This window comes from Procambarus clarkii, chromosome 75, assembly GCF_040958095.1.
Source record: "Procambarus clarkii isolate CNS0578487 chromosome 75, FALCON_Pclarkii_2.0, whole genome shotgun sequence".
Lineage (NCBI taxonomy): Eukaryota > Metazoa > Arthropoda > Malacostraca > Decapoda > Cambaridae > Procambarus > Procambarus clarkii.
Window position 1 is genome coordinate 26,598,791 of NC_091224.1, and position 72,089 is coordinate 26,670,879.

At 42.5% G+C, this 72,089-nt stretch overlaps 1 long non-coding RNA gene across 1 annotated transcript; it reads left to right on the forward strand.

Annotated features, from left to right (window-relative positions):
• Window positions 1–424: 424 nt before the first annotated feature.
• LOC123771799 (uncharacterized) lies at window positions 425–50,887 on the forward strand. The gene is made up of 3 exons (XR_011224728.1): window positions 425–521; window positions 2,828–2,869; window positions 50,395–50,887. It is a non-coding gene; the product is annotated as an uncharacterized lncRNA (long non-coding RNA).
• The last annotated feature ends 21,202 nt before the right edge of the window (window positions 50,888–72,089 follow it).

Consider the following 72,089-nt stretch of genomic DNA (forward strand, 5'->3'; position numbering starts at 1 on the left):
TGTTTAGACTAAATCCGCTACTCATTACTTTCCTGAAGTTGTCGTATATACACTACAAAATCTGCGTGTAAATCACGACAATTAACACGTGATGAAAAATGTGAGTGTCAGACCACGAAGGAAAAATTGAAACAGGAATTTCCTCAAGTATTTTCGTATTTAATAATACATCTTCAGAAGGGTGTTTCAATTCTTCCTTCGAGGTCTGACACTGTCACTACAAAACATGAATGTATTTAAACGTTGCGACAATGAATAATGAGAGCAATCATTATATGGATGGCGTAATAACAGGGAAGCATTAGCGCCTCTGGTGGTCAGATGCTTAACTGTATTAGAGGTTGACAGTTTAGATATTATGGTGAAGTAAGGGTGAGTGGCGCGTCTGGGAGTCCCGCTTCTTAACGTGTGGCTCAGTTGTCGACCAGCCGCCGCCTGGCAAGGGTTACGTTGATTATCAGTGAGCAAAATAGTGTTGCAGATATCATTAATCAATCATAATATAGGAAGGATTGTTCGGGGTGTGTACTTCATGTTGTTATTCGTTATTATTTTGTATATTTTATGTATTTAGACAAAATATAGAGGTGATTGTCAGGTACGTGGCAGCCATAGGTGTACCCGCTAGTTAAGTCATTAGGGCGCTTGTGGTGGCCTTAATAGCCATGCCAGTAGTTAGCCAGCAATCTAATTAAGGTTATCTTGAGATGATTTCGGGGCTTAGCGTCCCCCGCGGCCCGGTCCTCGACCAGGCCTTCTTTTTCTTACACATCCCCAGGAAGCAGCCCGTAGCAGCTGTCTAACTCCCAGGTATTCATTTACTGATAGGTGAACAGGGTCATCAGGGTGAAATAAAGTGCCCATTTGTTTCAGCCTCCACCGGGGATCGAACCCGGAACCTCAGGATTACGAATCCGAAGCGCTGTCCACTCGGCTGTCAGGCCCCTTAAAACAACCCAAAGAGAAATCTTCGACATATTTTGATGAAAATCTGAATGAGACGAAATCTTGTGTATATTGTGAACAAGAGGAATGACTCGGCATTTACAACTTGAGTGGTTGAGCGGGTTCATGGGTTAATCCCCCCTCTGGGAGGAACAACACATCTATTTTCTGTGTTACATTGTGGCTTGTTGAGCTTGAAGCTGTTGTCCAGCCTGTCTGTGTCAAATATGACATTTTAGAGAAGTGGTCTGTATTAATAACCTACAATTAGGTCAGTAATATAATTTTTTTTTTTAATTTGTAATACTGACCAAGTTGGAGGTTATAAATACAAAGCACTTCTCTAAAAGACTTTACAAAGTATAAAGCAATGCATTAAAATAGTATTACAAAGGCCTCGGCTGTTATTTATTTATTAATATATCTATAAGAAGTTACATTGGGTTTCTGAGAGTACATGGCATGATGTGTTTACATTCTTGTAAAGCCACTAGTACGCATAGCGCTTCGGGCAGGGCCTTAATCTAACAGATAATATTAAGTAGGTAATTTCTAGCAAAATTTATAGGCTAATCTATCAAAATGTATAACAATTTAAACATAGTGTTAGTCCTTCAAAGATTCGTGGTAGTGACAGTTGAACAAGTTCTGGAATGATTGTTGTTGCTGTCTTGAACTTTCTCCAAAGCGGAAAATCATTGATGTGTTTTTGAAGTGAAGTTTCCATATTAGGACACAGTAGGCCAGATGGGACCACAACAGAGACTCGTACAGTTCAATATTCAATGTTGTTCGTTTAAGTCAAAGATTCGTTTAACTATTCTTAAGGATTATTTTCATATTAACTGAGTCCCAGATGCTTAATGGCTGGTACATCATAACTCTTAGGTAATATTGACTTAAATTTACCAGAGGGCCACCATTTGTCCATAGTGCCCTCTACGGCATCAGGAAGCCGGCGGCTTGTCAAAGGTTCCCCTACGGTTCCTGAGGAGTTTGTCTATCTGTATTTTGAGCGCGCAAACTGTTGCATTATGACATTAAAGGTAGTTTGATAATATGTACACGGTGTCTTGTAGCTAAGCTAAAGGGGGCATATAATGTTTAGCAACAAGTCGCCCTAGATTGTTTAGTGTTAACGACTAGGGCGATGGAGTGGTCATATCAGGATAGCAGTTGTGCAGATAAATGAAGATAATTGCAGACGAGGAGTCACAATAACGGGGGCTGAAATATGTTGACCAAACCACACACTAGAAAGTGAAGGGACGACTAGATAATTGTTTATCTAATAGATGGAAGATGTTAATTGTTTGCATCTTGTTTACTCTGCGATGTAAAATGAATTCACCTGTAAATGGTCATTTTTGACAATGTAATCACTAGGCTTCTAACGTTAGTTTAGTACTCATGGACCATATACTGTACTTGAGAGGTTTTAAACATATTATTTATATAATTTAGGCCAATAGACAGCTAAATAAATTAATAATACACAGTACGTTTATCTAAGGTTAGCTAAAGGTTTGTTTTAGTGGAAGACCCTAATAAGATAATGTGTTTCTATGTAACTTTAAAAGAACATTGATGCTTAACCATAGCCTCATGAGTCCAAGACAAAAATGTATTCCGTTAGGCTATTGCAGTCTTATCAGTCTTGCCTACTCGCTATTGTTGTTACAATCTGTAATTAATCTCCATTGCAATTATACCTTTTCCAGTGATTGGTTCCAGTGTTCTTGAAATTCATATTTATATTTTGCTACTCGATTGTATTTGAAATAAACTGTTTATACTTACCCTGGTGCTACATAGCCTTCCCGGTTTGGTGCCTTCTTTTGATAATTACTTACTTAATATATGTAAAAAATATTTTTTCAAGAGTGTGGCACGTGTGGACAAGTGTTGGATCAGAGGAGTCAAGGTAAAGTGCTTATTTAACAACTAGTTCTGGGGAGGAGCGGGTGGAACTAGATGAACGTAGACAACTTCACATTCTTGTTACACTAACACTGGTTTGTGCCTCGGAGAGGCTGCAGGATCCAGTAAGTTCAGTAGAACTTCGGTTTCAACTCCTTTTGACCATGTCGTAGCTCAGTCGATTACGGCAGCGTCTGGGATGCTTTCGGACGCAGGTTCGAATCCTCGTCCCGGCCCTTGTGGATTTATACACTCTTGTTAGCAGGCTGAGAGCTTTTCTTTCCCATAGATTTATTTATAGAAGAGTTAGCAATAAGTCGGCTGGGTTTATTGTTTTTATTGTTTTTATTATTCGTATTGTTTTTAGGCCCCATTTATATTATGCAGTTCAGTTTTGGTCGCCATGCTAAAGAATGGACATAATTCACTAGAACACGTCAGTTAGGATGACAAAGTTAATCCCGCAAATTAGAAAGCTTCCGAAAAAAGAGAGCCAGAATTTGGGTCCAAAATATGGCTCGGGTAGCGAATTTGGGATGTTTGGGATATTTTGAAAACTGCAGGGGGGTTTGGGCAAAATGTGACCCACCGCCGCTTTCAGTAATTGGCATATTTTTGGTATAAAAAGTCGGAATTTCAAACTGCGAATAGGCGCAGAGAGCCAGAATTTGGGTCCAAAATATGGCTCAGGTATCGAATTTGGAAAGTTTGGGATATTTTGAAAACTGCAGGGGGGTTTGGGCAAAATGTGAACCACCGCCGCTTTCAGTAATTGGCATATTTTTGGTATGAAAAGTCGGAATTTCAAACTGCGAATAGGTGCAGAGAGCCAGAATTTGGGTACAAAATATGCCTCAGGTATCGAATTTGGGATGTTTAGGATATTTTGAAAACTGCAGGGGGGGTTTGGGCAAAATGTGACCCACCGCCGCTTTCAGTAATTGGCATATTTTTGGTATAAAATTCGGAATTTGAAACTGCGAATAGGTGCAGAGAGCCAGAATTTGGGTCCAAAATATGGCTCAGGTATTGAATTTGGGATGTTTGGGATATTTTGAAAACTGCAGGGGGGGTTTGGACAAAATGTGACCCACCCCCGCTTTCAGTAGTTGGCATATTTCTGGTATAAAAAGTCGGAATTTCAAACGGCGAATAGGTGCAGAGAGCCAGAATTTGGGTCCAAAATATGGCTTAGGTATCGAATTTGGGATGTTTGGGATATTTTGAAAACTGCAGGGGGGTTTGGGCAAAATGTGACCCACCGCCGCTTTCAGTAATTGGCATATTTTTGGTATAAAAAGTAGGAATTTCAAATTGCGAATAGATGCAGAGAGCCAGAATTTGGGTCCAAAATATGGCTCGGGTATCGAATTTGGGATGTTTGGGATATTTTGAAAACTGCAGGGGGGTTTGGGCAAAATGTGACCCACTGCCGCTTTCAGTAATTGGCATATTTCTGGTATAAAAATATCGGAATTTCAAACTGCGAATTGGTGCAGAGAGCCAGAATTTGGGTCCAAAATATGGCTAAGGTATCGAATTTGGGATGTTTGCGATATTTTGAAAACTGCAGGGGGGTTTGGGCAAAATGTGAACCACCGCCGCTTTCAGTAATTGGCATATTTTTGGTATAAAAAGTCGTAATTTCAAACTGCGAATAGGTGCAGAGAGCCAGAATTTGGGTACAAAATGAGCCTCAGGTATCGAATTTAGGATGTTTAGGATATTTTGAAAACTGCAGGGGGGTTTGGGCAAAATGTGACCCACCGCCGCTTTCAGTAATTGGCATATTTTTGGTATAAAAAGTCGTAATTTCAAACTGCGAATAGGTGCAGAGAGCCAGAATTTGGGTACAAAATATGCCTCAGGTATCGAATTTGGGATGTTTAGGATATTTTGAAAACTGCAGGGGGGTTTGGGCAAAATGTGACCCACCGCCGCTTTAATTAATTGGCATATTTTTGGTATAAAAAGTCGGAATTTCAAACTGCTAATAAGTGCAGAGAGCCAGAATTTGAGTCCAAAATATGGCTCAGGTATCGAATTTGGGATGTTTGGGATATTTTGAAAACTGCAGGGGGGTTTGCTCAAAATGTGACCCACTGCCGCTTTCCGTAATTGGCATATTTTTGGTATAAAAAGTCGGAATTTCAAACTGCGAATAGGTGCAGAGAGCCATAATTTTTATCCAAAATATGGCTCAGGTATCGAATTTGGGATGTTTGATATATTTTGAAAACTGCAGGGGGGTTTGGGCAAAATGTGACCCACCGCCGCTTTCAATAATTGGCATATTTTTGGTATAAAAAATCGGAATTTCAAACTGCGAATAGGTGCAGGGAGCCAGAATTTGGGTCCAAAATATGGCTCAGGTATAGAATTTGGGATATTTTGAAAACTGCAGGGGTGTTTGGGCAAAATGTGACCCACCGCTGCTTTCAGTAATTGGCAGATTTTTGGTATAAAAAGTAGGAATTTCAAACTGCGAACAGGTGCAGAGAGCCAGAACTTGGGTCCAAAATATGGCTCAGGTATCGAATTTGGGATGTTTGGGATATTTTGAAAACTGCAGGGGGGTTTGGGCAAAATGTGACCCACCGCCGGTTTAAGTTAATTGGCATATTTTTGGTATAAAAAGTAGGAATTTCAAACTGCTAATAGGTGCAGAGAGCCAGAACTTGGGTCCAAAATATGGCTCGGGTATCGAATTTGGGATGTTTGGGATATTTTGAAAACTGCAGGGGGGTTTGTGCAAAATGTGACCCACCGCCGCTTTCAGTAATTGGCATATTTTTGGTATAAAATTCGGAATTTCAAACTGCGAACAGGGGCAGAGAGCCAGAATTTAGGTCCAAAATATGCCTCAGGTATCGAATTTGGGATGTTTGGGATATTTTGAAAACTGCAGGGGGGGGGGGTTGGACAAAATGTGACCCACCGCCGCTTTCAGTAATTGGCATATTTTTGGTATAAAATTCGGAATTTCAAACTGCGAATAGGTGCAGAGAGCCAGAATTTGGGTCCAAAATATGGCTCAGGTATCGAATTTGGGATGTTTGGGATATTTTGAAAACTGCAGGCGGGTTTGGGCAAAATGTGACCCACCCCGCTTTCATTAGTTGGCATATTTTTGGTATAAAAAGTCGGAATTTCAAACTGCGAATAGGTGCAGAGAGCCAGAATTTGGGTCCAATATATGGCTCAGGTATCGAATTTGGGATGTTTGGGATATTTTGAAAACTGCAGGGGGGTTTGGGCAAAATGTGACCCACTGCCGCTTTAATTAATTGGCATATTTTTGGTATAAAAAGTAGGAATTTCAAACTGCTAATAGGTGCAGAGAGCCAGAACTTGGGTCCAAAATATGGCTCGGGTATCGAATTTGGGATGTTTGGGATATTTTGAAAACTGCAGGGGGGTTTGTGCAAAATGTGACCCACCGCCGCTTTCAGTAATTGGCATATTTTTGGTATAAAAAGTCGGAATTTCAAACTGCGAATAGGCGCAGAGAGCCAGAATTTGGGTCCAAAATATGGCTCAGGTATCGAATTTGGGATGTTTGGGATATTTTGAAAACTGCAGGGAGGTTTGGGCAAAATGTGACCCACCGCTGCTTTCAGTAATTGGCATATTTTTGGTATAAAATTCGGAATTTCAAACTGCGAATAGGTGCAGAGAGCCAGAATTTGGGTCCAAAATATAGCTCAGGTATCGAATTTGGGATGTTTGGGATATTTTGAAAACTGCGCGGGGGGGGGGGGGGGGGGGTTGGACAAAATGTGACCCACCGCTGCTTTCAGTAATTGGCATATTTTTGGTATAAAAAGTCGGAATTTCAAACTGCGAATAGGTGCAGAGAGCCAGATTTTGGGTCCAAAATATGGCTCGGGTATCGAATTTTGAATGTTTGGGATATTTTGAAAACTGCACGGGGGTTTGGGCAAAATGTGACCCACCGCCGATTACAGTAATTGGCAGATTTTTGGTATAAAAAGTCGGAATTTCAAACTGCGAATAGGTGCAGAGAGCCAGAATTTGGGTCCAAAATATGGCTCAGGTATCGAATTTGGGATGTTTGGGATATTTTGAAAACTGCAGGGGGGTTTGGGCAAAATGTGACCCACCGCCCCTTACAGTAATTGGCAGATTTTTGGTATAAAAATTCGAAATTTCAAACTGCGAATAGGTGCAGAGAGCCAGAATTTGGGTCCAAAATGTGGCTCAGGTATCGAATTTGGGATGTTTGGAATTTTTGAAAACTGCAGGGGGGTTTGGGCAAAATGTGACCCACCGCTGCTTTCAGTAATTGGCATATTTTTGGTATAAAAAGTCGGAATTTCAAACTGCGAATAGGTGCAGAGAGCCAGAATTTGGGTCCAAAATGTGGCTCAGGTATCGAATTTGGGATGTTTGGAATTTTTGTAAACTGCAGGGGGGTTTGGCCAAAATGTGACCCACCGCCGCTTTCAATAATTGGCATATTTTTGGTATAAAAATTTGGAATTTCAAACTGCGAATAGGTGCAGAGAGCCAGAATTTGGGTCCAAAATATTGCTCAGGTATCGAATTTGGGATGTTTGGGATATTTTGAAAACTGCAGGGGGGGGGGGTGGTGTTTGGACAAAATGTGACCCACCGCCGCTTTCAGTAATTGGCATATTTTTGGTATAAAATTCGAAATTTCAAACTGCGAATAGGTGCAGAGAGCCAGAATTTGGGTCCAAAATATGGCTCAGGTATCGAATTTAGGATGTTTGGGATATTTTGAAAACTGCAGGGGGGTTTGGGCAAAATGTGACCCACCGCCGCTTTAATTAATTGGCATATTTTTGGTATAAAAAGTAGGAATTTCAAACTGCTAATAGGTGCAGAGAGCCAGAACTTGGGTCCAAAATATGGCTCGGGTATCGAATTTGGGATGTTTGGGATATTTTGAAAACTGCAGGGGGGTTTGTGCAAAATGTGACCCACCGCCGCTTTCAGTAATTGGCATATTTTTGGTATAAAAAGTCGGAATTTCAAACTGCGAATAGGCGCAGAGAGCCAGAATTTGGGTCCAAAATATGGCTCAGGTATCGAATTTGGGATGTTTGGGATATTTTGAAAACTGCATGGAGGTTTGGGCAAAATGTGACCCACCGCTGCTTTCAGTAATTGACATATTTTTGGTATAAAATTCGGAATTTCAAACTGCGAATAGGTGCAGAGAGCCATAATTTTTATCCAAAATATTGCTCAGGTATCGAATTTGGGATGTTTGGGATATTTTGAAAACTGCAGGGGGGTTTGGGCAAAATGTGACCCACCGCCCCTTACAGTAATTGGCAGATTTTTGGTATAAAAATTCGAAATTTCAAACTGCGAATAGGTGCAGATAGCCAGAATTTGGGTCCAAAATATTGCTCGGGTATCGAATTTGGGATGTTTGGGATATTTTGAAAACTGCAGGGAGGATTGGGCAAAATGTGACCTCCGCCGCTTTCAGTAATTGGCATATTTTTGGTATAAAATTCGGAATTTCAAGTTGCGAATAGGTGCAGAGAGCCAGAATTTGGGTCCAAAATGTGGCTCAGGTATCGAATTTGGGATGTTTGGGATTTTTGAAAACTGCAGGGGGGTTTGGGCAAAATGTAACCCACCGCTGCTTTCAGTAATTGGCATATTTTTGGTATAAAAAGTCGGAATTTCAAACTGCGAATAGGTGCAGAGAGCCAGAATTTGGGTCCAAAATATGGCTCAGGTATCGAATTTGGGATGTTTGGGATATTTTGAAAACTGCAGGGGGGGTTTGGCCAAAATGTGACCCACCGCCGCTTTCAATAATTGGCATATTTTTGGTATAAAAATTTGGAATTTCAAACTGAGAATAGGTGCAGAGAGCCAGAATTTGGGTCCAAAATATTGCTCAGGTATCGAATTTGGGATGTTTGGGATATTTTGAAAACTGCAGGGGGGAAGGGGTGGTGTTTGGACAAAATGTGACCCACCGCCGCTTTCAGTAATTGGCATATTTTTGGTATAAAATTCGGAATTTCAAACTGCGAATAGGTGCAGAGAGCCAGAATTTGGGTCCAAAATATGGCTCAGGTATCGAATTTAGGATGTTTGGGATATTTTGAAAACTGCAGGGGGGTTTGGGCAAAATGTGACCCACCCTCGCTTTCAGTAGTTGGCATATTTTTGGTATAAAAAGTCGGAATTTCAAACTGCGAATAGGTGCAGAGAGCCAGAATTTGGGTCCAAAATATGGCTCAGGTATCGAATTTGGGATGTTTGGGATATTTTGAAAACTGCAGGGGGGTTTGGCCAAAATGTGACCCACCGCCGCTTTCAATAATTGGCATATTTTTGGTATAAAAATTTGGAATTTCAAACTGCGAATAGGTGCAGAGAGCCAGAATTTGGGTCCAAAATATTGCTCAGGTATCGAATTTGGGATGTTTGGGATATTTTGAAAACTGCAGGGGGGGGGGGGGGTGGTGTTTGGACAAAATGTGACCCACCGCCGCTTTCAGTAATTGGCATATTTTTGGTATAAAATTCGAAATTTCAAACTGCGAATAGGTGCAGAGAGCCAGAATTTGGGTCCAAAATATGGCTCAGGTATCGAATTTAGGATGTTTGGGATATTTTGAAAACTGCAGGGGGGTTTGGGCAAAATGTGACCCACCGCCGCTTTAATTAATTGGCATATTTTTGGTATAAAAAGTAGGAATTTCAAACTGCTAATAGGTGCAGAGAGCCAGAACTTGGGTCCAAAATATGGATCGGGTATCGAATTTGGGATGTTTGGGATATTTTGAAAACTGCAGGGGGGTTTGTGCAAAATGTGACCCACCGCCGCTTTCAGTAATTGGCATATTTTTGGTATAAAAAGTCGGAATTTCAAACTGCGAATAGGCGCAGAGAGCCAGAATTTGGGTCCAAAATATGGCTCAGGTATCGAATTTGGGATGTTTGGGATATTTTGAAAACTGCATGGAGGTTTGGGCAAAATGTGACCCACCGCTGCTTTCAGTAATTGGCATATTTTTGGTATAAAATTCGGAATTTCAAACTGCGAATAGGTGCAGAGAGCCAGAATTTTAGTCCAAAATATTGCTCAGGTATCGAATTTGGGATGTTTGGGATATTTTGAAAACTGCAGGGGGGTTTGGGCAAAATGTGACCCACCGCCCCTTACAGTAATTGGCAGATTTTTGGTATAAAAATTCGAAATTTCAAACTGCGAATAGGTGCAGATAGCCAGAATTTGGGTCCAAAATATTGCTCGGGTATCGAATTTGGGATGTTTGGGATATTTTGAAAACTGCAGGGAGGATTGGGCAAAATGTGACCTCCGCCGCTTTCAGTAATTGGCATATTTTTGGTATAAAATTCGGAATTTCAAGTTGCGAATAGGTGCAGAGAGCCAGAATTTGGGTCCAAAATGTGGCTCAGGTATCGAATTTGGGATGTTTGGGATTTTTGAAAACTGCAGGGGGGTTTGGGCAAAATGTAACCCACCGCTGCTTTCAGTAATTGGCATATTTTTGGTATAAAAAGTCGGAATTTCAAACTGCGAATAGGTGCAGAGAGCCAGAATTTGGGTCCAAAATATGGCGCAGGTATCGAATTTGGGATGTTTGGGATATTTTGAAAACTGCAGGGGGGTTTGACCGAAATGTGACCCACCGCCGCTTTCAATAATTGGCATATTTTTGGTATAAAAATTTGGAATTTCAAACTGCGAATAGGTGCAGGGAGCCAGAATTTGGGTCCAAAATATGGCTCAGGTATAGAATTTGGGATGTTTGGGATATTTTGAAAACTGCAGGGGGGTTTGGGCAAAATGTGACCCACCGCTGCTTTCAGTAATTGGCAGATTTTTGGTATAAAAAGTCGAAATTTCAAACTGCGAACAGGTGCAGAGAGCCAGAATTTGGGTCCAAAATATTTCTCGGGTATCGAATTTGGTATGTTTGGGATATTTTGAAAACTGCAGGGAGGTTTGGGCAAAATGTGACCCACTGCCGCTTTCAGTAATTGGCATATTTTTGGTATAAAAAGTAGGAATTTCAAACTGCGAATAGGTGCAGAGAGCCAGAACTTGGGTCCAAAATATGGCTCAGGTATCGAATTTGGGATGTTTGGGATATTTTGAAAACTGCAGGGGGTTTGGGCAAAATGTGACCCACCCCCGCTTTCAATAGTTGGCATGTTTCTGGTATAAAATTCGGAATTTGAAACTGCGAATAGGTGCAGAGAGCCAGAATTTGGGTCCAAAATATGGCTTAGGTATCGAATTTGGGATGTTTGGGATATTTTGAAAACTGCAGGGGGGTTTGTGCAAAATGTGACCCACCGCCGCTTTCAGTAATTGGCATATTTTTGGTATAAAAAGTCGGAATTTCAAACTGCGAATAGGCGCAGAGAGCCAGAATTTGGGTCCAAAATATGGCTCAGGTATCGAATTTGGGATGTTTGGGATATTTTGAAAACTGCATGGAGGTTTGGGCAAAATGTGACCCACCGCTGCTTTCAGTAATTGGCATATTTTTGGTATAAAATTCGGAATTTCAAACTGCGAATAGGTGCAGAGAGCCAGAATTTGGGTCCAAAATATGGCTCAGGTATCGAATTTAGGATGTTTGGGATATTTTGAAAACTGCAGGGGGGTTTGGGCAAAATGTGACCCACCGCCGCTTTAATTAATTGGCATATTTTTGGTATAAAAAGTAGGAATTTCAAACTGCTAATAGGTGCAGAGAGCCAGAACTTGGGTCCAAAATATGGATCGGGTATCGAATTTGGGATGTTTGGGATATTTTGAAAACTGCAGGGGGGTTTGTGCAAAATGTGACCCACCGCCGCTTTCAGTAATTGGCATATTTTTGGTATAAAAAGTCGGAATTTCAAACTGCGAATAGGCGCAGAGAGCCAGAATTTGGGTCCAAAATATGGCTCAGGTATCGAATTTGGGATGTTTGGGATATTTTGAAAACTGCATGGAGGTTTGGGCAAAATGTGACCCACCGCTGCTTTCAGTAATTGGCATATTTTTGGTATAAAATTCGGAATTTCAAACTGCGAATAGGTGCAGAGAGCCAGAATTTGGGTCCAAAATATTGCTCAGGTATCGAATTTGGGATGTTTGGGATATTTTGAAAACTGCAGGGGGGTTTGGGCAAAATGTGACCCACCGCCCCTTACAGTAATTGGCAGATTTTTGGTATAAAAATTCGAAATTTCAAACTGCGAATAGGTGCAGATAGCCAGAATTTGGGTCCAAAATATTGCTCGGGTATCGAATTTGGGATGTTTGGGATATTTTGAAAACTGCAGGGAGGATTGGGCAAAATGTGACCTCCGCCGCTTTCAGTAATTGGCATATTTTTGGTATAAAATTCGGAATTTCAAGTTGCGAATAGGTGCAGAGAGCCAGAATTTGGGTCCAAAATGTGGCTCAGGTATCGAATTTGGGATGTTTGGGATTTTTGAAAACTGCAGGGGGGTTTGGGCAAAATGTAACCCACCGCTGCTTTCAGTAATTGGCATATTTTTGGTATAAAAAGTCGGAATTTCAAACTGCGAATAGGTGCAGAGAGCCAGAATTTGGGTCCAAAATATGGCTCAGGTATCGAATTTGGGATGTTTGGGATATTTTGAAAACTGCAGGGGGGGTTTGGCCAAAATGTGACCCACCGCCGCTTTCAATAATTGGCATATTTTTGGTATAAAAATTTGGAATTTCAAACTGAGAATAGGTGCAGAGAGCCAGAATTTGGGTCCAAAATATTGCTCAGGTATCGAATTTGGGATGTTTGGGATATTTTGAAAACTGCAGGGGGGGGGGGGGGTGGTGTTTGGACAAAATGTGACCCACCGCCGCTTTCAGTAATTGGCATATTTTTGGTATAAAATTCGGAATTTCAAACTGCGAATAGGTGCAGAGAGCCAGAATTTGGGTCCAAAATATGGCTCAGGTATCGAATTTAGGATGTTTGGGATATTTTGAAAACTGCAGGGGGGTTTGGGCAAAATGTGACCCACCCTCGCTTTCAGTAGTTGGCATATTTTTGGTATAAAAAGTCGGAATTTCAAACTGCGAATAGGTGCAGAGAGCCAGAATTTGGGTCCAAAATATGGCTCAGGTATCGAATTTGGGATGTTTGGGATATTTTGAAAACTGCAGGGGGGTTTGGCCGAAATGTGACCCACCGCCGCTTTCAAGTAATTGGCATATTTTTGGTATAAAAATTCGGAATTTCAAACTGCGAATAGGTGCAGAGAGCCAGAATTTGGGTCCAAAATATGGCTCAGGTATAGAATTTGGGATGTTTGGGATATTTTGAAAACTGCAGGGGGGTTTGGGCAGAAATGTGACCCACCGCTGCTTTCAGTAATTGGCAGATTTTTGGTATAAAAAGTTCGAAATTTCAAACTGCGAACTAGGTGCAGAGAGCCAGAATTTGGGTCCAAAATATTGCTCAGGGTATAGAATTTGGTATGTTTGGGATATTTTGAAAACTGCAGGGAGGTTTGGGCAAAATGTGACCCACTGCCTGCTTTCAGTAATTGGCATATTTTTGGTATAAAAAGTAGGAATTTCAAACTGCGAATAGGTGCAGAGAGCCAGAACTTGGGTCCAAAATATTGCTCAGGTATCGAATTTGGTATGTTTGGGATATTTTGAAAACTGCAGGGGGGTTTGGGCAAAATGTGACCCACCCCCGCTTTCAATAGTTGGCATGTTTCTGGTATAAAATTCGGAATTTGAAACTGCGAATAGGTGCAGAGAGCCAGAATTTGGGTCCAAAATATGGCTTAGGTATCGAATTTGGGATGTTTGGGATATTTTGAAAACTGCAGGGGGGTTTGGGCAAAATGTGACCCACCGTCGCTTTCAGTAATTGGCATATTTTTGGTATAAAAAGTAGGAATTTCAAACTGCGAATTGGTGCAGAGAGCCAGAATTTGGGTCCAAAATATGGCTCAGGGTATCGAATTTGGGATGTTTGCGATATTTTGAAAACTGCAGGGGGGTTTGGGCAAAATGTGACCCACCGCCGCTTTCAGTAATTGGCATATTTTTGGTATAAAATTCGGAATTTCAAACTGCGAATAGGGGCAGAGAGCCAGAATTTGGGTCCAAAATATGCCTCAGGTATCGAATTTGGGATGTTTGGGATATTTTGAAAACTGCAGGGGGGGGGGGGGTTGGACAAAATGTGACCCACCGCCGCTTTTAGTAATTGGCATATTTTTGGTATAAAATTCGGAATTTCAAACTGCGAATAGGTGCAGAGAGCCAGAATTTGGGTCCAAAATATGCCTCAGGTATCGAATTTGGGATGTTTGGGATATTTTGAAAACTGCAGGCGGGTTTGGGCAAAATGTGACCCACCCCGGTTTCATTAGTTGGCATATTTTTGGTATAAAAAGTCGGAATTTCAAACTGCGAATAGGTGCAGAGAGCCAGAATTTGGGTCCAAAATATGGCTCAGGTATCGAATTTGGGATGTTTGGGATATTTTGAGAACTGCAGGGGGGTTTGGGCAAAATGTGACCCACCGCCCCTTACAGTAATTGGCAGATTTTTGGTATAAAAATTCGAAATTTCAAACTGCGAATAGGTGCAGATAGCCAGAATTTGGGTCCAAAATATTGCTCGGGTATCGAATTTGGGATGTTTGGGATATTTTGAAAACTGCAGGCAGGATTGGGCAAAATGTGACCTCCGCCGCTTTCAGTAATTGGCATATTTTTGGTATAAAATTCGGAATTTCAAGTTGCGAATAGGTGCAGAGAGCCAGAATTTGGGTCCAAAATGTGGCTCAGGTATCGAATTTGGGATGTTTGGGATTTTTGAAAACTGCAGGGGGGTTTGGGCAAAATGTGACCCACCGCTGCTTTCAGTAATTGGCATATTTTTGGTATAAAAAGTCGGAATTTCAAACTGCGAATAGGTGCAGAGAGCCAGAATTTGGGTCCAAAATATGGCTCAGGTATCGAATTTGGGATGTTTGGGATATTTTGAAAACTGCAGGGGGGTTTGGCCAAAATGTGACCCACCATCGCTTTCAATAATTAGCTTATTTTTGGTATAAAAATTTGGAATTTCAAACTGCGAATAAGTGCAGAGAGCCAGAATTTTGGTCCAAAATATGGCTCAGGTATCGAATTTGGGATGTTTGGGATATTTTGAAAACTGCAGGGGGGGTGGTGTTTGGACAAAATGTGACCCACCGCCGCTTTCAGTAATTGGCATATTTTTGGTATAAAATTCGGAATTTCAAACTGCGAATAGGTGCAGAGAGACAGAATTTGGGTCCAAAATATGGCTCAGGTATCGAATTTAGGATGTTTGGGATATTTTGAAAACTGCAGGGGGGTTTGGGCAAAATGTGACCCACCCTCGCTTTCAGTAGTTGGCATATTTTTGGTATAAAAAGTCGGAATTTCAAACTGCGAATAGGTGCAGAGAGCCAGAATTTGGGTCCAAAATATGGCTCAGGTATCGAATTTGGGATGTTTGGGATATTTTGAAAACTGCAGGGGGGTTTGGGCAAAATGTGACCCACCCCCGCTTTCAGTAGTTGGCATATTTTTGGTATAAAAAGTCGGAATTTCAAACTGCGAATAGGTGCAGAGAGCCAGATTTTGGGTCCAAAATATGGCGCAGGTATCGAATTTGGGATGTTTGGGATATTTTGAAAACTGCAGGGGGGTTTGGCCGAAATGTGACCCACCGCCGCTTTCAATAATTGGCATATTTTTGGTATAAAAATTTGGAATTTCAAACTACGAATAGGTGCAGGGAGCCAGAATTTGGGTCCAAAATATGGCTCAGGTATAGAATTTGGGATGTTTGGGATATTTTGAAAACTGCAGGGGGGTTTGGGCAAAATGTGACCCACCGCTGCTTTCAGTAATTGGCAGATTTTTGGTATAAAAAGTCGAAATTTCAAACTGCGAATAGGTGCAGAGAGCCAGAATTTGGGTCCAAAATATTGCTCGGGTATCGAATTTGGTATGTTTGGGATATTTTGAAAACTGCAGGGAGGTTTGGGCAAAATGTGACCCACTGCCGCTTTCAGTAATTGGCATATTTTTGGTATAAAAAGTAGGAATTTCAAACTGCGAATAGGTGCAGAGAGCCAGAACTTGGGTCCAAAATATGGCTCAGGTATCGAATTTGGGATGTTTGGGATATTTTGAAAACTGCAGGGGGTTTGGGCAAAATGTGACCCACCCCCGCTTTCAATAGTTGGCATATTTCTGGTATAAAATTCGGAATTTGAAACTGCGAATAGGTGCAGAGAGCCAGAATTTGGGTCCAAAATATGGCTTAGGTATCGAATTTGGGATGTTTGGGATATTTTGAAAACTGCAGGGAGGATTGGGCAAAATGTGACCTCCGCCGCTTTCAGTAATTGGCATATTTTTGGTATAAAATTCGGAATTTCAAGTTGCGAATAGGTGCAGAGAGCCAGAATTTGGGTCCAAAATGTGGCTCAGGTATCGAATTTGGGATGTTTGGGATTTTTGAAAACTGCAGGGGGGTTTGGGCAAAATGTGACCCACCGCTGCTTTCAGTAATTGGCATATTTTTGGTATAAAAAGTCGGAATTTCAAACTGCGAATAGGTGCAGAGAGCCAGAATTTGGGTCCAAAATATGGCTCAGGTAATCGAATTTGGGATGTTTGGGATATTTTGAAAACTGCAGGGGGGTTTGGCCAAAATGTGACCCACCGCCGCTTTCAATAATTGGCTTATTTTTGGTATAAAAATTTGGAATTTCAAACTGCGAATAGGTGCAGAGAGCCAGAATTTTGGTCCAAAATATGGCTCAGGTATCGAATTTGGGATGTTTGGGATATTTTGAAAACTGCAGGGGGGGTGGTGTTTGGACAAAATGTGACCCACCGCCGCTTTCAGTAATTGGCATATTTTTGGTATAAAATTCGGAATTTCAAACTGCGAATAGGTGCAGAGAGACAGAATTTGGGTCCAAAATATGGCTCAGGTATCGAATTTAGGATGTTTGGGATATTTTGAAAACTGCAGGGGGGTTTGGGCAAAATGTGACCCACCCTCGCTTTCAGTAGTTGGCATATTTTTGGTATAAAAAGTCGGAATTTCAAACTGCGAATAGGTGCAGAGAGCCAGAATTTGGGTCCAAAATATGGCTCAGGTATCGAATTTGGGATGTTTGGGATATTTTGAAAACTGCAGGGGGGTTTGGGCAAAATGTGACCCACCCCCGCTTTCAGTAGTTGGCATATTTTTGGTATAAAAAGTCGGAATTTCAAACTGCGAATAGGTGCAGAGAGCCAGATTTTGGGTCCAAAATATGGCGCAGGTATCGAATTTGGGATGTTTGGGATATTTTGAAAACTGCAGGGGGGTTTGGCCGAAATGTGACCCACCGCCGCTTTCAATAATTGGCAAATTTTTGGTATAAAAATTTGGAATTTCAAACTGCGAATAGGTGCAGGGAGCCAGAATTTGGGTCCAAAATATGGCTCAGGTATAGAATTTGGGATGTTTGGGATATTTTGAAAACTGCAGGGGGGTTTGGGCAAAATGTGACCCACCGCTGCTTTCAGTAATTGGCAGATTTTTGGTATAAAAAGTCGAAATTTCAAACTGCGAATAGGTGCAGAGAGCCAGAATTTGGGTCCAAAATATTGCTCGGGTATCGAATTTGGTATGTTTGGGATATTTTGAAAACTGCAGGGAGGTTTGGGCAAAATGTGACCCACTGCCGCTTTCAGTAATTGGCATATTTTTGGTATAAAAAGTAGGAATTTCAAACTGCGAATAGGTGCAGAGAGCCAGAACTTGGGTCCAAAATATGGCTCAGGTATCGAATTTGGGATGTTTGGGATATTTTGAAAACTGCAGGGGGTTTGGGCAAAATGTGACCCACCCCCGCTTTCAATAGTTGGCATATTTCTGGTATAAAATTCGGAATTTGAAACTGCGAATAGGTGCAGAGAGCCAGAATTTGGGTCCAAAATATGGCTTAGGTATCGAATTTGGGATGTTTGGGATATTTTGAAAACTGCAGGGGGGTTTGGGCAAAATGTGACCCACCGTCGCTTTCAGTAATTGGCATATTTTTGGTATAAAAAGTAGGAATTTCAAACTGCGAATTGGTGCAGAGAGCCAGAATTTGGGTCCAAAATATGGCTCAGGTATCGAATTTGGGATGTTTGCGATATTTTGAAAACTGCAGGGGGGTTTGGGCAAAATGTGACCCACCGCCGCTTTCAGTAATTGGCATATTTTTGGTATAAAATTCGGAATTTCAAACTGCGAATAGGGGCAGAGAGCCAGAATTTGGGTCCAAAATATGCCTCAGGTATCGAATTTGGGATGTTTGGGATATTTTGAAAACTGCAGGGGGGGGGGGGTTGGACAAAATGTGACCCACCGCCGCTTTCAGTAATTGGCATATTTTTGGTATAAAATTCGGAATTTCAAACTGCGAATAGGTGCAGAGAGCCAGAATTTGGGTCCAAAATATGGCTCAGGTATAGAATTTGGGATGTTTGGGATATTTTGAAAACTGCAGGCGGGTTTGGGCAAAATGTGACCTACCCCGCTTTCATTAGTTGGCATATTTTTGGTATAAAAAGTCGGAATTTCAAACTGCGAATAGGTGCAGAGAGCCAGAACTTGGGTCCAAAATATGGCTCAGGTATCGAATTTGGGATGTTTGGGATATTTTGAAAACTGTGGGGAGGTTTGGGCAAAATGTGACCCACCGCTGCTTTCAGTAATTGGCATATTTTTGGTATAAAATTCGGAATTTCAAGTTGCGAATAGGTGCAGAGAGCCAGAATTTGGGTCCAAAATATAGCTCAGGTATCGAATTTGGGATGTTTGGGATATTTTGAAAACTGCAGGGGGGGGGGGGGTGGACAAAATGTGACCCACCGCTGCTTTCAGTAATTGGCATATTTTTGGTATAAAAAGTCGGAATTTCAAACTGCGAATAGGTGCAGAGAGCCAGATTTTGGGTCCAAAATATGGCTCGGGTATCGAATTTTGAATGTTTGGGATATTTTGAAAACTGCACGGGGGTTTGGGCAAAATGTGACCAACCGCCGATTACAGTAATTGGCAGATTTTTGGTATAAAAAGTCGGAATTTCAAACTGCGAATAGGTGCAGAGAGCCAGAATTTGGGTCCAAAATATGGCTCAGGTATCGAATTTGGGATGTTTGGGATATTTTGAAAACTGCAGGGGGGTTTGGGCAAAATGTGACCCACCGCCCCTTACAGTAATTGGCAGATTTTTGGTATAAAAATTCGAAATTTCAAACTGCGAATAGGTGCAGATAGCCAGAATTTGGGTCCAAAATATTGCTCGGGTATCGAATTTGGGATGTTTGGGATATTTTGAAAACTGCAGGGAGGATTGGGCAAAATGTGACCTCCGCCGCTTTCAGTAATTGGCATATTTTTGGTATAAAATTCGGAATTTCAAGTTGCGAATAGGTGCAGAGAGCCAGAATTTGGGTCCAAAATGTGGCTCAGGTATCGAATTTGGGATGTTTGGGATTTTTGAAAACTGCAGGGGGGTTTGGGCAAAATGTGACCCACCGCTGCTTTCAGTAATTGGCATATTTTTGGTATAAAAAGTCGGAATTTCAAACTGCGAATAGGTGCAGAGATCCAGAATTTGGGTCCAAAATATGGCTCGGGTATCGAATTTGGGATGTTTGGGATATTTTGAAAACTGCAGGGGGGTTTGGCCAAAATGTGACCCACCGCCGCTTTCAATAATTGGCTTATTTTTGGTATAAAAATTTAGAATTTCAAACTGCGAATAGGTGCAGAGAGCCAGAATTTTGGTCCAAAATATGGCTCAGGTATCGAATTTGGGATGTTTGGGATATTTTGAAAACTGCAGGGGGGGTGGTGTTTGGACAAAATGTGACCCACCGCCGCTTTCAGTAATTGGCATATTTTTGGTATAAAATTCGGAATTTCAAACTGCGAATAGGTGCAAAGAGCCAGAATTTGGGTCCAAAATATGGCTCAGGTATCGAATTTAGGATGTTTGGGATATTTTGAAAACTGCAGGGGGGTTTGGGCAAAATGTGACCCACCCTCGCTTTCAGTAGTTGGCATATTTTTGGTATAAAAAGTCGGAATTTCAAACTGCGAATAGGTGCAGAGAGCCAGAATTTGGGTCCAAAATATGGCTCAGGTATCGAATTTGGGATGTTTGGGATATTTTGAAAACTGCAGGGGGGTTTGGGCAAAATGTGACCCACCCCCGCTTTCAGTAGTTGGCATATTTTTGGTATAAAAAGTCGGAATTTCAAACTGCGAATAGGTGCAGAGAGCCAGATTTTGGGTCCAAAATATGGCGCAGGTATCGAATTTGGGATGTTTGGGATATTTTGAAAACTGCAGGGGGGTTTGGCCGAAATGTGACCCACCGCCGCTTTCAATAATTGGCATATTTTTGGTATAAAAATTTGGAATTTCAAACTGCGAATAGGTGCAGAGAGCCAGAATTTGGGTCGAAAATATTGCTCGGGTATCGAATTTGGTATGTTTGGGATATTTTGAAAACTGCAGGGAGGTTTGGGCAAAATGTGACCCACTGCCGCTTTCAGTAATTGGCATATTTTTGGTATATAAAGTAGGAATTTCAAACTGCGAATAGGTGCAGAGAGCTAGGATTTGGGTCCAAAATATTGCTCAGGTATCGAATTTGGGATGTTTGGGATATTTTGAAAACTGCAGGGGGGTTTGGGCAAAATGTGACCCACCGCCGCTTTCAGTAATTGGCATATTTTTGGTATAAAAAGTCGGAATTTCAAACTGCGAATAGGTGCAGAGAGCCAGAACTTGGGTCCAAAATATGGCTCGGGTATCGAATTTGGGATGTTTGGGATATTTTGAAAACTGCAGGGAGGTTTGGGCAAAATGTGACCTCCGCTGCTTTCAGTAATTGGCATATTTTTGGTATAAAATTCGGAATTTCAAGTTGCGAATAGGTGCAGAGAGCCAGAATTTGGGTCCAAAATATGGCTCAGGTATCGAATTTGGGATGTTTGGGATATTTTGAAAACTGCAGGGGGGTTTGGGCAAAATGTGACCCACCACCGCTTTCAGTAATTGGCATATTTTTGGTATAAAAAGTCGGAATTTCAAACTGCGAATAGGTGCAGAGAGCCAGAACTTGGGTCCAAAATATGGCTCAGGTATCGAATTTGGGATGTTTGGGATATTTTGAAAACTGCAGGGGGTTTGGGCAAAATGTGACCCACCGCCGCTTTAATTAATTGGCATATTTTTGGTATAAAAAGTAGGAATTTCAAACTGCTAATAGGTGCAGAGAGCCAGAACTTGGGTCCAAAATATGGCTCGGGTATCGAATTTGAGATGTTTGGGATATTTTGAAAACTGCAGGGGGGTTTGTGCAAAATGTGACCCACCGCCGCTTTCAGTAATTGGCATATTTTTAGGATAAAAAGTCGGAATTTCAAACTGCGAATAGGCGCAGAGAGCCAGAATTTGGGTCCAAAATATGCCTCAGGTATCGAATTTGGGATGTTTAGGATATTTTGAAAACTGCAGGGAGGTTTGGGCAAAATGTGACCCACCGCCGCTTTCAGTAATTGGCATATTTTTTTGGTATAAAATTCGGAATTTCAAACTGCGAATAGGTGCAGAGAGCCAGGAATTTGGGTCCAAAATATGGCTCAGGTATCGAATTTGGGATGTTTGGGATATTTTGAAAACTGAATGGGGGGGGGGGGGGATTGGACAAAATGTGACCCACCGCCGCTTTCAGTAATTGGCATATTTTTGGTATAAAATTTGGAATTTCAAACTGCGAATAGGTGCAGGGAGCCAGAATTTGGGTCCAAAATATGGCTCAGGTATAGAATTTGGGATGTTTGGGATATTTTGAAAACTGCAGGGGGGTTTGGGCAAAATGTGACCCACCTCTGCTTTCAGTAATTGGCAGATTTTTGGTATAAAAATTCGAAATTTCAAACTGCGAATAGGTGCAGAGAGCCAGAATTTGGGTCCAAAATATTGCTCGGGTATCGAATTTGGTATGTTTGGGATATTTTGAAAACTGCAGGGAGGTTTGGGCAAAATGTGACCCACTGCCGCTTTCAGTAATTGGCATATTTTTGGTATAAAAAGTAGGAATTTCAAACTGCGAATAGGTGCAGAGAGCTAGGATTTGGGTCCAAAATATAGCTCAGGTATCGAATTTGGGATGTTTGGGATATTTTGAAAACTGCAGGGGGGTTTGGGCAAAATGTGACCCACCGCCGCTTTCAGTAATTGGCATATTTTTGGTATAAAAAGTCGGAATTTCAAACTGCGAATAGGTGCAGAGAGCCAGAACTTGGGTCCAAAATATGGCTCGGGTATCGAATTTGGGATGTTTGGGATATTTTGAAAACTGCAGGGAGGTTTGGGCAAAATGTGACCTCCGCTGCTTTCAGTAATTGGCATATTTTTGGTATAAAATTCGGAATTTCAAGTTGCGAATAGGTGCAGAGAGCCAGAATTTGGGTCCAAAATATGGCTCAGGTATCGAATTTGGGATGTTTGGGATATTTTGAAAACTGCAGGGGGGTTTGGGCAAAATGTGACCCACCACCGCTTTCAGTAATTGGCATATTTTTGGTATAAAAAGTCGGAATTTCAAACTGCGAATAGGTGCAGAGAGCCAGAACTTGGGTCCAAAATATGGCTCAGGTATCGAATTTGGGATGTTTGGGATATTTTGAAAACTGCAGGGGGTTTGGGCAAAATGTGACCCACCGCCGCTTTAATTAATTGGCATATTTTTGGTATAAAAAGTAGGAATTTCAAACTGCTAATAGGTGCAGAGAGCCAGAACTTGGGTCCAAAATATGGCTCGGGTATCGAATTTGGGATGTTTGGGATATTTTGAAAACTGCAGGGGGGTTTGTGCAAAATGTGACCCACCGCCGCTTTCAGTAATTGGCATATTTTTAGTATAAAAAGTCGGAATTTCAAACTGCGAATAGGCGCAGAGAGCCAGAATTTGGATCCAAAATATGCCTCAGGTATCGAATTTGGGATGTTTAGGATATTTTGAAAACTGCAGGGAGGTTTGGGCAAAATGTGACCCACCGCCGCTTTCAGTAATTGGCATATTTTTTTGGTATAAAATTCGGAATTTCAAACTGCGAATAGGTGCAGAGAGCCAGAATTTGGGTCCAAAATATGGCTCAGGTATCGAATTTGGGATGTTTGGGATATTTTGAAAACTGCAGGGGGGTTTGGGCAAAATGTGACCCACTGCCGCTTTCAGTAATTGGCATATTTTTGGTATAAAAAGTCGGAATTTCAAACTGCGAATAGGTGCAGAGAGCTAGGATTTGGGTCCAAAATATGGCTCAGGTATCGAATTTGTGATGTTTGGGATATTTTGAAAACTGCAGGGGGTTTGGGCAAAATGTGACCCACCGCCGCTTTAATTAATTGGCATATTTTTGGTATAAAAAGTAGGAATTTCAAACTGCTAATAGGTGCAGAGAGCCAGAACTTGGGTCCAAAATATGGCTCAGGGTATCGAAGTTTGGGATGTTTGGGATATTTTGAAAACTGCAGGGGGGTTTGTGCAAAATGTGACCCACCGCCGCTTTCAGTAATTGGCATATTTTTAGTATAAAAAGTCGGAATTTCAAACTGCGAATAGGCGCAGAGAGCCAGAATTTGGGTCCAAAATATGGCTCAGGTATCGAATTTGGGATGTTTGGGATATTTTGAAAACTGCAGGGGGGGTGGTGTTTGGACAAAATGTGACCCACCGCCGCTTTCAGTAATTGGCATATTTTTGGTATAAAATTCGGAATTTCAAACTGCGAAAAGGTGCAGAGAACCAGAATTTGGGTCCAAAATATGGCTCAGGTATCGAATTTAGGATGTTTGGGATATTTTGAAAACTGCAGGGGGGTTTGGGCAAAATGTGACCCACCCTCGCTTTCAGTAGTTGGCATATTATTGGTATAAAAAGTCGGAATTTCAAACTGCGAATAGGTGCAGGGAGCCAGAATTTGGGTCCAAAATATGGCTCAGGTATCGAATTTGGGATGTTTGGGATATTTTGAAAACTGCAGGGGGGGTTTTGGGCAAAATGTGACGTGCGGTGCTTTCAGTAGTTGGCATATTTTCGGTATAAAAAGTCGGAATTTCAAACTGCGAATAGGTTCAGAGAGCCAGAATTTGGGTTCAAAATATGGCTCAGGTATCGAATTTGGGATGTTTGGGATATTTTGAAAACTGCAGGGGGGTTTGGGCAAAATGTGACCCACCGCCGCTTTCAGTAATTGGCTAATTTTTGGTATAAAAAGTCGGATTTTCAAACTGCGAATAGGTGCAGAGAGCAAGAATTTGGGTCCAAACTATGGCTTGGGTATCGAATTTGGGATGTTTGGGATATTTTGAAAACTGCAGGGGGGTTTGGGCAAAATGTGACACACCGCCGCTTTCAATAATTGGTATATTTTTGGTAAAAAAAAGTCGCAATTTCAAACTGCGAATAGGTGCAAAGAGCCAGAATTTGGGTCCAACATATGGCTCGGGTATCGAATTTGGGATGTTTGGGATATTTTGAAAACAGCAGGGGGGTTTGGGCAAAATGTGACCCACCGCCGCTTTCAGTAATTGGCTAATTTTTGGTATAAAAAGCCGGAATTTCAAACTGCGAATTGGTCTAGAGAGCCAGAATTTGGGTCCAAAATATGGCTCAGGTATCGAATTTGGGATGTTTGGGATATTTCTAAAACTGCAGGGGGGTTTAGGCAAAATGTGACCCACCGCCGCTTTCAGTAATTGGCATGTTTTCGGTATAAAAAGTCGACATTTCAAACTGCGAATACGTGCAGAGAGCCAGAATTTGGGTCCAAAATATGGCTCGGGTATCGAATTTGGGATGTTTGGGATATTTTGAAAACTGCAGGGGGGTTTTGGGCAAAATGTGACCCCCCGGTGCTTTCAGTAATTGGCATATTTTCGGTATAAAAAGTCGGAATTTCAAACTGCGAATAGGTGCAGAGAGCCAGAATTTGGGTCCAAAATATGGCTCAGGTATCGAATTTGGGATGTTTGGGATATTTTGAAAACTGCAGGGGGGTTTGAGCAAAATGTGACACACCGCCGCTTTCAGTAATTGGTATATTTTTGGTAAAAAAAAGTCGTAATTTCAAACTGCGAATAGGTGCAAAGAGCCAGAGTTTGGGTCCAAAATATGGCTCAGGTATCGAATTTGTTTTGTTTGGGATATTTTGAAAACTGCAGGGAGGTTTGGGCAAAATGTGACCCACCGCCGCTTTCAGTAATTGGCATATTTTTGTTATAAAAGTCGTAATTTCAAACTGCGAATAGGTGCAAAGAGCCAGAATTTGGGTCCAAAATATGGCTCAGGTATCGAATTTGGGATGTTTGGGATATTTTGAAAACTGCAAGGGGGTTTGGGCAAAATGTGACCCACCGGTGCTTTCAGTAATTGGCAGATTTTTTGTATAAAAAGTCGGAATTTCAAACTGCGAAAAACATGCAGAGAGCCAGAATTTGGGTCCAAAATATGGCTCAGGTATCGAATTTGGGATGTTTGGGACATTTTGAAAACTGTAGGGGGGTTTAGGCAAAATGTGACCCACCGCCGCTTTCAGTAATTGGTATATTTTCAGTATAAAAAGTCGGAATTTCAAACTGCGAATAGGTGCAAAGAGCCAGAATTTAGGTCCAAAATATGGCTCAGGTATCGAATTTGGGAAGTTTGGGATATTTTGAAAACAGAAGGGGGGTTTGGGCAAAATGTGACCCACCGCCGCTTTTAGTAATTGGCTAATTTTTGGTATAGAAAGTCGGAATTTCAAACTGGGAATAGGTGCAGAAAGCCAGAATTTGGGTCCAAAATATGGCTCAGGTATCGAATTTGGGAAGTTTGGGATATTTTGAAAACAGAAGGGGGGTTTGGGCAAAATGTGACCCACCGCCGCTTTCAGTAATTGGCTAATTTTTGGTATAGAAAGTCGGAATTTCAAACTGCGAATAGGTTCAGAGAGCCAGAATTTGGGTCCAAAATATGGCTCAGGTATCGAATTTGGGATGTTTGGGATATTTTGAAAACTGCAGGGGGGTTTTGGGCAAAATGTGACCCATCGGTGCTTTCAGTAATTGGCATATTTTCGGTATAAAAAGTCGGAATTTCAAACTGCGAATAGGTGCAGAGAGCCAGAATTTGGGTCCAAAATATGGCTCAGGTATCGAATTTGGGATGTTTGGGATATTTTGAAAACTGCAGGGGGGTTTGAGCAAAATGTGACACCCCGCCGCTTTCAGTAATTGGTATATTTTGGTAAAAAAAGTCGTAATTTCAAACTGCGAATAGGTGCAAAGAGCCAGAGTTTGGGTCCAAAATATGGCTCAGGTATCGAATTTGTGATGTTTGGGATATTTCTAAAACTGCAGGGGGGTTTGGGCAAAATGTGACCCACCGCCGCTTTCAGTAATTGGCATATTTTTGGTAAAAAAAGTCGGAATTTCAAACTGCGAATAGGTGCAAAGAGCCAGAATTTGGGTCCAAAATATGGCTCAGGTATCGAATTTGGGATGTTTGGGATATTTTGAAAACTGCAGGGGGGTTTGGGCAAAATGTGACACACCGCCGCTTTCAATAATTGGTATATTTTTGGTAAAAAAATCGTAATTTCAAACTGCGAATAGGTGCAAAGAGCCAGAATTTGGGTCCAAAATATGGCTCAGGTATCGAATTTGGGATGTTTGGGATATTTTGAAAACTGCAGGGGGGTTTGGGCAAAATGTGACACACCGCCGCTTTCAATAATTGGTATATTTTTGGTAAAAAAAGTCGTAATTTCAAACTGCGAATAGGTGCAAAGAGCCAGAACTTGGGTCCAAAATATGGCTCAGGTATCGGATTTGGGATGTTTGGGATATTTTGAAAACTGCAGGGGGGTTTGGGCAAAATGTGACCCACCGGTGCTTTCAGTAATTGGCAGATTTTTTGTATAAAAATTCGGAATTTCAAACTGCGAATAGGTGCAGAGAGCCAGAATTTGGGTCCAAAATATGGCTCAGGTATCGAATTTGGGATGTTTGGGATATTTTGAAAACTGCAGGGGGGGTTTTGGGCAAAATGTGACGCGCGGTGCTTTCAGTAGTTGGCATATTTTTGGTATAAAAAGTCGGATTTTCAAACTGCGAATAGGTGCAGAGAGCCAGAATTTAGGTCCAAAATATGGCTCGGGTATCGAATTTGGGATGTTTGGGATATTTTGAAAACTGCAGGGGGGTTTGGGCAAAATGTGACACACAGCCGCTTTCAGTAATTGGCATATTTTTGGTAAAAAAAAAGTCATAATTTCAAAATGCGAATAGGTGCAGAGAGCCAGAATTTGGGTCCAAAATATGGCTCAGGTATCGAATTTGGGATGTTTGGGATATTTTGAAAACTGCAGGGGGGTTTTGGGCAAAATGTGACCCATCGGTGCTTTCAGTAATTGGCATATTTTCGGTATAAAAAGTCGGAATTTCAAACTGCGAATAGGTGCAGAGAGCCAGAATTTGGGTCCAAAATATGGCTCAGGTATCGAATTTGGGATGTTTGGGATATTTTGAAAACTGCAGGGGGGTTTGAGCAAAATGTGACACACCGCCGCTTTCAGTAATTGGTATATTTTGGTAAAAAAAGTCGTAATTTCAAACTGCGAATAGGTGCAAAGAGCCAGAGTTTGGGTCCAAAATATGGCTCAGGTATCGAATTTGTGATGTTTGGGATATTTCTAAAACTGCAGGGGGGTTTGGGCAAAATGTGACCCACCGCCGCTTTCAGTAATTGGCATATTTTTGGTAAAAAAAGTCGGAATTTTAAACTGCGAATAGGTGCAGAGAGCCAGAATTTGGGTCCAAAATATGGCTCAGATATCGAATTTGGGATGTTTGGGATATTTTGAAAACAGCAGGGGGGTTTGGGTAAAATGTGACCCACCGTTGCTTTCAGTAATTGGCATATTTTTGGTATAAAAAGCCGGAATTTCAAACTGCGAATAGGTGCAGAGAGCCAGAATTTGGGTCCAAAATATGGCTCAGGTATCGAATTTGGGATGTTTGGGATATTTTGAAAACTGCAGGGGGGTTTGGGCAAAATGTGCCCCACCGCCGCTTTCAGTAATTGGCTAATTTTTGGTATAGAAAGTCGTATTTTCAAACTGCGAATAGGTGCAGAGAGCCAGAATTTGGGTCCAAAATATGGCTCAAGTAGCGAGTTTGGGATGTTTGGGATATTTTGAAAACTGTAGGGGGGTTTGGGCAAAATGTGACCCACCGCCGCTTTCAGTAATTGGCTAATTTTTGGTATAAAAAGCCGGAATTTCAAACTGCGAATAGGTGCAGAGAGCCAGAATTTGGGTCCAAAATATGGCTCAGGTATCGAATTTGGGATGTTAGGGATATTTTGAAAACTGCAGTGGGGTTTGGGCAAAAAGTGACCCACCGCCTCTTTCAGTAATTGGCATATTTTCGGTATAAAAATCGGAATTTCAAACTGCGAATACGTGCAGAGAGCCAGAATTTGGCTCCAAAATATGGCTCAGGTATAGGATTTGGGATGTTTGGGATATTTTGAAAACTGCAGGGGGGTTTGGGCAAAATGTGACCCACCGCCGCTTTCAGTAATTGGTATATTTTCAGTATAAAAAGTCGGAATTTCAAACTGCGAATAGGTGCAAAGAGCCAGAATTTGGGTCCAAAATATGACTCGGGTATCGAATTTGGGATGTTTGGGATATTTTGAAAACTGCAGGGGGGTTTGGGCAAAATGTTACCCACTGGTGCTTTCAGTAATTGGCAGATTTTTTGTATAAAAAGTCGGAATTTCAAACTGCGAATAGGTGCAGAGAGCCAGAATTTGGGTCCAAAATATGGCTCAGGTATTGAATTTGGGATGTTTGGGATATTTTGAAAACTGCAGGGGGGTTTGGGCAAAATGTGACCCACCGCCGCTTTCAGTAATTGGCTAATTTTTGGTATAGAAAGTCGGATTTTCAAACTGCGAATAGGTGCAGAGAGCCAGAATTTGGGTCCAAAATATGGCTCAGGTAGCGAGTTTGGGATGTTTGGGATATTTTGAAAACTGTAGGGGGGTTTGGGCAAAATGTGACCCACCGCCGCTTTCAGTAATTGGCTAATTTTTGGTATAAAAAGCCGGAATTTCAAACTGCGAATAGGTGCAGAGAGCCAGAATTTGGGTCCAAAATATGGCTGAGGTATCGAATTTGGGATATTTGGGATATTTTGAAAACTGCAGTGGGGTTTGGGCAAAATGTGACCCACCGCCGCTTTCAGTAATTGGCATATTTTCGGTATAAAAATCGGAATTTCAAACTGCGAATACGTGCAGAGAGCCAGAATTTGGCTCAAAAATATGGCTCAGGTATAGGATTTGGGATGTTTCGGATATTTTGAAAACTGCAGGGGGGTTTGGGCAAAATGTGACCCACCGCCGCTTTCAGTAATTGGTATATTTTCAGTATAAAAAGTCGGAATTTCAAACTGCGAATAGGTGCAAAGAGCCAGAATTTGGGTCCAAAATATGACTCGGGTATCGAATTTGGGATGTTTGGGATATTTTGAAAACTGCAGGGGGGTTTGGGCAAAATGTTACCCACTGGTGCTTTCAGTAATTGGCAGATTTTTTGTATAAAAAGTCGGAATTTCAAACTGCGAATAGGTGCAGAGAGCCAGAATTTGGGTCCAAAATATGGCTCAGGTATCGAATTTGGGATGTTTGGGATATTTTGAAAACTGCAGGGGGGTTTGGGCAAAATGTGACCCACCGCCGCTTTCAGTAATTGGCTAATTTTTGGTATAGAAAGTCGGATTTTCAAACTGCGAATAGGTGCAGAGAGCCAGAATTTGGGTCCAAAATATGGCTCAGGTATCGAATTTGGGATGTTTGGGATATTTTGAAAACTGCAGTGGGGTTTGGGCAAAATGTGACCCACCGCCGCTTTCAGTAATTGGCATATTTTCGGTATAAAAATCGGAATTTCAAACTGCGAATACGTGCAGAGAGCCAGAATTTGGCTCAAAAATATGGCTCAGGTATAGGATTTGGGATGTTTCGGATATTTTGAAAACTGCAGGGGGGTTTGGGCAAAATGTGACCCACCGCCGCTTTCAGTAATTGGTATATTTTCAGTATAAAAAGTCGGAATTTCAAACTGCGAATAGGTGCAAAGAGCCAGAATTTGGGTCCAAAATATGACTCGGGTATCGAATTTGGGATGTTTGGGATATTTTGAAAACTGCAGGGGGGTTTGGGCAAAATGTTACCCACTGGTGCTTTCAGTAATTGGCAGATTTTTTGTATAAAAAGTCGGAATTTCAAACTGCGAATAGGTGCAGAGAGCCAGAATTTGGGTCCAAAATATGGCTCAGGTATCGAATTTGGGATGTTTGGGATATTTTGAAAACTGCAGGGGGGGTTTTGGGCAAAATGTGACGCGCGGTGCTTTCAGTAGTTGGCATATTTTCGGTATAAAAAGTCGGAATTTCAAACTGCGAATAGGTTCAGAGAGCCAGAATTTGGGTCCAAAATATGGCTCAGGTATCGAATTTGGGATGTTTGGGATATTTTGAAAACTGCAGGGGGGTTTGGGCAAAATGTGACACACCGCCGCTTTCAATAATTGGTATATTTTTGGTAAAAAAAATCGTAATTTCAAACTGCGAATAGGTGCAAAGAGCCAGAATTTGGGTCCAAAATATGGCTCAGGTATCGAATTTGGGATATTTGGGATATTTTGAAAACAGCAGAGGTGTTTGGGCAAAATGTGACCCAAAGCCGCTTTCAGTAATTGGCATATTTTTGGTATAAAAAGCCGGAATTTCAAACGGCGAATAGGTGTAGAGAGCCAGAATTTGATCCAAAATTTGGCTCAGGTATCGAATTTGGGATGTTTGGGATATTTCTAAAACTGCAGGGGGATTTGGGCAAAATGTGACCCACCGCCGCTTTCAGTAATTGGCATATTTTCGGTATAAAAAGTCGGAATTTCAAACTGCGAATAGGTGCTGAGAGCCAGAATTTGGGTCCAAAATATGGCTCGGGTATCGAATTTGGGATGTTTGGGATATTTTGAAAACTGCAGGGGGGGTTTTGGGCAAAATGTGACGCGCGGTGCTTTCAGTAGTTGGCATATTTTCGGTATAAAAAGTCGGAATTTCAAACTGCGAATAGGTTCAGAGAGCCAGAATTTGTGTCCAAAATATGGCTCGGGTATCGAATTTGGGATGTTTGGGATATTTTGAAAACTGCAGGGGGGTTTGGGCAAAATGTGACACACCGCCGCTTTCAATAATTGGTATATTTTTGGTAAAAAAAAGTCGTAATTTCAAACTGCGAATAGGTGCAAAGAGCCAGAACTTGGGTCCAAAATATGGCTCAGGTATCGGATTTGGGATGTTTGGGATATTTTGAAAACTGCAGGGGGGTTTGGGCAAAATGTGACCCACCGGTGCTTTTAGTAATTGGCAGATTTTTTGTATAAAAAGTCGGAATTTCAAACTGCGAAAAGGTGCAGAGAGCCAGAATTTGGGTCCAAAATATGGCTCAGGTATCGAATTTGGGATGTTTGGGATATTTTGAAAACTGCAGGGGGGGTTTTGGGCAAAATGTGACGCGCGGTGCTTTCAGTAGTTGGCATATTTTTGGTATAAAAAGTCGGATTTTCAAACTGCGAATAGGTGCAGAGAGCCAGAATTTGGGTCCAAAATATGGCTCGGGTATCGAATTTGGGATGTTTGGGATATTTTGAAAACTGCAGGGGGGTTTGGGCAAAATGTGACACACCGCCGCTTTCAATAATTGGTATATTTTTGGTAAAAAAAAGTCGTAATTTCAAACTGCGAATAGGTGCAAAGAGCCAGAATTTGGGTCCAAAATATGGCTCAGGTATCGAATTTGGGATGTTTGGGATATTTTGAAAACAGCAGGGGGGTTTGGGCAAAATGTGACCCACCGCCGCTTTCAGTAATTGGCTAATTTTTGGTATAAAAAGCCGGAATTTCAAACTGCGAATTGGTCTAGAGAGCCAGAATTTGGGTCCAAAATATGGCTCAGGTATCGAATTTGGGATGTTTGGGATATTTCTAAAACTGCAGGGGGGTTTAGGCAAAATGTGACCCACCGCCGCTTTCAGTAATTGGCATGTTTTCGGTATAAAAAGTCGGAATTTCAAACTGCGAATACGTGCAGAGAGCCAGAATTTGGGTCCAAAATATGGCTCGGGTATCGAATTTGGGATGTTTGGGATATTTTGAAAACTGCAGGGGGGGTTTTGGGCAAAATGTGACCCCCCGGTGCTTTCAGTAATTGCCATATTTTCGGTATAAAAAGTCGGAATTTCAAACTGCGAATAGGTGCAGAGAGCCAGAATTTGGGTCCAAAATATGGCTCAGGTATCGAATTTGTGATGTTTGGGATATTTTGAAAACTGCAGGGAGGTTTGGGCAAAATGTGACCCACCGCCGCTTTCAGTAATTGGCATATTTTTGTTATAAAAGTCGTAATTTCAAACTGCGAATAGGTGCAAAGAGCCAGAATTTGGGTCCAAAATATGGCTCAGGTATCGAATTTGGGATGTTTGGGATATTTTGAAAACTGCAAGGGGGTTTGGGCAAAATGTGACCCACCGGTGCTTTCAGTAATTGGCAGATTTTTTGTATAAAAAGTCGGAATTTCAAACTGCGAATAGGTGCAAAGAGCCAGAATTTAGGTCCAAAATATGGCTCAGGTATCGAATTTGGGAAGTTTGGGATATTTTGAAAACAGAAGGGGGGTTTGGGCAAAATGTGACCCACCGCCGCTTTTAGTAATTGGCTAATTTTTGGTATAGAAAGTCGGAATTTCAAACTGGGAATAGGTGCAGAAAGCCAGAATTTGGGTCCAAAATATGGCTCAGGTATCGAATTTGGGAAGTTTGGGATATTTTGAAAACAGAAGGGGGGTTTGGGCAAAATGTGACCCACCGCCGCTTTCAGTAATTGGCTAATTTTTGGTATAGAAAGTCGGAATTTCAAACTGGGAATAGGTGCAGAGAGCCAGAATTTGGGTCCAAAATATGGCTCGGGTATCGAATTTGGGATGTTTGGGATATTTTGAAAACTGCAGGGGGGTTTGGGCAAAATGTGACACACAGCCGCTTTCAGTAATTGGCATATTTTTGGTAAAAAAAAGTCATAATTTCAAAATGCGAATAGGTGCAGAGAGCCAGAATTTGGGTCTAAAATATGGCTCAGGTATCGAATTTGGGATGTTTGGGATATTTTGAAAACTGCAGGGGGGTTTTGGGCAAAATGTGACCCATCGGTGCTTTCAGTAATTGGCATATTTTCGGTATAAAAAGTCGGAATTTCAAACTGCGAATAGGTGCAGAGAGCCAGAATTTGGGTCCAAAATATGGCTCAGGTATCGAATTTGGGATGTTTGGGATATTTTGAAAACTGCAGGGGGGTTTGAGCAAAATGTGACACACCTCCGCTTTCAGTAATTGGTATATTTTGGTAAAAAAAAGTCGTAATTTCAAACTGCGAATAGGTGCAAAGAGCCAGAGTTTGGGTCCAAAATATGGCTCAGGTATCGAATTTGTGATGTTTGGGATATTTCTAAAACTGCAGGGGGGTTTGGGCAAAATGTGACCCACTGCCGCTTTCAGTAATTGGCATATTTTTGGTAAAAAAAAGTCGGAATTTCAAACTGCGAATAGGTGCAGAGAGCCAGAATTTGGGTCCAAAATATGGCTCAGATATCGAATTTGGGATGTTTGGGATATTTTGAAAACAGCAGGGGGGTTTGGGCAAAATGTGCCCCACCGCCGCTTTCAGTAATTGGCTAATTTTTGGTATAGAAAGTCGGATTTTCAAACTGCGAATAGGTGCAGAGAGCCAGAATTTGGGTCCAAAATATGGCTCAAGTAGCGAGTTTGGGATGTTTGGGATATTTTGAAAACTGTAGGGGGGTTTGGGCAAAATGTGACCCACCGCCGCTTTCAGTAATTGGCTAATTTTTGGTATAAAAAGCCGGAATTTCAAACTGCGAATAGGTGCAGAGAGCCAGAATTTGGGTCCAAAATATGGCTCAGGTATCGAATTTGGGATGTTAGGGATATTTTGAAAACTGCAGTGGGGTTTGGGCAAAAAGTGACCCACCGCCGCTTTCAGTAATTGGCATATTTTCGGTATAAAAATCGGAATTTCAAACTGCGAATACGTGCAGAGAGCCAGAATTTGGCTCCAAAATATGGTTCAGGTATAGGATTTGGGATGTTTGGGATATTTTGAAAACTGCAGGGGGGTTTGGGCAAAATGTGACCCACCGCCGCTTTCAGTAATTGGTATATTTTCAGTATAAAAAGTCGGAATTTCAAACTGCGAATAGGTGCAAAGAGCCAGAATTTGGGTCCAAAATATGACTCGGGTATCGAATTTGGGATGTTTGGGATATTTTGAAAACTGCAGGGGGGTTTGGGCAAAATGTTACCCACTGGTGCTTTCAGTAATTGGCAGATTTTTTGTATAAAAAGTCGGAATTTCAAACTGCGAATAGGTGCAGAGAGCCAGAATTTGGGTCCAAAATATGGCTCAGGTATCGAATTTGGGATGTTTGGGATATTTTGAAAACTGCATGGGGGTTTGGGCAAAATGTGACCCACCGCCGCTTTCAGTAATTGGCTAATTTTTGGTATAGAAAGTCGGATTTTCAAACAGCGAATAGGTGCAGAGAGCCAGAATTTGGGTCCAAAATATGGCTCAGGTAGCGAGTTTGGGATGTTTGGGATATTTTGAAAACTGTAGGGGGGTTTGGGCAAAATGTGACCCACCGCCGCTTTCAGTAATTGGCTAATTTTTGGTATAAAAAGCCGGAATTTCAAACTGCGAATAGGTGCAGAGAGCCAGAATTTGGGTCCAAAATATGGCTCAGGTATCGAATTTGGGATGTTTGGGATATTTTGAAAACTGCAGTGGGGTTTGGGCAAAATGTGACCCACCGCCGCTTTCAGTAATTGGCATATTTTCGGTATAAAAATCGGAATTTCAAACTGCGAATACGTGCAGAGAGCCAGAATTTGGCTCAAAAATATGGCTCAGGTATAGGATTTGGGATGTTTGGGATATTTTGAAAACTGCAGGGGGGTTTGGGCAAAATGTGACCCACCGCCGCTTTCAGTAATTGGTATATTTTCAGTATAAAAAGTCGGAATTTCAAACTGCGAATAGGTGCAAAGAGCCAGAATTTGGGTCCAAAATATGACTCGGGTATCGAATTTGGGATGTTTGGGATATTTTGAAAACTGCAGGGGGGTTTGGGCAAAATGTGACCCACCGTTGCTTTCAGTAATTGGCATATTTTTGGTATAAAAAGCCGGAATTTCAAACTGCGAATAGGTGCAGAGAGCCAGAATTTGGGTCCAAAATATGGCTCAGGTATCGAATTTGGGAAGTTTGGGATATTTTGAAAACAGAAGGGGGGTTTGGGCAAAATGTGACCCACCGCCGCTTTTAGTAATTGGCTAATTTTTGGTATAGAAAGTCGGAATTTCAAACTGGGAATAGGTGCAGAAAGCCAGAATTTGGGTCCAAAATATGGCTCAGGTATCGAATTTGGGAAGTTTGGGATATTTTGAAAACAGAAGGGGGGTTTGGGCAAAATGTGACCCACCGCCGCTTTCAGTAATTGGCTAATTTTTGGTATAGAAAGTCGGAATTTCAAACTGGGAATAGGTGCAGAGAGCCAGAATTTGGGTCCAAAATATGGCTCGGGTATCGAATTTGGGATGTTTGGGATATTTTGAAAACTGCAGGGGGGTTTGGGCAAAATGTGACACACAGCCGCTTTCAGTAATTGGCATATTTTTGGTAAAAAAAAGTCATAATTTCAAAATGCGAATAGGTGCAGAGAGCCAGAATTTGGGTCTAAAATATGGCTCAGGTATCGAATTTGGGATGTTTGGGATATTTTGAAAACTGCAGGGGGGTTTTGGGCAAAATGTGACCCATCGGTGCTTTCAGTAATTGGCATATTTTCGGTATAAAAAGTCGGAATTTCAAACTGCGAATAGGTGCAGAGAGCCAGAATTTGGGTCCAAAATATGGCTCAGGTATCGAATTTGGGATGTTTGGGATATTTTGAAAACTGCAGGGGGGTTTGAGCAAAATGTGACACACCTCCGCTTTCAGTAATTGGTATATTTTGGTAAAAAAAAGTCGTAATTTCAAACTGCGAATAGGTGCAAAGAGCCAGAGTTTGGGTCCAAAATATGGCTCAGGTATCGAATTTGTGATGTTTGGGATATTTCTAAAACTGCAGGGGGGTTTGGGCAAAATGTGACCCACTGCCGCTTTCAGTAATTGGCATATTTTTGGTAAAAAAAGTCGGAATTTCAAACTGCGAATAGGTGCAGAGAGCCAGAATTTGGGTCCAAAATATGGCTCAGATATCGAATTTGGGATGTTTGGGATATTTTGAAAACAGCAGGGGGGTTTGGGCAAAATGTGCCCCACCGCCGCTTTCAGTAATTGGCTAATTTTTGGTATAGAAAGTCGGATTTTCAAACTGCGAATAGGTGCAGAGAGCCAGAATTTGGGTCCAAAATATGGCTCAAGTAGCGAGTTTGGGATGTTTGGGATATTTTGAAAACTGTAGGGGGGTTTGGGCAAAATGTGACCCACCGCCGCTTTCAGTAATTGGCTAATTTTTGGTATAAAAAGCCGGAATTTCAAACTGCGAATAGGTGCAGAGAGCCAGAATTTGGGTCCAAAATATGGCTCAGGTATCGAATTTGGGATGTTAGGGATATTTTGAAAACTGCAGTGGGGTTTGGGCAAAAAGTGACCCACCGCCGCTTTCAGTAATTGGCATATTTTCGGTATAAAAATCGGAATTTCAAACTGCGAATACGTGCAGAGAGCCAGAATTTGGCTCCAAAATATGGTTCAGGTATAGGATTTGGGATGTTTGGGATATTTTGAAAACTGCAGGGGGGTTTGGGCAAAATGTGACCCACCGCCGCTTTCAGTAATTGGTATATTTTCAGTATAAAAAGTCGGAATTTCAAACTGCGAATAGGTGCAAAGAGCCAGAATTTGGGTCCAAAATATGACTCGGGTATCGAATTTGGGATGTTTGGGATATTTTGAAAACTGCAGGGGGGTTTGGGCAAAATGTTACCCACTGGTGCTTTCAGTAATTGGCAGATTTTTTGTATAAAAAGTCGGAATTTCAAACTGCGAATAGGTGCAGAGAGCCAGAATTTGGGTCCAAAATATGGCTCAGGTATCGAATTTGGGATGTTTGGGATATTTTGAAAACTGCATGGGGGTTTGGGCAAAATGTGACCCACCGCCGCTTTCAGTAATTGGCTAATTTTTGGTATAGAAAGTCGGATTTTCAAACAGCGAATAGGTGCAGAGAGCCAGAATTTGGGTCCAAAATATGGCTCAGGTAGCGAGTTTGGGATGTTTGGGATATTTTGAAAACTGTAGGGGGGTTTGGGCAAAATGTGACCCACCGCCGCTTTCAGTAATTGGCTAATTTTTGGTATAAAAAGCCGGAATTTCAAACTGCGAATAGGTGCAGAGAGCCAGAATTTGGGTCCAAAATATGGCTCAGGTATCGAATTTGGGATGTTTGGGATATTTTGAAAACTGCAGTGGGGTTTGGGCAAAATGTGACCCACCGCCGCTTTCAGTAATTGGCATATTTTCGGTATAAAAATCGGAATTTCAAACTGCGAATACGTGCAGAGAGCCAGAATTTGGCTCAAAAATATGGCTCAGGTATAGGATTTGGGATGTTTGGGATATTTTGAAAACTGCAGGGGGGTTTGGGCAAAATGTGACCCACCGCCGCTTTCAGTAATTGGTATATTTTCAGTATAAAAAGTCGGAATTTCAAACTGCGAATAGGTGCAAAGAGCCAGAATTTGGGTCCAAAATATGACTCGGGTATCGAATTTGGGATGTTTGGGATATTTTGAAAACTGCAGGGGGGTTTGGGCAAAATGTGACCCACCGTTGCTTTCAGTAATTGGCATATTTTTGGTATAAAAAGCCGGAATTTCAAACTGCGAATAGGTGCAGAGAGCCAGAATTTGGGTCCAAAATATGGCTCAGGTATCGAATTTGGGATGTTTGGGATATTTTGAAAACTGCAGGGGGGTTTGGGCAAAATGTGCCCCACCGCCGCTTTCAGTAATTGGCTAATTTTTGGTATAGAAAGTCGGATTTTCAAACTGGGAATAGGTGCAGAGAGCCAGAATTTGGGTCCAAAATATGGCTCAAGTAGCGAGTTTGGGATGTTTGGGATATTTTGAAAACTGTAGGGGGGTTTGGGCAAAATGTGACCCACCGCTGCTTTCAGTAATTGGCTAATTTTTGGTATAAAAAGCCGGAATTTCAAACTGCGAATAGGTGCAGAGAGCCAGAATTTGGGTCCAAAATATGGCTCAGGTATCGAATTTGGGATGTTAGGGATATTTTGAAAACTGCAGTGGGGTTTGGGCAAAAAGTGACCCACCGCCGCTTTCAGTAATTGACATATTTTCGGTATAATAATCGGAATTTCAAACTGCGAATACGTGCAGAGAGCCAGAATTTGGCTCCAAAATATGGCTCAGGTATAGGATTTGGGATGTTTGGGATATTTTGAAAACTGCAGGGGGGTTTGGGCAAAATGTGACCCACCGCCGCTTTCAGTAATTGGTATATTTTCAGTATAAAAAGTCGGAATTTCAAACTGCGAATAGGTGCAAAGAGCCAGAATTTGGGTCCAAAATATGACTCTGGTATCGAATTTGGGATGTTTGGGATATTTTGAAAACTGCAGGGGGGTTTGGGCAAAATGTTACCCACTGGTGCTTTCAGTAATTGGCAGATTTTTTGTATAAAAAGTCGGAATTTCAAACTGCGAATAGGTGCAGAGAGCCAGAATTTGGGTCCAAAATATGGCTCAGGTATCGAATTTGGGATGTTTGGGATATTTTGAAAACTGCATGGGGGTTTGTGCAAAATGTGACCCACCGCCGCTTTCAGTAATTGGCTAATTTTTGGTATAGAAAGTCGGATTTTCAAACTGCGAATAGGTGCAGAGAGCCAGAATTTGGGTCCAAAATATGGCTCAGGTAGCGAGTTTGGGATGTTTGGGATATTTTGAAAACTGTAGGGGGGTTTGGGCAAAATGTGACCCACCGCCGCTTTCAGTAATTGGCTAATTTTTGGTATAAAAAGCCGGAATTTCAAACTGCGAATAGGTGCAGAGAGCCAGAATTTGGGTCCAAAATATGGCTCAGGTATCGAATTTGGGATGTTTGGGATATTTTGAAAACTGCAGTGGGGTTTGGGCAAAATGTGACCCACCGCCGCTTTCAGTAATTGGCATATTTTCGGTATAAAAATCGGAATTTCAAACTGCGAATACGTGCAGAGAGCCAGAATTTGGCTCAAAAATATGGCTCAGGTATAGGATTTGGGATGTTTGGGATATTTTGAAAACTGCAGGGGGGTTTGGGCAAAATGTGACCCACCGCCGCTTTCAGTAATTGGTATATTTTCAGTATAAAAAGTCGGAATTTCAAACTGCGAATAGGTGCAAAGAGCCAGAATTTGGGTCCAAAATATGACTCGGGTATCGAATTTGGGATGTTTGGGATATTTTGAAAACTGCAGGGGGGTTTGGGCAAAATGTTACCCACTGGTGCTTTCAGTAATTGGCAGATTTTTTGTATAAAAAGTCGGAATTTCAAACTGCGAATAGGTGCAGAGAGCCAGAATTTGGGTCCAAAATATGGCTCAGGTATCGAATTTGGGATGTTTGGGATATTTTGAAAACTGCAGGGGGGGTTTTGGGCAAAATGTGACGCGGGGTGCTTTCAGTAGTTTGCATATTTTCGGTATAAAAAGTCGGAATTTCAAACTGCGAATAGGTTCAGAGAGCCAGAATTTGGGTCCAAAATATGGTTTGGGCAAAATGTGACACACCGCCGCTTTCAATAATTGGTATATTTTTGGTAAAAAAAATCGTAATTTCAAACTGCGAATAGGTGCAAAGAGCCAGAATTTGGGTCCAAAATATGGCTCAGGTATCGAATTTGGGATGTTTGGGATATTTTGAAAACAGCAGGGGTGTTTGGGCAAAATGTGACCCAACGCCGCTTTCAGTAATTGGCATATTTTTGGTATAAAAAGCCGGAATTTCAAACTGCGAATAGGTGTAGAGAGCCAGAATTTGGTCCAAAATTTGGCTCAGGTATCGAATTTGGGATGTTTGGGATATTTCTTAAACTGCAGGGGGATTTGGGCAAAATGTGACCCACCGCCGCTTTCAGTAATTGGCATATTTTCGGTATAAAAAGTCGGAATTTCAAACTGCGAATAGGTGCTGAGAGCCAGAATTTGGGTCCAAAATATGGCTCAGGTATCGAATTTGGGATGTTTGGGATATTTTGAAAACTGCAGGGGGGGTTTTGGGCAAAATGTGACGCGCGGTGCTTTCAGTAGTTGGCATATTTTCGGTATAAAAAGTCGGAATTTCAAACTGCGAATAGGTTCAGAGAGCCAGAATTTGGGTCCAAAATATGGCTCGGGTATCGAATTTGGGATGTTTGGGATATTTTGAAAACTGCAGGGGGGTTTGGGCAAAATGTGACACACCGCCGCTTTCAATAATTGGTATATTTTTGGTAAAAAAAGTCGTAATTTCAAACTGCGAATAGGTGCAAAGAGCCAGAACTTGGGTCCAAAATATGGCTCAGGTATCGGATTTGGGATGTTTGGGATATTTTGAAAACTGCAGGGGGGTTTGGGCAAAATGTGACCCACCGGTGCTTTCAGTAATTGGCAGATTTTTTGTATAAAAAGTCGGAATTTCAAACTGCGAATAGGTGCAGAGAGCCAGAATTTGGGTCCAAAATATGGCACAGGTATCGAATTTGGGATGTTTGGGATATTTTGAAAACTGCAGGGGGGGTTTTGGGCAAAATGTGACGCGCGGTGCTTTCAGTAGTTGGCATATTTTTGGTATAAAAAGTCGGATTTTCAAACTGCGAATAGGTGCAGAGAGCCAGAATTTGGGTCCAAAATATGGCTCGGGTATCGAATTTGGGATGTTTGGGATATTTTGAAAACTGCAGGGGGGTTTGGGCAAAATGTGACACACCGCCGCTTTCAATAATTGGTATATTTTTGGTAAAAAAAAGTCGTAATTTCAAACTGCGAATAGGTGCAAAGAGCCAGAATTTGGGTCCAAAATATGGCTCGGGTATCGAATTTGGGATGTTTGGGATATTTTGAAAACAGCAGGGGGGTTTGGGCAAAATGTGACCCACCGCCGCTTTCAGTAATTGGCTAATTTTTGGTATAAAAAGCCGGAATTTCAAACTGCGAATTGGTCTAGAGAGCCAGAATTTGGGTCCAAAATATGGCTCAGGTATCGAATTTGGGATGTTTGGGATATTTCTAAAACTGCAGGGGGGTTTGGGCAAAATGTGACCCACCGCCGCTTTCAGTAATTGGCATGTTTTCGGTATAAAAAGCCGGAATTTCAAACTGCGAATACGTGCAGAGAGCCAGAATTTGGGTCCAAAATATGGCTCGGGTATCGAATTTGGGATGTTTGGGATATTTTGAAAACTGCAGGGGGGGTTTTGGGCAAAATGTGACCCCCCGGTGCTTTCAGTAATTGGCATATTTTCGGTATAAAAAGTCGGAATTTCAAACTGCGAATAGGTGCAGAGAGCCAGAATTTGGGTTCAAAATATGGCTCAGGTATCGAATTTGGGATGTTTGGGATATTTTGAAAGCTGCAGGGGGGTTTGAGCAAAATGTGACACACCGCCGCTTTCAGTAATTGGTATATTTTTGGTAAAAAAAGTCGTAATTTCAAACTGCGAATAGGTGCAAAGAGCCAGAGTTTGGGTCCAAAATATGGCTCAGGTATCGAATTTGTGATGTTTGGGATATTTTGAAAACTGCAGGGAGGTTTGGGCAAAATGTGACCCACCGCCGCTTTCAGTAATTGGCATATTTTTGTTATAAAAGTCGTAATTTCAAACTGCGAATAGGTGCAAAGAGCCAGAATTTGGGTCCAAAATATGGCTCAGGTATCGAATTTGGGATGTTTGGGATATTTTGAAAACTGCAAGGGGGTTTGGGCAAAATGTGACCCACCGGTGCTTTCAGTAATTGGCAGATTTTTTGTATAAAAAGTCGGAATTTCAAAATGCGAAAAACATGCAGAGAGCCAGAATTTGGGTCCAAAATATGGCTCAGGTATCGAATTTGAGATGTTTGGGACATTTTGAAAACTGTAGGGGGGTTTAGGCAAAATGTGACCCACCGCCGCTTTCAGTAATTGGTATATTTTCAGTATAAAAAGTCGGAATTTCAAACTGCGAATAGGTGCAAAGAGCCAGAATTTAGGTCCAAAATATGGCTCAGGTATCGAATTTGGGAAGTTTGGGATATTTTGAAAACTGTAGGGGGGTTTTGGGCAAAATGTGACCCATCGGTGCTTTCAGTAATTGGCATATTTTCGGTATAAAAAGTCGGAATTTCAAACTGCGAATAGGTGCAGAGAGCCAGAATTTGGGTCCAAAATATGGCTCAGGTATCGAATTTGGGATGTTTGGGATATTTTGAAAACTGCAGGGGGGTTTGAGCAAAATGTGACACACCGCCGCTTTCAGTAATTGGTATATTTTGGTAAAAAAAGTCGTAATTTCAAACTGCGAATAGGTGCAAAGAGCCAGAGTTTGGGTCCAAAATATGGCTCAGGTATCGAATTTGTGATGTTTGGGATATTTCTAAAACTGCAGGGGGGTTTGGGCAAAATGTGACCCACCGCCGCTTTCAGTAATTGGCATATTTTTGGTAAAAAAAAGTCGGAATTTCAAACTGCGAATAGGTGCAGAGAGCCAGAATTTGGGTCCAAAATATGGCTCAGATATCGAATTTGGGATGTTTGGGATATTTTGAAAACAGCAGGGGGGTTTGGGCAAAATGTAACCCACCGTTGCTTTCAGTAATTGGCATATTTTTGGTATAAAAAGCCGGAATTTCAAACTGCGAATAGGTGCAGAGAGCCAGAATTTGGGTCCAAAATATGGCTCAGGTATCGAATTTGGGATGTTTGGGATATTTTGAAAACTGCAGGGGGGTTTGGGCAAAATGTGCCCCACCGCCGCTTTCAGTAATTGGCTAATTTTTGGAATAGAAAGTCGGATTTTCAAACTGCGAATAGGTGCAGAGAGCCAGAATTTGGGTCCAAAATATGGCTCAGGTAGCGAGTTTGGGATGTTTGGGATATTTTGAAAACTGTAGGGGGGTTTGGGCAAAATGTGACCCACCGCCGCTTTCAGTAATTGGCTAATTTTTGGTATAAAAAGCCGGAATTTCAAACTGCGAATAGGTGCAGAGAGCCAGAATTTGGGTCCAAAATATGGCTCAGGTATCGAATTTGGGATGTTTGGGATATTTTGAAAACTGCAGTGGGGTTTGCGCAAAATCTGACCCACCGCCGCTTTCAGTAATTGGCATATTTTCGGTATAAAAATCGGAATTTCAAACTGCGAATACGTGCAGAGAGCCAGAATTTGGCTCCAAAATATGGCTCAGGTATAGGATTTGGGATGTTTGGGATATTTTGAAAACTGCAGGGGGGTTTGGGCAAAATGTGACCCACCGCCGCTTTCAGTAATTGGCATATTTTTTATATAAAAAGCCGGAATTTCAAACTGCGAATAGGTGTAGAGAGCCAGAATTTGGTCCAAAATTTGGCTCAGGTATCGAATTTGTGATGTTTGGGATATTTCTAAAACTGCAGGGGGGTTTGGGCGAAATGTGACCCACCGCCGCTTTCAGTAATTGGCATATTTTTTATATAAAAAGCCGGAATTTCAAACTGCGAATAGGTGCAGAGAGCCAGAATTTGGGTCCAAAATATGGCTCGGGTATCGAATTTGGGATGTTAGGGATATTTTGAAAACTGCAGGGGGGTTTGGGCAAAATGTGACACACAGCCGCTTTCAGTAATTGGCATATTTTTGGTAAAAAAAGTCATAATTTCAAAATGCGAATAGGTGCAGAGAGCCAGAATTTGGGTCCAAAATATGGCTCAGGTATCGAATTTGGGATGTTTGGGATATTTTGAAAACTGCAGGGGGGTTTTGGGCAAAATGTGACCCATCGGTGCTTTCAGTAATTGGCATATTTTCGGTATAAAAAGTCGGAATTTCAAACTGCGAATAGGTGCAGAGAGCCAGAATTTGGGTCCAAAATATGGCTCGGGTATCGAATTTGGGATGTTTGGGATATTTTGAAAACTGCAGGGGGGTTTGAGCAAAATGTGACACACCGCCGCTTTCAGTAATTGGTATATTTTGGTAAAAAAAAGTCGTAATTTCAAACTGCGAATAGGTGCAAAGAGCCAGAGTTTGGGTCCAAAATATGACTCAGGTATCGAATTTGTGATGTTTGGGATATTTCTAAAACTGCAGGGGCTTTGGGCAAAATGTGACCCACCGCCGCTTTCAGTAATTGGCATATTTTTGGTAAAAAAAGTCGGAATTTCAAACTGCGAATAGGTGCAGAGAGCCAGAATTTGGGTCCAAAATATGGCTCAGATATCGAATTTGGGATGTTTGGGATATTTTGAAAACAGCAGGGGGGTTTGGGCAAAATGTGACCCACCGTTGCTTTCAGTAATTGGCATATTTTTGGTATAAAAAGCCGGAATTTCAAACTGCGAATAGGTGCAGAGAGCCAGAATTTGGGTCCAAAATATGGCTCAGGTATCGAGTTTGGGATGTTTGGGATATTTTGAAAACTGCAGGGGGGTTTGGGCAAAATGTGCCCCACCGCCGCTTTCAGTAATAGGCTAATTTTTGGAATAGAAAGTCGGATTTTCAAACTGCGAATAGGTGCAGAGAGCCAGAATTTGGGTCCAAAATATGGCTCAGGTAGCGAGTTTGGGATGTTTGGGATATTTTGAAAACTGTAGGGGGGTTTGGGCAAAATGTGACCCGCCGCCGCTTTCAGTAATTGGCTAATTTTTGGTATAAAAAGCCGGAATTTCAAACTGCGAATAGGTGCAGAGAGCCAGAATTTGGGTCCAAAATATGGCTCAGGTATCGAATTTGGGATGTTTGGGATATTTTGAAAACTGCAGTGGGGTTTGGGCAAAATGTGACCCACCGCCGCTTTCAGTAATTGGCATATTATCGGTATAAAAATCGGAATTTCAAACTGCGAATACGTGCAGAGAGCCAGAATTTGGCTCCAAAATATGGCTCAGGTATAGGATTTGGCATGTTTGGGATATTTTGAAAACTGCAGGGGGGTTTGGGCAAAATGTGACCCACCGCCGCTTTCAGTAATTGGTATATTTTCAGTATAAAAAGTCGGAATTTCAAACTGCGAATAGGTGCAGAGAGCCAGAATTTGGGTCCAAAATATGGCTCGGGTATCGAATTTGGGATGTTTGGGATATTTTGAAAACTGCAGGGGGGGTTTTGGGCAAAATGTGACGCGCGGTGCTTTCAGTAGTTGGCATATTTTCGGTATAAAAAGTCGGAATTTCAAACTGCGAATAGGTTCAGAGAGCCAGAATTTGGGTCCAAAATATGGCTCGGGTATCGAATTTGGGATGTTTGGGATATTTTGAAAACTGCAGGGGGGTTTGGGCAAAATGTGACACACCGCCGCTTTCAATAATTGGTATATTTTTGGTATAAAAAGCCGGAATTTCAAACTGCGAATAGGTGTAGAGAGCCAGAATTTGGTCCAAAATTTGGCTCAGGTATCGAATTTGGGATGTTTGGGATATTTCTAAAACTGCAGGGGGATTTGGGCAAAATGTGACCCACCGCCGCTTTCAGTAATTGGCATATTTTCGGTATAAAAAGTCGGAATTTCAAACTGCGAATAGGTGCTGAGAGCCAGAATTTGGGTCCAAAATATGGCTCAGGTATCGAATTTGGGATGTTTGGGATATTTTGAAAACTGCAGGGGGGGTTTTTGGGCAAAATGTGACCCACCGGTGCTTTCAGTAATTGGCATATTTTCGGTATAAAAAGTCGGAATTTCAAACAGCGAATAGGTGCAGAGATTCAGAATTTGGGTCCAAAATATGGCTCAGGTATCGAATTTAGGATATTTGGGATATTTTGAAAACTGCAGGGGGGTTTGGGCAAAATGTGACACACCGCCGCTTTCAGTAATTGGTATATTTTTGGTAAAAAAAGTCGTAATTTCAAACTGCGAATAGGTGCAAAGAGCCAGAATTTGGGTCCAAAATATGGCTCAGGTATCGAATTTAGGATGTTTGGGATATTTTGAAAACTGCAGGGGGGGGTTTGGGCAAAATGTGACCCAACGCCGCTTTCAGTAATTGGCATATTTTTTATATAAAAAGCCGGAATTTCAAACTGCGAATAGGTGTAGAGAGCCAGAATTTGGTACAAAATATTGGCTCAGGTATCGAATTTGGGATGTTTGGGATATTTCTAAAACTGCAGGGGGGATTTGGGCAAAATGTGACCCACCGCCGCTTTCAGTAATTGGCATATTTTCGGTATAAAAAGTCGGAATTTCAAACTGCGAATAGGTGCAAAGAGCCAGAATTTGGGTCCAAAATATGGCTCAGGTATCGAATTCGGGATGTTTGGGATATTTTGAAAACTGCAGGGGGGTTTGGGCAAAATGTGACCCACCGGTGCTTTCAGTAATTGGCAGATTTTTGTATAAAAAGTCGGAATTTCAAACTGCGAAATAGGTGCAGAGAGCCAGAATTTGGGTCCAAAATATGGCTCAGGTATCGAATTTAGGATATTTGGGATATTTTGAAAACTGCAGGGGGGTTTGGGCAAAATGTTACCCACCGGTGCTTTCAGTAATTGGCCGATTTTTGGTATAAAAAAGTCGGAATTTCAAACTGCGAATAGGTGCAGAGAGCCAGAATTTGGGTCCAAAATATGGCTCAGGTATGGAATTTGGGATGTTTGGGATATTTTGAAAACTGTAAGGGGGTTTAGGCAAAATGTGACCCACTGCCGCTTTCAGTAATTGGTATATTTTCAGTATAAAAAGTCGGAATTTCAAACTGCGAATAGGTGCAAAGAGCCAGAATTTGGGTCCAAAATATGACTCGGGTATCGAATTTGGGATGTTTGCAGTATTTTGAAAACTGCAGGGGGGTTTGGGCAAATTGTGGCACACAGCCGCTTTCAGTAATTGGCATATTTTTGGTATAAAAACCCGGAATTTCAAACTGCGAATAGGTGCAGAGAGCCAGAATTTGTGTCCAAAATATGGCTCAGGTATCGAATTTGGGATATTTCTAAAACTGCAGGGGGGTTTGGGCAAAATGTGACCCACCGCCTCTTTCAGTAATTGGTATATTTTCAGTATAAAAGTCGGAATTTCAAACTGCGAATACGTGCAGAGAGCCAAATTTGGCTCCAAAATATGGCTAGGGTATCGGATTTGGGATGTTTGGGATATTTTGAAAACTGCAGGGGGGTTTGGGCAAAATGTGACCCACCGCCGCTTTCAGTAATTGGTATATTTTCAGTATAAAAGTCGGAATTTCAAACTGCGAATAGGTGCAGAGAGCCAGAATTTGGGTCCAAAATATGGCTCAGGTATCGAATTTGGGATGTTTGGGATATTTTGAAAACTGCAAGGGGGGTTTGGGCAAAATGTGACCCACCGGTGCTTTCAGTAATTGGCAGATTTTTTGTATAAAAAGTCGGAATTTCAAACTGCGAATAAGGTGCAGAGAGCCAGAATTTGGGTCCAAAATATGGCTCAGGTATCGAATTTAGGATATTTGGGATATTTTGAAAACTTCAGGGGGGTTTGGGCAAAATGTGACACACCGCCGCTTTCAGTAATTGGTATATTTTTGGTATAAAAAAGTCGTAATTTCAAACTGCGAATAGGTGCAAAGAGCCAGAATTTGGGTCCAAAATATGACTCGGGTATCGAATTTGGGATGTTTGCAGTATTTTGAAAACTGCAGGGGGGTTTGGGCAAATTGTGACACACAGCCGCTTTCAGTAATTGGCATATTTTTGGTATAAAAAGCCGGAATTTCAAACTGCGAATAGGTGCAGAAGAGCCAGAATTTGGGTCCAAAATATGGCTCAGGTATCGAATTTGGGATGTTTGGGATATTTTGAAAACAGAAGGGGGGTTTGAGCAAAATGTGACCCACCGCCGCTTTCAGTAATTGGCATATTTTTGGTATAAAAAAGTCGGAATTTCAAACTGCGAATAGGTGCAGAGAGCCAGAATTTGGGTCCAAAATATGGCTCAGGTATCGAATTTGGGATGTTTGGGATATTTTGAAAACTGCAGGGGGGTTTGGGCAGAATGTGACCCACCGCCTCTTTCAGTAATTGGCATATTTTCGGTATAAAAAGTCGGAATTTCAAACTGCGAATACGTGCAGAGCCAGAATTTGGCTCCAAAATATGGCTCAGGTATCGGATTTGGGATGTTTGGGATATTTTGAAAACTGCAGGGGGGTTTGGGCAAAATGTGACCCACCGCCGCTTTCAGTAATTGGTATATTTTCAGTATAAAAGTCGGAATTTCAAACTGCGAATAGGTGCAAAGAGCCAGAATTTGGGTCCAAAATATGGCTCAGGTATCGAATTTGGGATGTTTGGGATATTTTGAAAACTGCAAGGGGGTTTGGGCAAAATGTGACCCACCGGTGCTTTCAGTAATTGGCAGATTTTTTGTATAAAAAGTCGGAATTTCAAACTGCGAAAAAGGTGCAGAGAGCCAGAATTTGGGTCCAAAATATGGCTCAGGTATCGAATTTGGGATGTTTGGGATATTTTGAAAACTGCAAGGGGGTTTGGGCAAAATGTGACCCACCGGTGCTTTCAGTAATTGGCATATTTTTGGTAAAAAAAAGTCGGAATTTCAAACTGCGAATAGGTGCAGAGAGCCAGAATTTGGGTCCAAAATATGGCTCAGGTATCGAATTTGGGATGTTTGGGATATTTTGAAAACTGCAGGGGGCGTTTTGGGCAAAATGTGACCCACCGGTGCTTTCAGTAATTGGCATATTTTTGGTATAAAAAGTCGGAATTTCAAACTGCGAATAGGTACAGAGAGCCAGAATTTGGGTCCAAAATATGGCTCAGGTATCGAATTTGGGATGTTTGGGATATTTTGAAAACTGCAGGGGGGGGGGGTTTGGGCAAAATGTGACCCACCGGTGCTTTCAGTAATTGGCATATTTTCGGTATAAAATTCGGAATTTCAAACTGCGAATAGGTGCAGAGAGCCAGAATTTGGGTCCAAAATATGGCTCAGGTATCGAATTTGGGATGTTTGGGATATTTTGAAAACAGCAGGGGGGTTTGGGCAAAATGTGACCCACCGCCGCTTTCAGTAATTGGCATATTTTTGGTATAAAAACCCGGAATTTCAAACTGCGAATAGATGCAGAGAGCCAGAATTTGGGTCCAAAATATGGCTCAGGTATCGAATTTGGGATGTTTGGGATATTTCTAAAACTGCAGGGGGGTTTGGGCTAAATGTGACCCACCGCCTCTTTCAGTAATTGGCATATTTTCGGTATAAAAAGTTGGAATTTCAAACTGCGAATACGTGCAGAGAGCCAGAATTTGGCTCCAAAATATGGTTCAGGTATCGGATTTGGGATGTTAATTCTTTAAATTAGATTTAAAAGATTTTTATAAATACCTCAGCACATTAGAAACTTAGTTTGTGGCAGATACTGTAATAACAATGAACATAAAATTACATTACACGAGATTACATTAAGTCTACATTACACGATGGATTGTTAATATTTATTCAGTTAGCCTCAGGTACTTAATATGGGGCTCTTAGATCAAAATGCACTGCTTAATGCCATTTGTGAAGCCACAGCTTGAAAAATAGTGTTTAAAAAAGTGCTTTAAGGAAGTTAGCAGTCAGGGGCCAGATTCACGAAAGCACTTACGCAAGTACTTACGAACGTGTACATCTTTCCTCAATCTTTGACGGCTTTGGTTACATTTATTAAACAGTTTACAAGCATGAAAACTTGTCAATCAACTATTGTTATTGTTATAAACAGCCTCCTGGTGCTTCAGTGCTCATTAACTGTTTAATAATTGTAAACAAAGTCGCCAAAGATTGAGGAAAGATGTACACGTTCGTAAGTGTTTGCGTAAGTGCTTTCGTGAATCTGGCTCCAGGCTAACAGCAGATTTGAGGTTATGTTCTTGTAACCATTCGTGTATCATTTTGTAAACTTAGTATATCAACAGCAGAAAAAAAGGACTAATGTTTTAATTTGTAGTATTAACATTGCTTATGACAAATAAAACCTCTTAATATAAATAAGTAAACTCTGTATTGAGACGGTATTAATTTTCTCATTGGCTTACATAATTGTCATAATTCTTTACCAACTTCAGGTCTAGAGAGCTGTAGCGGGAGTGCGAAGATTCTGGGAGGGTTCCGGGAAGTTGGCCAGATCCTGGAGTCTTGGGACCCCACTAGTCCTCACTCCAGCCACTCACCCTTCAGGACTACCAGAACAAGCTCAGCAAAGGATACTACACCAGTCACAACCATTGTGTGTGATATCCACAAGGTTAATGGTTTGAACGGCGATGTGACCACATCTAATACGTACCCAGATCCCCTTCCCCCACCAATCATAGACGGACTTGCAACTACAGTACTAGCTGAAACCATGTCAACAGCCATACCGATGCCCGTACCAGAACTACCATGTGCTTTTAATACCAAATAAGTGACTTTGTTTATGATAAAGACTAACCAGTTGTCTGAGTGTATATATATATTAAATTATATAATATAATGGCATTATATGTCAACAGCAACTGTTTTTGGAATAATCATAATTAGTCTCTCTTCCCCCCCCCCCTCCCTCCCTGTCTCTCCCTTCTATCTCTTTCCCCCCCTTTCTCTCCCTTCTATCTCTTTCCCCCCTTCTCTCTCCCTTCTCTCTCTTCTCTCTCTCTCTCTCTCTCTCTCTCTCTCTCTCTCTCTCTCTCTCTCTCTCTCTCTCTCTCTCTCTCTCTCTCTCTCTCTCTGTGTGTGTGTGTGTGTGTGTGTGATCATGTCATGTTACATTAAATATGCTTTAAGATACCATCTAGAAAAAAATGAGGACATTGAAACAGTTGATAAACTTGATTTCAAGGGAGGACACTATGGGAAACTTCAATTTTTTTTTTTATGAGTGTAATTGGACAGACTTGCTGCTAGGTAGCAAAGTAAGTGAGATATATGCCAAATTTTGCAAAATATACGATGAAAGCACACAAACATTCATACCTAAACAGAGATGCGGTACCAGAAAACAGGATTTGTTGAACAGAAATCAAGAGGGGGCCAGAGACCAAAAGACACAAAAATGGAATCAGTACTGTATAGGCAGAGGCCAAACCTCTCAAACATACCAGCGATACAAAGATGCGAGAAACAACCACACAGCAGTAAGGAGAGAGGCAGAAAGAATTTTTTTAAAAAGGGATAGTGGGAAAATGTAAAACAGAACCGGGCCTATTCTACAAATTTATAAACAACAAATTGCAGGTAAAGGATAATATCCAGAGGTTGAACATGGGAAACAGATTCATGGAAAATAAGGAAATGTGTGAAACATTAAACAAAAAGTTCCAAAGTGTGTTTGTACAAAATTAAATCTTCAGAGAACCAGACACAATAAGAATTCCAGACATAGAGCACATAGAGGTGTCTAGAGATGAAATGAAACAAATCCTCTTGAAGCTAAGAATAAATAAAGCAGTTGGCCCAGATGAAGTTTCACCATGGGTTCCGAGAGAATGTGCACCTGAGCTCAGCATTCCACTTCACCTGATTTTTCAAACATCCTGTGTACAGGAGTCACAGCAGATGTGTGGAAAAGGGCTAACATAGTTATAATCTACAAAAGTGGCAGCAGGGAAGACCCCCTCAATTATAGACCTGTGATCATTGACAAGTGTAATAGTCAAAATATTGGAAAAAATAATTAAAAATAAATGGGTAGACCACCTGGAAAGAAATGATATAATATCAGACAGACAGTGTGGTTTTCAATCTGGAAGATCCAGTGTATCGAATTTGCTCAGTTTCTATGAACAAGCCACAGAGATTTTACAGGAAAGAGATGATTGGGTTAATTGCATCTATCTGTATCTAAAAAAGGTTTTCGACAGAGTTCCACATAAGAGGTTGTTCTGGAAAATAGAACATATTGGAAGGGTGACAGGTAAGCTTCTAGCATGGATGAAAAATTTTGATAGAAAAATTCGCCTGAAGCTGTCTTCCCAGTTCACGAAATCCCATCTAGTCCGGACAGCTGCATCCCAACGGAAGGGATTATACATCAACGAGTGCTTGACTAGGAACAGACAGCAACTCCTCTACCGCCTGCGTCAAATCCGTCAACAAAACCCAGATGCGATTCATCAGTGCTTCGTTAGAGATGGACTGATAAAGGTGAGAAAAACCGCAGAGGGCAAAATGTTTACAATTACTAAAGAAGAGAACCTCAACACTTTCCTCTCCCAATGTGGTTTGTCTCACCTTATTATCACTCCCAGTGAATTAACTTAATTAACCCCCTGTCAACTAGTGGGGCTAGGTATCCTAAGTCTCCTTGTTTCATTTTCTGACTTAATTTTTAACTTACTCTTAACTAGTCATTTACTGAAATTATTATTGAGTGCATTAATAGTTCTTCAGGTCTTATTAATTATACAGTCATAACTGAACTATTTATAGTTAATAATCATTAGATTAAATTTGCCTATGTTTATTATTCAACTTTTCTTTGATTTCATTTATTACCTAGGTTGCCTAGCCTCGCCATGCTCCCTTACTCCATTGTACCCCTGGCTTTGCCTGCATCTCAAATTGCAAATTGTTACTTACAGTGTACCTGAGAGTGCTTGTAAGCAATCTACCTCATTTTTCATTTTTGCTCAATTTGTTTTTGTATTGCTTAGTCTTGTTTATATTTTTTTGTATTTCTATATCTTGTGTTTTGTATAGTCCATGTTTATATGTTTTTTCTTTAATCTCATTTATTACCTAGGTTGCCTAGCCTCGCCATACTCCCTTACTCCATTGTACCCCTGTAAGCCCCTTGTAAGCTACCTTTTTTTTTTTTTTTTTTTTTTTTTTTTTTTTTTTTTTTTTTTTTTTGTTCATTTTGTGTTTTGTACAGTATTGTGTACATATTTTTCCCTATTTTATAGCTTATTTCTACCTTGTAATTTGCCTTTCTTTCCTTGTTTTTCCTGCAATCAGCTTTTTTTATGCAGACAAGTATAGACCCAGAACTTAACCTCTTATCCACTATCTATGACAATAATCACTTTAATGATCTAAATTGCAGATATTTTGCAGCACATGATGTAAACAATGTATTAACTCATAATCACAATATCTCTGTAATCAATTTGAACGTTAGATCCCTAGGTAAACACTTCGATGATGTTAGTGCCTTGATTGAAACTATTGACAACAAATTCTCTTTTATTATACTTACTGAAACATGGTTGAAAGAGGATACTACTCAACTCTTTAACATGCCTAACTACTCAGCAATTCACAACTGTCGTCAACTTCAGAGAGGTGGTGGCACTGCTCTTTACTACCACCAAGAACTAACATGCTTAAAAGAAATTAGAACTAGAGACTGCTATGGGGAGTATATCTTCGCCAGCTTCAGAGTCAAGGGTGCCGAGTCTGTCCTGTCTGTGGGTGCAGTTTATAGAATTCCTAACACTGATGTGTCCGAATTCAACTCAAACCTTAGAAATCTAATACTTGATAACAGACTGAACAAAAACCACCTAATTATCGCAGGGGACTTTAATATTGACCTCTGCAAGCCTGAACACCCTACTGCTGTTAGCTTCCTCAACTGTATGAATTCCTGCTTCCTCATACCCTTAATCACTAGACCTACTAGAATCACTGATAGCACTGCCACGACTCTAGATCACATCTGGACAAACATAACCTCTCCGCTTACTTCAGGTATAATCACCGATAGCACTACAGACCATTACCCCACATTTCTCTTAACTAACATTAGCAAACCACCTCTTGAGTCAAGAGAGATACGTTTTAGACTGCACAATGAAACTGCTATAGACAATTTTATAACTGCTGCTGATAATGTCAACTGGGAGTCTGAGTTATGTAACATAGAGGACATCAACCTAGCAGTGCAATCTTTTCTTCAAAAAACTCTTAGCCTTTATAATACCCACTGTCCTATGCTTACAAAACAAGTCACAACCAAAAGGCTTAACAATCCCTGGCTTACAAAGGGAATACTTAAATCTATTAATAAAAAACATGACCTTGAGAAGAAGTATAGGTTAGGAATTGTCTCCAAAGAATTCTCAAAGAATTACTCGTTATTGCTATCTAAGATAATTAGACGAGCCAAAACTAAATACTACGAAGATAATTTTACCCAAATAAAGAGCAACATTAAACAAACTTGGAGCACAATTTCACAAATATTGGGAACAAAGAAGTCTTTAAATAACAAACCGACTCTCCTGTCTAATAACGATGGTCAGCTTTCAGCCTCTGATTCTGCTATTGAGTTCAATAGGTTCTTCTCTTTCATTGGTTCATCCCTTGCAAATGATATTCCATCTTCCAGTACTGACATTAAGGACTATCTTACAGGTAACTATCCACAGTCTCTGTACCTAAAGCCTATTAATTCCACTGACGTCAATGAGATAATCCTTTCCCTTAAAACCAAGTCTGGTGCCCTTGAGGAGATACCAACTTTAATTTACAAAAAAGCCTCCAGATCTTTAGCCCCTGCTATTGCTTTGCTCTTCAACAAGTCACTTGAACTCCAAACCTTTCCAGATATTCTAAAAAAAAGCGAGAGTAACGCCTGTCCACAAATGTGGTGATCTCACAGATGTTAACAACTACAGACCTATATCAATCCTGCCAAACTTGTCAAAAAATTTTGAAAAACTAATCTATAAGCAGCTTTACTCATATCTATCCAAACTCAATATACTTAGCCCTTGCCAATATGGCTTCAGACCCAAAAAAAGCACTAACGATGCACTTATTAGTATGCTTAACTCGATTCATACAGCTCTTGATAAAAATGAGTTCCCTGTTGGGTTATTTGTGGACCTGCGTAAAGCTTTTGATACTGTCAACCACCATAACCTTCTTCTTAAATTACATCATTATGGAGTCAGAGGACACTCCCTACAATACCTCGAATCCTACCTTACTGACAGGCTCCAATATGTTTCTGTGAATAATACAATTTCTCCCACCCTACCCATCAACATTGGTGTTCCTCAGGGCAACATACTTGGCCCTCTCCTCTTTCTCATCTACATTAATGACCTTCCAAATACCTCCCAACACCTCAAACCAATTCTATTTGCTGACGACACAACCTTCATTTACTCCAGTCCTGATCCCCTTGCTCTAAATGCCACAGTAAATACTGAGCTAAATAAAGTCCATCTTTGGCTAACTGCCAACAAACTCACCCTTAACATTGACAAAACTTTCTATATTCTGTTTGGCAATAAATCCTCTAATCAAATAAATCTCAAAATAAACAATACCCAAATTTGTAACAAATTAGATGGCAAATTCCTTGGCATTCTCATTGACCACAAGCTGAATTTCCAGGGACACATTCTAAATATATCAAAAAAAGTTTCAAAAACTGTGGGCATTCTTTCTAAGATCAGATATTATGTACCACGCCCTGCCCTGGTGACTCTCTATTACTCCCTTATCTATCCATATCTCAACTATGGTATTTGTGCTTGGGGCTCTACTACCCAAAATCACTTACGTCCTCTAATTACTCAACACAAAGCTGCTATTAGGACAATATCCAACTCTGGCCCCAGACATCACTCGGTACCCCTACTCAAATCTCTGAATATGTTAGACATTAAGTCACTGCACATTCTCTCATGTGTATTATACATATATAAAACGCTAAACTATAATGCCAATCCTGATCTCAAAAGCTTCATAGAAGGTTGTAACAGAACCCATGAGCACCACACCAGAAATACATACAGTTTTGATATTCCTAGAGTACGACTTAATCAAACTAGAAATGCTCTACAAATCAAGGGGCCCAGAATGTGGAATGACCTTCCCAACCATGTTAAAGACTGTACCTCTCTCAACCAGTTTAAGTTAAAAACGAAGCTATACCTAATAAATTCCCTGTATCCTACCTTACCCTCCTATTGTCAACCAATGTCTGTTTTTCTTTAAAGAGCGCTGTTTGTCGACATAATTGTATTTGTGCTGCTTTTTCATCTATGTTTTCATTTCTTGTTTTCATTCTACTCATTATGCTCAATTAGTATTAAGCTTGTCATTTAAGTTTTCATGCCCGAAACGCTTTGCGTAATAGTGGCTTTAGGCATTGTATGTACTAGCTCTACCTATAAGTCAACCAATCTTCGTAAAAATTTATTGTATGTATGTACCTTACCTAAATAAACATTTTATTTTATTTTATTTTATTTTTATTAAAAATGAGGGCAATAATCAGATGCAATGTACTGGACTGGAGAAATGTTACAAGTGGAGTACCACAGAGGTCAGTTCTTGTACCGGTGATCTTAAGGTTATCTTAAGATGATTTCGGGGCATTTTAGTGTCCCCGCGGCCCGGTCCTCGACCAGGCCTCCACCCCCAGGAAGCAGCCCGTGACAGCTGACTAACACCCAGGTACCTATTTTACTGCTAGGTAACAGGGGCATAGGGTGAAAAACTCTGCTCATTGTTTCTCGGCGGCACCTGGGATCGAACCCAGGACCACAGGATCACAAGTCCAGCGTGCTGTCCGCTCGGCCGACCGGCTCCCAATGTTTATTGGGAGCCGAATGTTGACAATGTTCATTGTCGACATAAATGATCTGCCAGATGGAACACAGAATTATATGAACATGTTTGCTGAGGATGCTAAGATAATAGGAAGGATAAGAAACTTAGATGATTGTAATGTCCTTCAAGAAGACTTGGACAAAATAAGTATCTGGAGCACCACTTGGCAAATGGAATTTAATGTGAATAAATGCCATGTTATGGAATGTGGAATAGGAGAACATAGACCCCACACAACCTATAAATTATGTGAGAAATCTTTAAAGAATTCTGATAGTTTTCTATTTAGAACCACCTCTAGATCTCCATCACCTGAGGACCACATTAAGAGCATTGTGCAAGGAGCGTATGCTACGCTTTCTAACTTCAGAATTGCTTTTAAATACATGGATAGCGAAATACTAAAGAAATTGTTCATGACTTTTATTAGGCCAAAGCTAGAATATGCAGCAGTTGTATGGTGCCCATGTCTTTAGACGCACATCAACAAACTGGAAAAGGTGCAAAGACATGCTAATAAGTGGCTCCCAGAACTAAAGGGCAAGAGCTATGAGAAGTTAGGCATTAAATATACCAAAACTAGAAGATAGAAGAAAAAGAGGTGATATGATCACTACATACAAAATAGTAACAGGAATTGATATAATTGATAGGAAAGATTTCCTGAGGTCATAGCTTTAAGACTAACTAAACAAAGATGCCGAAGAAATATAAGAAAATTCTATATCGCAAATAGTGGTAGATGGTTGGAACAAGTTAGGCAAGGTGGTGGTGGAGGCCAAAATCGTTGGTAATTTCAAAGCGTTATATGACAGAGTGCTGGGGAGACCACGAGCGTAGCTCTCATCCTGTAACTACACTTGGGTAATTACACACTCACTCCGGCTCCCTCCCTCTTCCCCCCCCTCACTTTTTCTCAATTCGTATCTTTCTTTTTCCATCTTCCCTTCTCTCTCGTTCCTATATTTCCTTCCATCTCTTTACGTAGTTAATATATATTCATTCCAGCCCAATAGTTCAGTTATATAAATAATTATTATTTTTACAAGCACTTACTCTGCCATAAAAAAACTTGGCAAGTCACATGTGTTTAAGTGACGCCCTGGGGAGTTATGTAAATGCATTTTGGAGTGAGTTATTTGCGTCCAGTTCACATTTTTTAGAATATTGTTGAAATAATCATAATTGTTCTATAGCGTTGGATGGCGATGTTTATATATGGTAGTAAAGCTAGAATCAAAAACAGTCACACGTGAAGAAGCAGATTGGGTCCTCGCCTTAAGTATGACGTGAAACATTAGTGATGAGCACTAAAATAAAACAATTACTGAGCTGTCGTTTTGACCTGAAAGTGCTGGGACGAACACAACAGAAACCACGTAAGAAAAAATTATTTTAGAAAAATAGCGAAATCTTTGAAACTATCAACAATTCTTATACTGTATAGTGTATGGGAGTGTTGGGTATTCTTAGGCACAGTGCGACCAGCAGGATGGAATGGTCCATCTAATTACCCAATGCTTCTTAGCATTATGTAAGTACAGTAATGAAGAACTATGATATATTTACTCGCTATAATGTTGGTGCTGAATGTAGAACATGAAAAAACTTAGTTTTACTCTGAAATAATATAATTTTATGACAATTATAAGAAACTAAGTGGCAGGCGATGCCACAGCAATTTTTTTTTTAATTATCAGTGGAAAGTGCCAAGCCATTATGATGTTATAGCACTTGGAAGGGGGTCAGGATAAGGATGGTGGAAAGGAAAGGAACGGTGCCCAACCACTTGGACGGTCGGGGATTGAACTCCAACCTGCATGAAGCGAGACTCGCTCTACCATCCAGTCAAAGTGGTTGAGTCACAGGAAGTCAACGATTCAGGCGACAATGGTGTGGCTTTGTGTAATTAGATGGACCCAATTTTGTTATAAAATTATATTATTTCCAAGTAGAGCCGGTCAGCCGAGCGGACAGCACGCTGGACTTGTGATCCTGTAGTCCCGGGTTCGATCCCGGGCACCGTCGAGAAACAATGGGCAGAGTTTCTTTCACCCTATGCCCCTGTTACCTAGCAGTAAAATAGGTACCTGGATGTTAGTCAGCTGTCACGGGCTGCTTCCTGGGGGTGGAGGCCTGGTAGAGGATCGGGCCGTGGGGACATTAAAGCCCCGAAATTATCTCAAGATAACCTCAAGATAAGATAGTAAAAATACGTTTTTTTCATGTAATACATTCAGCACCAACATTATAGTGATTATATATATCCTAGTTCTTCATTATTTACGCAATGCTAGGAAGCTTTGGGTAATTAGATGGACTCGATGTAACTCTCTGGTTCCGGAGTGACAGTGTTGTGCTCTCTACATAGCCCCTATTCACCTTCTTCCTGTACTATGTTGTGTAGTAGCTAGTAATGTCTATTCTGTCCTGCTGTGACTGGTAGATGCCGATCCTGTATTGCAAACTGGTCAAGACATGGGAATTAATCAATTCACAACAGTGTAATAATCTCGATGGGATTTCACCATGGTCTTAATTTGGTTTCAACTGGATATGACCTAGGCAAAAGTCACTTGAAAAGTTTGTGAAGAATTATTATCAGGTCATTTTGTATCCTTGTACTGGTCTTGATCAGGTCTGAAGCTAATAGACATGAGGCACCGGTCCTGCCTTGGATGGCGATGAATTTGTATTTTTATAAAATTTATATGACAAATAAATAATGATGATTTTTATCATCTTTGATTCTCCATACATTATTGTATTATATATATGGGTGTATACTAGAATTTGTCAAAATATCTAAAAAGACAATTAAATATGCATTGCCATGGTAACTGATGAGATAACTAACTCAAGTCACAATCACATATACAGTGCATCCTCACTCAATCGAACCCCGTTCCAACGAATTTCTGGATTGTTTGAACAAATTGAGTTCGGTACTAAAGTGGGACATACAAAAATGTTTAAGTGAGGATTGTTCATCCAAGCTGTCACCGAGACAGAGCATTGGGGAAGGTGGCTGTCATCAACTATGATTCACCAAAGTGTAAACAGTTATACAGTGTTTTATTATGTTTGTCCATTGTTTCCAGGGAGAAGTGGTTGAAGGATGATAAAATGGTCTCAGGGGAGGCAGTTGGGGTCATTGGTGAGGGTTGGTGTCAGGGGGCAGGTGGAGTTAGTGGTGGAAGTTGTTGTCAGTGGTGGAAGTTGTCTGGGAAGGTAGGTATTGATGGTGGTGTCAGTGGGGAGTAAAGAGATGCACACAAGGTTGGTGTGGCCTGAGTGATCAGCTGACTGGCAACATGTAGCTGGCGACGCTGCTGCTTCGATGTTTCACTCACTCGTTTCTTTCACCAAATTAGCTGAGAAAATGTTACCATTTTAGTGTTTGTAACACATTGCTCTATCATATTCCATAGTCAAAATGAAGAATTCAAAATAAAAGGTGGCGTCAGTGGTGAGGGGATGTGTTAGGGGGTGGGGAGGCAGCTAGTCTCAGACATCAACATTTGCACTCATTAATACTGTACTTATATGTACATTACTTCGTTATTCCTTATTCATAATAATGTTGTTTCTGGGGGGAGCCCCGTCGGCTCCCCGGAGCTTTATCGGCTGATATGCTAATGTCAGACTTTGGCATCAGTCATGTGTATGGAGTTCTAGGGCCTACCGGGGACCACGAGCCAGAACCTAGCCCCCTCAGAGAGGCAAGGGGAGCAATGGCCTATAGAAACCCCCGTGTGGTTGGAAGCATTCTATGTCTGCCATCGACCGGGTCAAGCATCCAGAAAGGTAAGCATTCCAAAACAAACCCCTATTCTGGTGAAAATTGCTACCTAAGCCGAACTAGTGGATAGAACTCTTCAACAGAAAACAAGGAAACTAGTATGACGTCATACGTCACCGCGCCGCTGTCTGCGCAGCTCCCCCCTCCCCGGGAGGGGGAAGGGGGAGCCCCAGACCCCCCACGCCGGCTATGCACCCATCAGTTCTTCGGCTGATGCTATAGGCAACGATTATGTGCTCCGGCTCCAGTGGTTGTTTCAGCACTGTACCTAGAGTGTGGTGTCTGTTTTCTAGGTGGTGCGTGAGCCGGGAGTGATTCTTCAGTACTCGGGCTGAATGCGCCTAGGGTTCCCTTCCCTAGGTGCCCTGTAAGTACTGCCCTTGGGGCTTGGGGCCACCTTCCACAAGTTCCTTGGGTCCTGCCCCTGCTTGGCCGTTTACTGCTTGGTTTTCGGCCGCTCTTTGTGTGCTCGGGTGTTCTGTCTCCCTTGTTCGCCTTAGAGTAAGGGGCAGTGTTTGCACTGGTGGGGCGCAGGGTACAGTGCAGCTTGTCTTTACCAATCATAGCGGCCGGCTCTGTTCCGCTTGGGTACGCTGTCCTCTTGCGGGGTGTTCTTTTTCTTTTTGTTTATCTACCTGGTGGGGGTGTCTGCCTTCGTTCTTGCCCCTTGTGTCCCTTGTGTTCTGAGGATTTTCTGGTGGTACCCCCTGCTAGGTTCCCGTGAGTGTACACGTCCCGGGGGTTCAGCTCTTAGAAAGTTGTTTGGTAGCTTTGGGTGCCGGTTAGCAGTACCCTGCCTGGGATTACCTGAGCGCGAGTCCTCTTAAAGTAAACGCTCGGGACCCTGGGAAACCCTTGGGGGCGCGCGGGTCCGATGGATGTGACCCCAGAGTCCCCCCCTCGCTTCCAGCGAGTTTAAGGGTTGCTCTCACCCTTTGTCTCTGGGTGACTCTCTGTTTTGCCTCCGTCTGCTGCCTGTGGGGTCGGTGACACCTTCGACCCGGAGTCCTGCGAGTTTGGTTGCTCGTTGTGACTCGGTTACCCAGTTGTGCTAACAAAGCGGGTGCGGGCAGCAGGGGCGTTGCACTTGAGCCTTGGTGGTGGCAACGTTCTCGTGGTTTCCTCCCCGGGAGCCCCGGGGCTGCCCCGTTGTAGTTCGTTTTGGGATTTGGGGGGTGTTGGTTGCTTCGGTTCCATCCATGCCCCCCTTGTCTTTCCCCTGGATCGCCCTTCCTGCCTGCATCCGGTTCCTTAGCGTCTGTAGGTTCGGGGCGGGGTTTTTGGTGGTGTTGAGACTCGGGCAGTCTCGGGGAATTCCCCTTCCGGGGTAGTGACGGGGGCATTTGAGCCTGTTCCTCCAGCCGTGTTGTATGAGTCTGCCAGTGGGCTCCCTTCCTTAGTGTTTTCACGGCTGCCCCGGTTTTCTGGTACGGCCGGGGCTTTGGGGGAACGGCTCGGCCCCGGGGCCTGTCGTGTAGGTTCCCGGGGCTGGGGAGGGGCTGACTTGGGGGGGCCTTGGCCCCGTTAGACCCCGTGGGGGTTTTTATCCCCCTCTAGGCGGGGCTTGTGGTTACGCGGAGTGGGGTCTTTCCTCCCCACTCGCCGTACGTGCTGTTGGGCGTCGGCCCCTCCCCGGGCTCGGTTCCTTGGCCTTTGAGTCGGTTGGTTCCGTCCTGTGGGTGGATGTTTCCTCCCACCCCTTTTTGGGACGGTGTTTTGGTCATGTTTCCCCGTTCGATGGGGTTCTGCGTGACTTCTGATCTCGGGTGCGCCTGCGCCTTCATGTGCCTTCGGAACTAGTGTTGGCTTCTGTGTTCTCGAGGGTACGGGAAGGATCGCTACTTCCCGCATTATTGGAACGTCTGTCGGCTCCTCATACTTGTCGCCCTGTTGGGCTGCTTGTCGCCCTGTTGGGCTGCTTGTCGCCCTGTTGGGCTGCTTGTCGCCCTGTTGGGCTGCTTGTCGCCCTGTTGGGCTGCTTGTCGCCCTGTTGGGCTGCTTGTCGCCCTGTTGGGCTGCTTGTCGCCCTGTTGGGCTGCTTGTCGCCCTGTTGGGCTGCTTGTCGCCCTGTTGGGCTGCTTGTCGCCCTGTTGGGCTGCTTGTCGCCCTGTTGGGCTGCTTGTCGCCCTGTTGGGCTGCTTGTCGCCCTGTTGGGCTGCTTGTCGCCCTGTTGGGCTGCTTGTCGCCCTGTTGGGCTGCTTGTCGCCCTGTTGGGCTGCTTGTCGCCCGGTTGGGCTGCTTGTCGCCCTGTTGGGCTGCTTGTCGCCCGGTTGGGCTGCTTGTCGCCCGGTTGGGCTGCTTGTCGCCCAGTTTGGTTCCTTTTTGGGCTCTTTGCTAATTTGGCCGGTTTTCTTGTTCCTGCTTCCTCTTTTGGCTACTTTTCTCGTGCAGTAGTCCTGGCTGGCGCCTTCCCGCAGGAAGGGTGTGCGGTTCGGCCAGCGTGTTATGCGCATGCGGCGTGGAGTTTGTTTTGGTCTGGGCGGTGTTTCAGTGCTGGTGTTTTGCGCCCTTTTTTGCTACAGTGCTTCGCCTCTCGTTCTTCTCCCTGGCTGCGGTATGTGCCCCTTCGCGCCGGGGGTGTCCTGGTTCCCAGTTGTGGGGAGGATACCGCGGTTTTCCCTGTGTCATGGGTGTGGACCGCCTCCTTCGCCTCTCCCTGCTCTCCTGCGGGTCCGGCAGGGTCCGGCTCTGGCGTCTTCACCTGGCGGTGCTCCCAAGTTCTTCTGGGCACGGTTGAGTCGTGTCAAGTTCGTGCCACCATTCGCCAGGTGAGTTTCTGCGGTCTGGCGTCTTTTGGCCGGGCGCTGGATGCGGCGGTGTTTATATACCTGTCTTTATTTAGGTATATTTTTGTACGACTGAGACCGTTCGCACACCAGTGACTGTCCCTTTATCACCCCTTCCTGTCCCCCTCATGTGCATGTCCAACCCATGCTGGAGTCATTCAGGGGACCCTCCTTTTTTAATGTTGAGGTGTGGGGGTTGTGGGGTTGGTTCTGTACTCACCTGGTAAGGCTCCTGGTTGTGCTAGCAGGATTTGAGCTCTGGCTCTTGGGTCCCGCCTATCTGTTAGAACTTGCGGGATAGTACCAGTGGAGTGCAGTGGTGCTATTGGCACCTTTGGGGAACACTGTATTACCATCAGAGGTCTGTGCTTGTTACACGACCTACTTGCGAGCATAAGCCTTCTTGCTGGTTCGTCCGTGGACTTCCAGGGCGCACTGGCCTGTTTTCGTATGGCAGTTCCGGCCCGTCCTGGTTGTGGGGGTATGTGGGCCGGTGGACTGCTCCTAGCAGCTGCCTGGTGGGCCATCCTCTGGCTGGTCTAGCCTGACCTTGGTCCGGGCTTCGGGTGTAAAAGAGCGCCCAGTACCTCATCCAGCAGGTATCGAGCGGGGTTTCTCCGCCGTCGGTCGCCTGGTGCAGGTTTCTGGGCCTGCAGGGTTTTGTCGTGTCTCCGTTGGCCCTGTCTGGGGTCTGCCTGCTCCGTTCTCTGCCTTTGCAGAGGGGAGTTGCTATTTACATGTTGCATGTTGCAGGGGTGCCTGTTGCTGCTGCTGCACGTGTGCATTGGTACCGTGTTTCACGGTGGCGTGTCCTTGTTCCTGTGTCCGGTTGTGGAGTGCACTTTGCTGCCGTTTTGTGCCTGGGGATTGCGTGGGGTTTTTGTCCCTGCCTGATTGTTCTCCTGGGTTTTTTTGTGCTTCTGCTCTTTCTTCCTGCCTCCTCTGCAGCAGGGATGTTCTGCGTGTGTTCTCAGGCGTTGGTCAGCCTGTGTCCTGTGATGTGCTTCTTTGTCTCGGTCTGTTGCAGTTGTTCGTACCCCTTGGTTCGGGTCCTGTTCTGGCGGCGACCCTTCCGCCTTCTTTGGTTTCCTAGCTTGCCCTGCCGGTTGTTTTTTTTTGGGGGGGGTCTTGCGATGTCTCGCGTCGGACCCGTCGTTTCTGAACTCTTGGCGGGCTTGCATGCTTTGGGGAGTTTTTCTGTTCGGCAGACGTTCCATCTCCTTGTGCCGCCTGGGTTTCGGTGGTCGCGCCCGAGATCTTCTCGCGGCTCCGCCTTTTTCCTGGGCTTGGAGGGGCCTTGTCGGGGCTGCTTATGTTCTGCCTCGCGGTCTGGCCTCCGGTTGGTGGTCGGGTGGCTTCGTGGTAGGTGTCCCACCTGCGTGCTTCTCTTGGCGGCAGTATGGGGTATTTTGGCGGTCCTTCCTTTTCCTGTCCCCTCTTAGGTGGTTACTCTTGTTAGCTTGGTTTACTCTCGGCTTGGTTTTCTAGTGGGGGTTGGGGGCCGTCGTCTTGCCACATACTGTCGCCTCTTTTCGTGCGGCGCAGGCGGAGCCGCTTCAGCTTGCTTTCGGTCTTGATGTTACTTCTGCACTGTTAGTCAGCTGTCTTGTGCGTCGTTTCACCTCCGGCCTGTTCGTGCGCCGCTTGCACCATCCTGGTCTCTGGTCAGCGTGCTCTGTCTTCTCCTCGGTTGGTAGTGCCCCTTCGGTTCCGGTGTGTTTTTTCGTCGGCTCTTTCCTTTGGGCCTTTGCCTCTGGGGGTCGAGTCGCTGAGTTTTCTTGTTCCTTCGGTTTTAGCGTTTTGGTTGTTTGGTGGCAGCAGTCTCCATCTTTTCTGGCGCGGGGTGGGGCTGCTGCGTTCTGGAGGAGTCCAGGGTTTGTTGGTGCTTCGTTGGTCGGGCCGGGGGTGTGTCGTTTTTGTGTTCAGTGGCGGCCCTCCGCTGTTGTTTGCGTGCCACGGTGTTTGGGTCCGGAGCGTGTTTTGCATTGATCCGGTTCTGTTCTTCCCGGTTCGCGGGTGATAGTGTCCCGGGTGGTCAGCCATGTTCTTGCGGCTAAGCTGCCCGTGTTCTTCCCTCATGCCTGTGGCGTTCGTGGCTTTGCTGCTCTCGCTGCTGTCTGGGCGACGTGGCCTTGCGGTCTTTTGGGCATGGATTTTTGGTGTTCGTGCAGGGGCCTTGCTGCTCGTTGTTCTCGTGTTGTTCTCGGGACTTTTCGGGGCTGTGACGCCTTGGGTTGGCGTTTGCTGCCGGTTGTCTTGCCTCCTTGGGGGGGTGCGTGGTGTCCTCCCGGTTCTGTCCCTTTGACCTTCCTCTGTGGGTAGTTAGCTCCAGGGAGCCGATGGGGCTTCCCCCAGAAAACCAGCGTTGAATGTAATGAAACGGAATTTTCTGGGTGAGACCCGGAGGCTCCCCGGCAACCCTCCCTCCCTCCGGTCGGCGTTTTTTTAGCGTGTTTTGACATCCAGCCTCAGAACTGATGGGTGGATAGCCGGCGTGGGAGGTCTGGGGCTCCCCCTTCCCCCTCCCGGGGAGGGGGGAGCTGCGCAGACAGCGGCGCGGTGACGTATGACGTCATACTAGTTTCCTTGTTTTCTGTTGAAGAGTTCTATCCACTAGTTCGGCTTTAGGTAGCAATTTTCACCAGAATAGGGGTTTGTTTTGGAATGCTTACCTTTCTGGATGCTTGACCCGGTCGATGGCAGACATAGAATGCTTCCAACCACACGGGGGTTTCTATAGGCCATTGCTCCCCTTGCCTCTCTGAGGGGGCCAGGTTCTGGCCGTGGTCCCCGGTAGGCCCTAGAACTCCATACACATGACTGATGCCAAAGTCTGACATTAGCATATCAGCCGGTAAAGCTCCGGGGAGCCTCCGGGTCTCACCCAGAAAATGGCGTTTCATTACATTCAACGCTGGTTTTTTGTCGAACAGAACACACAGAGTATAAGTCAACTATATAAAATCGAGTCCAAGCACCGTTAAAGGCTCTGTACCTCAGGGTACAATCCTTGCGCCACTGCTTTTCCGTATTCTCATATCAGATATAGATAAAAATACAAGTCACAGCTTTGTATCATCGTTTGATGCAATTATTGATACAAGTGACACAAATATCAGTATGAAAATTACCTCTGCTGAAGACATTGAAAAACTTCAAGCAGATACAGTGGCACCTCTATTAACGAGTTTAATTCGTTCTGGCATGGAGCTCGTTATGTGGAAAATTTGTCTTAAGAAACAAATGTCCCCATTGAAAATAAAGGAAATAAATTTAATCCGTTCCACTCCCAAAAACATGCATACTTGTATGACATTGTTTTATGTAAATATAATACTGCACATGTAATTATAAATGTTTTGTTGTAGTGTTTTCATGTTTACTTTACCTTATGAAGAGTCGTTGCTGGCTTGAGGGAGACGATGGGGGAGGTGGGAAGGAGGAGAGGGGTTATGGTGTGGAAGGAGAATCCACCTCTGAGTCAGACGGGCTCTCTCTTCTTGGGAATTTCACCCCACTGGGACCAGGTTGTGGTTCACTATCAGTGGCGATTGTTTTCTTCTTTTGCAAAGAACTTATCTATTGACAATTGCTTTTGTCTGTTTTAGGATGTTCCTAAAACAAGACAGCAAATTGTCATTAAACATGTTCACACACCGGGTTGTTACTGCTTTATCAGGGCAGTTTTTCCAAGAATGCGGTCACCTTTTCAAACATTCCCAACATTTCCCTGATCTCACTGGAAGAGGCAGCATCCTCCCTTACCTCCTCATCCCCTTACTAATGGTGCAAATTGTTAATGAGGCCCTGCCATACTCTTTTGTGAGATCAGTCACACAGACACCACGCTCGTGCTTTGCTTTAATTTCCTTCTTCAAATCCACAGTAATTGTGCCTTTCTTCATCTCGACAACACTATCTTTAGCAAGCAGCTTCTTTGATGATATTGTGCATTACAAATTGTAGTCACAAAACCACCAAAAAACAAAGAAAAGCACAAATAAATGCAAAGGGATGCTTGTCGTGCACGATACAACAACAACACTGGGGTCGGAGGCGTCCGAGAATTTGCGAGAACCCGCTTGACGCTAGGAAGCACCATGTGGTTTTGCTCGTTAATAGAGGTGAAGCTCGTCAATAGACACACATTTGCTGTGAGTGGCTTGCTCATTACTGGAAATGCTCGTAAATAGAGCCGCTCTTTAATCGAGGTGCCACTGTATTAATAAAGTTTTCGACTGGGCAACAAAAAATAACATGATATTTAACAGTGATAAATTGCAGGTACTCGGGTATGGTAAAAATGAGGACCTAAAACATAATACATTACACAACACAATCAAATGTGCCCATAGTAGGAAAGCAACATGGAAAGGATTTGGGAATAATGATGTCTGATGACCTAACATTTAAGGAGCATAACTAAGCCAATATTGGTTCAGCCACAAAAATGGTAGGATGGATTACGAGAACTTTCAAATCCAGGGATCCCATCACAATGGTTGTACTATACAGATCACTTGTACTGTCCTGTCTTGAGTATTACTCGGTACTCACTTTCCCCTTCAAAGCAGGAGAGATTGCTGAAATGGAGGGAATACAGAAAACATATACAGCATACATAGACGTGATAAAGCACCTAAATTATTGGGATCGTCTTAAAGCTCTCCAAATGTACTTACTAGAAAGGAGACAAGAGAGATATCAAATAATATACACATGGAAAATGCTGGAGGGCCAGGTCCCAAATCTGCACAGTAAAATAACAACATACTGAAGTGAATGATATGGAAGAAAATGCAGAATGGAACCAGTGAAGAGCAGAGGTGCCAGAGGCACAATCAGAGAACACGGTATAAACATCAGAGGTCCATGGTTGTTCAACATCCTCCCACGAGTATAAGAAATATTGCCGGAACAACCGTGGACATCTTTAAGAGGAAACTAGATAATTTTCTCCAATAAGTGTCGGACGAGTCGGGCTGTGGTGGATATGTGGGCCTGCGGGCCACTAAGCAACAGCCTGGTGGAGTAAGCTCTCACAAATGAAGCGTGGCCTTGGGGAGTAGAAGAACTCCAAGAACCCCATCAAGCAGGTATCAAGTAGGAATTCACATAAGTTGAGGTTTGAACCAGTGATTAATTCAGCCATTGTTTTGGAAATAGTAATTTCAATAGTTTAACAGGTATACTGCATGACATTTTTAACACCACAGAGTGGCAAAAACACATCTAGTTAACATGTTGTCATCCATTATGTGTTGGCATGTTTATCTTTAGAAGTTTTTTACAAGGGTATTATGTTCTTTATTGTTACAGGAAACTCCTGAGCACCTACACAGAGCAGCTGAGTTCAATGTGACCCATCATTTGCAGAAACTCTTCAAGGATGGCTTAATTCGTAATCAATGAAACAAGTGGTGTCATATTGACAGGAAAGATCAATTGTAGTAAAGGCTCCTGTGTGTGCCGTGTCCCATATAAGAAAAAACCAAATACCAAAGAATTTTCCATTGAATGTTTGTTTGTTTTTCAGGTTATTATTGTGTGTTATTAGTATCATCTTAACTCTTGTGGGTTGTGATGAGATCTACCATTTATGTGTATTTTAGTTTGTGTTTTGATAGAGGTATGCACCCCTAAGGTATGCTTAGGGGTGCCTTCTTGCCATGGCCTGTGGCTGGGGGGATTGGTGCCCTGAAGCTACATAAACACACTATACCCCCCTGAAGTGACAAGGGAAGTTAGGGGACAAGAATTGCCCTATTTAATTGAAACTAGTTCTGTGTATCTTGTATCTGTTATATGTGTTGATTCCATGGGGAATAATATGAATGAGGTAAAATTTAAAACCAATACTTCTCTCTTAATAGTATCTTGAGAGAATTAGCTTCATTCTTTACATGGTACTGTGGGTGAATTATAAGGTGTCTTTAAGACAAAGACATCCAAACAACCCAAGTTTGAATCAACTCTGAATTGATGAATTAGTGTCTGTATGTATGAACAGTATATACAGTATATCTGTTTATGTCAAGGACTATGTCTTGAAATGTTTCATCATTGACATGGCATCTCATGTTTGGAAGGTTTTTGTTATCCAACATGTCAGTTTTCTTGCAGTTCCAACAGCAACTTTGTTGTGTTCTTTTAAGTAAGGTCTTCTGATATGATTACTCCTAAATCTTTTACATTGGCTTTTCTTCAATAGTGTGGTTTCACTGTGGTTTTTGTGGTTTGTGCTTTGATGTTTTTGTTGTTTACATAGTGCAGTAATTAGAACCTATCCTCATTGAACATCATGTTATTTTCTGTTGCCCATTAATTAAGATCAGATTAACAAGGATGTTTGCTTTATCCTGTTCTCTGTCTGTCTGTCTACTCATGAAAAATCTAGTGTCATCTGCAAAGGATGATAGAGTACTATAATTTGTATCCTTGTCTATGTCTGATATGAGGAAGAGGGGAAAAGTAGACGAACAAGCACAATACCTTGGGGACACAGGGAACACAAAAAAGGGGAGCTGAGCTTTTCACAATGGATGACTTAGATTTTACTTTGTTCACTATTACACTCTGGGTTCTGTTTGTTAACAAGTTAAAGATCCATCTCCCTAGTACTTCGTAAAGGCCCAAATCTACACAGTAAAATAACAATATACTGGAGTGAACAATATGGAAGAAAATGCAGAATAGAACCAGTGAAGAGCAGGGGTGCCATAGGCACAATCAGAGAACACTGTATAAATATCAGAGGTCCACAGTTGTTCAACATCCTTCCAGCAAGTATAAGAAATATTGCCGGAAGAACCGTGGACTTCTTCAAGAGTAAACTAGATAGTTTTCTTCAAGACGTGCTGGATCAACCAGGCTGTGGTGGATATGTGGCGCCCGTGGGCAGCTCCAAGCAACAGCTTGTTGGATCAAGCTTTCACAAGTCAAGCCTGGCCTTGGGCCAGGCTTGACTTGCCCACCCATCTGCCTGGTAGCCAACCAGCCCCCCCCCACCTGCTAGCCAGCCTGCCCGCCAGTAACATTTTGAAGGCATTCTGGCATTTATGGACACAAGTTACAGCGAGTTCGAAACTAAGGACATGATGAGCCAGTACAATTTGTAAATGAAGTTTTTTAAAAAAAGATCAAAGGGAATGAAACAAATGTTAATTAAAGAGTCTTTTGCAAAGGCCTTCAAGAAAGTTTGCATCGCCAACCTGCACCTGACTCATCACATGTTGACCCAAATGCTTCAACATCTGAGGTTACCTCATCACCATTATTCTCCACTTGAGCCAAACCAACACCAACAACATCCACCACCACCTCTTCCATGTAAATAACTATTCTTCATCAATATTGATCATCAACATAACAGGTGGAACCCACTAGATTGTTTTTGAATTTTCTCTATTTCGGTTCTATCATTTGTCGCTTATTTTTGTCCTATATTTCTCGTTTACGAACTTACACGATTACCGACAGATGTTATCCCAAGGGGTTCCCAAACCAAGTGGTCCTCTGTATGAAGGAGGTAGTAGTAGTAGTATTAGGCATCCATCAGTCTCAGGAGACTGGAGTTGCGCTCTGGTTGTCAGTCTGGGGTTGCTTCTCCAGGTCGCCAAACCAGGGTAGGTTGATACGGGGTTACTTTGCCATTAATTCCTTTTGTGTGAATTTTGTTTGCAATAATACCATGGTTACATGTGTTGAAGGCTTTTGCAAAATGTGTTTATATTGCATCAGCATTTTGCTTGTCTTCCAAGGCATCTGAGGCCATGCCATAGTCCAGCAATTGTGAGAGGCAGGAGTGCCCTGTTCTGTTGGCCATGGTATATGTAGCAAATTTGGGGGGTTTAATATGCAAAAACAAACACCACTTGCCTACATGTTGACCAGGGATATGTAGACACTGTGATTTCATGTGTTTTGTGATCTTACCATTCGTTTTCAAAGATTTTTATGATGAGCTATTGGTCTATAATTTTTTGCATCAGTTTTACTACCTCCTTTGTGAAGTGGCAAGATCGTTACTGTTTTAAGTACAGTGCATCCTCACGCTAATGAACCCCGCTGTAACGAGTTTGCAGATTATCCGATCCAATTGCATTCAGTATTAAATGTTAAGTGAAACATAGTGATGTTCGAGTAAGGGAGGATTGTTCGTTCAAGCAGTCACCGAGACTGAGCGTCGGAAGTGGGTGTCATCAACCATGTTTCGCCAAAGTGTAAAGAGTTGTACAGTGTTTTATTTTGCTTGCCCATTGTTTCCATGGAGAAATGGTTGAAGGATGATAAAATGGTGTCAGGGGAGGCAGTTGGTGTCACTTTTTATGGTCGGAGTCAGGGAGCAAATGTTATCAATAGTTGGGGTTTAGTGTCAGGGGAGGCAGGTGGTAGAAGTTGTTGTCAGGGGGCAGGTGGTTGAAGTTGTTGTCAGGGGGCAGGTGGTAGAAGTTGTTGTCAGGGGGCAGGTGGTAGAAGTTGTTGTCAGGGGGCAGGTGGTAGAAGTTGTTGTCAGGGGGCAGGTGGTAGAAGTTGTCGTCAGGGGGCAGGTGGTAGAAGTTGTTGTCAGGGGAGGCAGGTGGTAGAAGTTGTCGTCAGGGGAGGCAGGTGGTAGAAGTTG